The sequence below is a fragment of the Diadema antillarum genome, unplaced genomic scaffold, assembly GCF_040938485.1.
Source record: "Diadema antillarum isolate AM-2024a unplaced genomic scaffold, OU_Dant_1.0 seq00001223_RagTag, whole genome shotgun sequence".
Classification (NCBI taxonomy): Eukaryota; Metazoa; Echinodermata; class Echinoidea; order Diadematoida; family Diadematidae; genus Diadema; species Diadema antillarum.
The window spans coordinates 102,885-174,973 of NW_027272013.1; the positions used below are offsets into that span (position 1 = coordinate 102,885).

The 72,089-nt window shown below is 37.5% G+C and overlaps 1 protein-coding gene across 1 annotated transcript; it reads left to right on the forward strand.

The window, feature by feature from the left end:
- The first annotated feature begins 27,131 nt into the window (after nt 1–27,131).
- Nucleotides 27,132–33,744, forward strand: LOC139744965 (BET1-like protein). Its single transcript, XM_071655375.1, has 4 exons — nt 27,132–27,168; nt 30,576–30,691; nt 32,047–32,103; nt 32,880–33,744. Exons 1-4 carry the CDS (start codon nt 27,135–27,137, stop codon nt 33,048–33,050), a joined length of 378 nt encoding a protein of 125 aa, XP_071511476.1. The 5' UTR covers nt 27,132–27,134; the 3' UTR covers nt 33,051–33,744.
- Nucleotides 33,745–72,089: the final 38,345 nt, after the last annotated feature.

The following is a 72,089-nucleotide window of genomic DNA, read 5'->3' on the forward strand; positions in this document are numbered from 1 at the left end:
AACCTGATCAGTGTGAGTGATTCATAGATCAAAGATTATATAACTGGTATAAAAAGCAATAAGTTGTCTGTAAATTCAGACTTACATTTGATTTTATCGTAAATCGTTATACTCAAGGATTATACTGAATTGGACAACTTACGAATTTCATCAAATAATAACATGATTTGAAAACAAGAGATTATAAAGCAGAGGGGTAAAGATATGATTCATTAGTTTACTTCAATTCGTCTACCTTCTGTACCAATGAAATTTGTAAGATCGCAACTGCTGATCTACATTTTGTAAAAAAAAAAAAAAAATAAAAATAACGGGAATCGAACCGGTAATCTACTGCCTTCGGGGCAGTGACCCTATACCACCAGCATGATTTCTAGACTTCATTGCGCACAAATTCGTAGTGTAATAACCTTATTTTATGTACTTTGTGACTGCATTGACCTTTGATCTCATGATCCCAAACATAACTTTTTTTTTTCTTACTTCAACATGAACACACACTGCAAGTTTGGTAAAAAACAAAACAAACAAACAAAAAACGATATCCGTTCTTCGGTTATTAAGATATTAGGTTTATTCAATGTCCTTTATGATCCGTGTTTTACTTTGGCCATCTGACCTTCTGACCCCAAATTTCGCAGTTTGTTTCTAACTGCACTATGAACACAGACTGCAAATTTGATAAAAATGTGATCCTTCGTTCTTGATTTATTGAAAGATTAAGCTTATTTTATATCCTTTTAACATGACTCCTGCGTGGCTTTTGACCTCATGACCCCCAAATTTGTATCTTTCTTACCTCATTATGAATACATCGTACAAATTTCGCGAAAATTTCTTCAGCCGGTCTCGAGTTTTCTCGTACACAAACAGACAGACAGACACGTCGAGATTCGGAACAGAAAATAGCCTCTGCCAGCGGTAGGTTTTACCTACTGTCGAAGGTAAAATCATAGCTCTTCATCCATTCGTTCTTCTGGAATGTTTTAAATTCTCTACAGACTAATATTGTGCTCTTGTTGGAGAGAAGTTTTATTCATGACACGTTTTGTCTTACGTAGGATGTCTGGATACACTCATGATAATGGGAATGTATTTAATTTTGAATTCTGAAAGTATGATAATGACAAATGTGAATAGTCATTTTCAGGTCTGGTGATGCAAAGAATCAGACCGCTGACATTTGTATAGGTGTTTATTCTTGAATGACATAGTTTATTACGTGGAGATTGCCTTCGCTGGAAGTGACACTTGTTCCAAAGTACCGATGGCAGTGGAAAATCTTTGCCTAAACATCTTCTCCGAGAAGACTGGCAGTTATGTCCGGTCAACACCCAAATATGTCCCACGTGACGATCCTCTGTATGATGTCATCGTTCCGGACTCAGCAAGAGGAAATAGTAATTTGTACTGTGCACATCCCGGTAAGTTTCTACTTTTTACTTTTTGCATTCAAGTTGATAATTCATCGCTATGTCATTTCTAGACACAGACGCATAACAAATAGGGGTATTATACGAACCGTTTGTGACTCGCTCCATGATGCAGACAGGGTATAATGTTTCATAGCACTGAGAGGTGGAACGATATTAGGAATAGTCAGTGTCACGCTTGATTTCTTTTTTAAGCCTTTCTACAACTTGTTTCGAATGTGATAGTTCAGTAATCCTTACATGATTCGAAGTATTAGTGTTCTTTTTTTTTCCCTCAAGCTTTACAGTCCCTTCCTGTCTTCAAAGTTATCATCTAGAGCCGTAACAGCTCTCTCAACTTTCAAGCTTTCCTCCTTTATAATTCTTGTCAAAAAAATAATAAACATACAAACAAACTTTCCAGAGATTTGTAAACAAGCAAACCACGAGACCGGTGAGATCTTCTTGATATATTGAAATGACGTAGTGTTCATGTTCATGTTTACGTGACCGTGACCGTGACCAACCTCTCCATCCCTGGAATACTTGTATTCTCATAATGAAGTGATGAAAATGAAAATGAACAAGAAAATTGTGCATGGGAGTGACAAGACTTAACCCTTAGACCATAACCACTGATAAGCTTTCCTACAGAATGTAATAATTATTATCTAGTAAAGAAAAAAGTAGTTATGAACAATAACATGAGATATCTGTTCATGGCTATATCAATAATGAGCATATTTGGAAAACCTATTATGAAGACGGAATGTAGTCTTAACCAAGGTCAAAATCAGTTTATTTTGATATTACGCATTGCACAAATAGACTGTGTGCCCAACCCCTGTCTTAATGGAGGAACCTGCTCGGAAACCCTGGATGGCTTTACCTGCAAGTGCCCGAGGTCCTTTGTCGGGAAGCTATGCGAAGAGGGTATGTATCTTTTGCATACACACCCTTTGTTTATAATGATTGCAAAGGCAAAATATCAAAATTTCTCTTCAAAAAGATATGATATGACGTGATAAAACCGAAGTGTCTATATTATCAATGACTCCAATGCGTCTACCAGACTAAGACGCATTCCGTCACAAGCAGGTTAGTTTTGAAATCCGTCCGACCAGGAGCAGATGTATATCCTCGTGTGTTTGTCTGCTTCACAAACGGATTTTAATCCAACAACACATCGCATCCTGCATGGTCCCTGATGAAGAATACAATGACTAGCCTGTTTCGTGTCTTGTTTCAAAAACATGCGCTTCCCTCGCTAGGATAAAGTGTTTTAATGTCATTTTAGTCGTTTTTGTTATATATATATATATATATATATATATATATATATACAATATAATTCTGGAAATATTTGTCGCGTGCTGCAAAAGGGTTCTGCAATTGCAGAAGAAAGAACACGTCATGCATGGATTCGATCTCTGTCTGCGCGTCTCGGAAAATATATATTCAAACAACGAGTATAATAGCTACAGCGTACGGAAACTTCCAGAAACTCTAGACACATGTTATGATACGAGTGCATAATATCGTACAGATATTGACTTATCAGAGGTGGAATATAACATTTGAGATCCTCGCGGGAAGTTATATTTTTGTCGAGGAAAAATATAGTATTTCGAGACAAAAATATAACTTCCCAAGGGAAATGAAATGTTATATTCCTACCGAAGGAAAAAAGTCAATATCTGTTATATTATAATGACCTACAGTACAAGAAATAAACTGCTGTATAAAGCAACACGACTTCTCCTTTTTCAAACCCACAGTCAAATTCATGAACGCGCGTGACAACGCTCGGCACTGTTAGTGGTATGCAATCGAGCCAAACCGAGCCATAGCTATGATGGCTTTCGCGTAGGCCCTACTATCGGTAATTCGTTCTTCCGTGGCATATAATAGCCGTGCGTGCAGGAGCATTCCTAGAACAGTCGCTATTCAATCATACGTAGGCCTGTAGCGAGGGCCTATTTACGTAGCGGTAAAGTTAGAGCTAGATTTTGTAATGACAGTTGTAAAATTATGTTTTTAAAAAAATTGTAACGCTAGAAGACTACCGTAACTGCCGCTTTTGGTCTAAAGCAAGCTTATTGAGGTAAGTGTTTGTGGTGATGTATGAGAATGTGGACTTTCTAACAATGTAGGACCTAATCTCTTCTGTCTGCAGTCACTGTTACATGAACTGTAGACTACGGACCTGGGATGGTATGTAAGCGCGATCCTTATTTCGATCCTAGGAGCGCGCGTAGGACAGAAAATAGGATACCCTTTTAGGACAGGCAATATCGGTATTCTGTAAGACTGTCCTAAGCCTATCCTAGGACAGTCATTTATGAATAATGAATATTAATGAGGAAAGACAGGACACGCCCGGCGCAGTATCTATAAGCCAATCATCTGGCTAATTTTACGCAATGCGCGCCTAATATCTACATTGCTCAAACATGTGCTTCACGCAGCTCTACTCTGCGAGGAGTTAAAAATGTATTGTCAGTCTAATTTTACAGTTAAGAATATGATTTCGATTATCAAAGCTTTAGCACGCACTTAGCCCACCATAATAAATGTAGACCTTACGAGTTCCATTAATTTGCATTTAAAGTTTTTGCAGAAATTAGCTCAAATTTTGAACTTTTGGAGGATGTTGGGGGTAAACTGGGATATCATCACTGCATGCCAAACTTCGCCTTTAATTCAAAGTTATAATGATAATAATAATAATAATAATAATAATAATAATAATAATAATAATAATATAGGTTTTCCCGGTCAATTTCATACTTTTGTCACTCAAATTCATTAATGTGCATTCAAATTCACGCAGCGCACGCACGCGAAAATATTGGGGCATTCAAATTCAGAATCCGAGCGATCAATTTCATTTATGAGCGTTCTACTTCGTTTTCGTAAAATCAAATTCACGATTGGGCATTCAATTTCAAAATGCGAGCACCGACTTTCCTACTCGTGCATTCAAATTCATACAATAGTCACGTGATAGTCCCAATGAGCTTGTTTGGAGCGTTCAAATTCATTTTTAGACGATCAAGTTCCTACTTCGTGCAATCAATCTAACAAGGAAAAAGGAGGAGACTTTTAAGAAAGGAAAAAGAGCCAACACAACCAATGAATGCTTGCATGTAGTGTAATCAGGATTCTTTACATGTTCTATATTGTTCTCTGTTCATGTATTCTTTGTTTTTCATCTCAATAAATTTCAAATTGCAATGTCCAATCAGCAGTGCATCCAAACAACACAACGACTAGTAATCATATTTCTTGATGATACTGCATGCTGACAACGCCCCAACACCAACCATATAATGACAATTCATCAATGCTTAAGACAGCAATACACAACAGACAATACGTATAAAATGCTCATGTATCAGTTTCAATATAGTCAAAATTGTTTTGTTTTTTTCCTCGAAAGTGTCACTCAACCCTCCGTATTATGCTCGTCTGTAGGCCTATACAGTGCCTGATTTTTTTATTTCTTATTTTCTATCAAAGAAGGTGGCTGGATAACCCATATTCAGCTGCAAAAGCTGGTCTTCCATATGGGGTCCAGTTTAGATGTTTTGCTCTTTGCGATGAATAAATGAAGTGGGATCTTTTACGTGCATGAGTTCTTTTACGTGCATGAGTTGTGACTCTTTTACGCGTGGGACCTCCATTTTATGTCCAATCCCAGGGAAATGTGCCTGTATATTCGTATTTGCTAAGCGCGAGTTCAAAATTGTCAATTAACAGGTGGACCTCTACTGCAAAATATATAATCAACATAAATCCCAATATATTCAAAGCCAAGTGAGAAACACATGCATACACGGCCCCAAAGTAACTAAATTCAGGACTTCTTTTAAATTGAATGCAGTTATTTGGAACATGGTTGCCTATTCACGAATTCGAATGACCGACGAGATTCCGTCGCCAGCTTGACATGAATTTGAATGCTCTTTGATGAAATGCGTGCTCCTCTCTTAAATTTGAATGCTCCGATAGTGAATTTGAATGTTCCGATAGTGAATTTGAATGCTCCGTTAGTGAATTTGAATGCTCCGCTAGTGAATTTGAATGCTCCGAGAGTGAATTTGAATGCTCGGATAGTGAATTCGAATGACCAGATTTTGAATTTGATTGCTGATTCAGTGCTGCGAGCGTGGGATGCGTGAAATCGAATGCTCGGAATAGGAACTTGAATGACAAAAGTATGAAATTGACCGGGAAAACCTATAATAATAATAGTGGCTACTTGTATAGCGCACAGGTCCACTTTTCAGTGCTCATGGCGCTTCAAAAATGAAAAGATATCATATATTTCCATGCATATACATATTCAAACATTTCAACAAATAAGAAAATTATTATATTATATTATAAGATATATAAGATTTTCTTAAATAGATATAAATAATAATAATAATAATAATAATAATAATAATAATAATAATAATAATAATAATTATAGATGCACACACAGACACACACATGCGCTCACATTATTCTATGATCGATATGCTTGTTATAATAATGTCTTGCTTATAGTTACTGTTTTTCCCACTTAAACCAAACCAATGTTCCACTTCTCCCAGGAAAAAAAAAATCAACAATGATAACACAAATATGAGACTTATAGGTATGTATAGCGTAGCAACCCGTTATATGGCTAGCATCAAAAGTCTTTCGGTCCGATACATGTGTGCCCCCTTCTAAATATCAGAAAGTTATTCGAGAAACTTCATCAAATCACAATTTTTGTCCCACTTAATTCACCCCGCTAGCTCTCCCCTATCTTTATGGTAGTATAGACTTACATGCAGGGCAATGATAACAGAATAAATAAAGGAGATTACTGATAGATTAGACAAAGATATAAACATGGAGCTACTATAGCTCCATGATATCCTTGTATACGGGTGCTGTTCGTTATTCCGAAGGTTCGCTACTCCGAAGGTTCGTTATTTCGAAGGTTCGTTAATCCAAAACACACAAATTCTCCATACCTAGAGGTTCGTTAATCCGAAAATGAAAAAGGGTTCGTTAATCCGAACATTTTTGGCGTTATTTCGAAGGTTCGTTATTCCGAAGTTTTGTTAATTCGAAAATGAAATTCGGAATAATGAACCTTCGGAATAACGAATCTTCGGACTGGAAGAGCCTTCGGAATAACGAACCTTCGGAATAACGAGCTGTAACCGTATAAACACGTAAGTTCACTACATTTTGGAAAAAAAATGCTAACCCATGCACATGGACTGTTAGGTCACCGGGTTGCGTCACACACTACGTACGTCATAACAATAATGTGAGCGTATGGATCGTTGCGTTACTAGTACTTTATATGGCCGGCGGAACCGTGGGGGCCGTGGGGGCTCAGGCCCCCACACTTTTTGTGCACCATACAAAAGAAATACATAAGGTGTCATCACTTTGGGCCCCCACAATTTTTTTTAACCCGGAAGTACGTAAGTGGCGCTAAATAGAAATAGATAGAGATCTTGAAGTGTGCGGAGCGCGGTAAGGTTATGTTTTTCCAATGTAGACCTTTTTTCTTTTTTTTATTCGCTTGTCAGCTGAAGAAACCCAGAAATGGAAAGGGTGAGAGGAGCTGAGGACCTTTTTTTTTTTCTTTCTTGTTAGCTCATGAAACCCGGAAGTAGGCCCCCACGCTTTTAAAAACGTTCCGCCGGCCCTGCTTTATTCTTCACGTGACCTAGAAGCACACTGCGTACGTTTCTTTTTCTTTGGTTACAAGGTATAGATCTTCATAGCAACGACTTCGAGGGTCACGTAATGTGGGCGGCGAAGGCAGGCTACTTGCTCTGCGTCCGCATGACGTTCGGGCAGACGTTGAGCATAATAATAATGATAACAACAATAATGACAATAATGATAATAATAATGATAATAATGATGATAATAATAATAATTATAATAATAATAATAATTATAATAATAACAATGATAATATTAATAATGATAATAATTATCATCATTATTACAATATTAATTATAATTATAATAATAGCTTTTGTTGTAATTGTGTATACATAATGTACTTTTTATTTATTTTGTGCCGAGGAAAATGAAGTGTGAATTGACTTGAAAAATGGCGAACAACAAACAAATAAACACATACCAGCTAGATAAAGAATACAATTGTTTCGAACATTGTAGACTGCAGTTTTAGAATCCTCAGTATGAGAGGAACAGATAACTCTGTTATACGATTCATGTATTTATTTTCTTGTTCATGAACATACAAAATAAGAGACAGTGGGTCGTCAGTAGGCCTATATACGCAATAGCCCGGCATAATCGCCAGAGAAAGATTGCCTAGAGGCTATCCTTATTTTTGCTCCTAAACTTGATCCTACTTGTGCTTACAGAATACCACTTATCTTAAGATCTCATTAACATCTAATTACATCTAATTAACATATCAAGTTACGCCCCTTACGTTCTTTTTATAATACATAGACCTACTCATTATTATATGAAATCGATATCTTTTTCTTTTCTTTTGCCTGTCTCGTAGAACTCCTTTGTTCCGGTCCTGATTTGTCTTCTCCAGACTCCTGCTACCTCTACCGTCAGGACAGCCAGCCCTGGGAGGTGGCCAGGGATAGATGCGACGAGCTAGGTGGTTATCTGGTCGCTATAGAAACGCCGAGTGAGTTCTCCAGAATCGTAGAGGTACTTCTCATCAACATTTCCGGATTATCTTACTTCCACGCTTGGACGGGGCTGAACGACCGATCGTCCGAAGGGGTCTACACGTGGGAGAGAGTCGGGGGCACCTTGCCCGCCTCTAGCAGTTTGTGGTATATTGATCGTCCAGATCCCAACAATGCAGAGATCTGGGATTGCATAGCAGCTCGTTTTGAATATAGTTATTCATTTATATTTGATATTCCATGCTCCTATGAACGGGAATATATTTGCGAATTTTATAGGTCATTGCAAATGTCATAAATTGACAATATCATGGTGTCCATGATTGAGATTTTAGTTTTCTTTTTCTTTTCCAGCGGCCAATGAATCTACGACAATATGTATGTACTTCTCTCACCCTGCTTGTCCCTCTGTACGGCATCTTTAATTTGTTCTTCTTCCTTCCAGAAGAAGTTCATCCTCCGTTGCCCTAAAAGACACTATGGGCACCCTGCTATCTGATGCACATGATAAGTATCCCACTCCAGTGCAGCGATTTAATGATTCCTTTTGAACAATGGTATTTGGATTAGGGGATAACGGGTCTATAGTCGTTACAAATTTTACGTTTTGCTGTCTATAAACAAAGCAAGATAATCCCTTGTACTCTCCACTAATCAGAAACAGTAAAAACTTTGTCAGTCAAACTAACATGAATAACATATTATTGAAGTAATATACGTAAAATTTTGAAACAATTTCCCCCACAAGACATCAAGAGACTAGGAATTAAATGGCTTTATTCTTCAATTACAGACAGGTTTTTATGCCTCCGCCAACGAAGTGGTCGGAGGCATTATGTTTTCGGGTCGTCCGTCCGTCCGTCCGTCCGTCCGTCCGTACGTCCGTACGTACGTACGTCTGTCCCGTTTTGTTTTTGTCGATATCTCAAGAACCGTGTAGTGGTTTTATATCAAACTTGGTATGAGGGTTTATCTTTTAGTGATCGTGAATTCTGTAATCTCATTGGTCAATCAACCACTGAATATTTCCCGTATTCCGTGATAAGGTCATATTGTGCGCATGCGCTAAATCCACCACTGAATATATTCCGTATTCCGTGATATGACGTCATATTACACAGCTAGCTGCGCGTGTACCAAAGACGCTTATAGGAAAGTGCGCGCTAATCCTGTACAAAACAAATGGACAGCGCGTGGTCCTCAAGCGTATTACGCACATAACCTGAGACCACTAGACGCTTGATAAACGACAACAGCAACTTACGTATCTGGCTACTGCAGTATCTTATGGCTTGTACATTGTATGCGCGCATACAGTAATCAGCTCGCGAGACGTTAGGTAGGCCTAAGTCAACATGGTAATGGCTGACAGCCGGCGATTTCAACATCATTCACGAGGGGAAATCAGCGAGAAGAAGGTTAGCACTTACACTAAAAGATAAAATCGTTACCCCCCTGCTTGTTCTTACGAAATACGGGAAATATCTACGGTCTGGTGCCATATTCCATTCGGCCTTCGGCCTCATGGAATATGGCACCAGACCGTAGATATTTGCCCGTATTTCGTGAACAAGCAGGGGATAACTAATAATATCCTGGGGGATAATACTTTGTGTGGATTTTAGGGTCACAGGGTCAAAGGTCAAAGGTCACAGGTTATTTTGTGAAAAAAAGATTGAAATTTCATGTTTTTCTCCATATCTCCCAAATGGTTCAAGTATAGTATAGTATATATGCTTGTACCGATGAGCAGTGATTATCTAGGGAAGTTGGGGGTCATGGGTCAAAGGTCAGGGGGTCAAAGGTCAAGGTCAACTCGGGGAAGTTACAGAATAACGGTTTTGCGTCATATAAATTAGCATATTGGTGCGTATAAGAGCCGCCTCCGGTAGCCTTTAAACAAGGCGACTCGCTCTGCGTGCCCCCGTATAGCGCGTTTACCCCACAAACCTGTTGGCCGGCGAGTGGAGCGGCGCTCGCTCCACTCGCCGGCCAACAGGTTTGTGGGGTAAACGCGCTATCTTCGCCGGCCAACAGGTTTGTGGGGTAAACGCGCTATACGGGGGCACGCAGAGCGAGTCGCCTTGTTTAAAGGCTACGCCTCCGGCGGCTCTCCCTTAGAGATGAATTTCAGCCCGAAGGGCTGAAATTTGTCTTTCCCGACGTTTGGGGCCCCCAAAAAGCCCGGGAACGGAACGGCCGTCGAAAAGTAGGTTGACCACACAATTTTTATGAAAATTGAGTGGTTTCAGAGGAAAACTGCTCTAAATCAAGATAACTCGAGTAAATCGTCGATAAAGAGAATCGAGCCGATTTTGACGGAACTACAGTACAGTGGAAACTCGATATAACGAGATGGTCGGGACCGAGTCATTTTCCTCGTTATAGCCGATATCTCGTTATATCAGTAGGCATAAAAGAAGGCATAAAATAATGACATTAATTTGCACATGTGACATGTGGGACTACACATCATATTTCAATCAATACTGAAAACTTGATATTGGTGTGAGGGAATTACTCACCTTTATGGGTAAGAAGATCATTGCCAAGGAAATCCAATATCAAGAATGTGTTTCTTATTAATTGTAGATGTTTGAATTTGTAAATTTATATAGCTTGCGATTGTACCAAGATCGTCTGTGGATTGGTATGTGGTTATCGTATGGGTGTGTGTTGTGTGGAAAGCTTGAATATGGTCTGCACAATGCTGTGTGTGTATGTGACACATTCTGTATGTACATTATGATCGCGTGTGTGTGAAGACGGGGAATTCCCTAAGTAGAAGGCCAATCACAGCATCAGATTGCCTTACACCTGCTAAACGTCATGATGATGTCATGCATACATATGGCCGTCCCGCCACATTTTCTGTATGTATCAGTGTGCGTGCACACACACACTTCACACGTACAACATGCAGTGCTAGCTGGAGTGCATTGAAGAAAATGATTATGTGTGTACAAGACAGTTTTTGGCGCATCAAGCTTTACAATCTCGGAAGATGATAGCACAGGCGAATTAAAGCTTTACCGAAGGCATTTTGCTTTACCTCGCTATAGCAGGTTTGATTTACTATGTTTTTCTTTGTTTGGAAGTCACAAAATTTATCTCGTTAAAGCAGTTATTTCGTTATAGCCGATCTCGCTATAAGAGTAGCATTTTACATAGACTTGTGTGGAAGGAACTTTGGGACCGAGAAAATTTCCTCGTTATAACCGATATCTCGTTATAGCAGTGTTCGTTATACCGAGTTTCCCCTGTATTTTAAAGGTGATGACGTCATCACAGCTAGCAGCTCTTCTTCCTTTCACTCTTTTCGACACAATCGCACAAGTCATTCACGATCACACTACACACGAGTACACTAGTTTGGCAAGGCAGCGCGTATACGCGTATTGTCAAGAGACATGTGCGCACTCAACTGCTATACCTATTGTACACTGTACTAGTAAACATGCGCGCGTTCTGCAGACTCAATACGCGCTACCACTGCACACGTACGCATCATTTATAAGCTGTGTAGGGTACTGGTTGTACAGTCAGACCGCAACGCTGCTGTTAATGAGCTCAAATCAAAAATTTATCGTACGCGCAGGTTTTTGCGCATGTCCTTCTCAGCACCCGAGATTTTGCGAGATAATTCAGAGACAAAGTGCATGGTCTACGAGATTCACTTATTGGCGACATGAAGATCTACTATCCGTGACTAATGGACATGGTTTGTGAATATTTGAAATAAATGACACCTTTTAATGCTTACATTATATAAAATGAGCTTATGATATCATCACTCATATCTCTGCATTATATCGATATTTTCCAAACGACCCTGAGACAAATTAGAACAAGGCTTTCTATTTATTGCCAACCCGACCCGTTCATAGGTTGAATCACCAAATGAATGATGGTCAACGTTTTAGATATACTTGTTATAATAGCACAATAAGAACTGAATTGGTCCCTCGCTTGGAAAACAACAAAAATTGAAAGTCTCGTCAAGTAAAAATCATAGTGTGGCAATTTGAGATACATAAATGATCATGCGCTCCCAGGGTATCATTAAATAAATCACTCAGCGATGTATACAGCGGATTAATAAGGAATAATTATTATAATACCAAATAGAGAGCCCCAAAGAACTCATTTGCGCAAACTTAGTGCTAAATCTTTTATTATTCGTTTGTATGCTATTTATTAATACACGCTACTCTATCTAGTTGTGCAAACAAAGTTCAAGCCAAAGTTGAGCTGTCGATCAGAATGGAGTGTTATTCTTGTTGTTTACGTGGTGATCTTTTGCTGCTACAGTTGCCTGAACCTGAGCGCGTATACATACATTGTGCGCGCGCGCACACACACACCATAGGGTCCTACACTGTCATCTACACACAGCGTATTACTGTTATGTAGAGTACACGTTTACTGTCATTGCGAGAGGTTCGTTCAACTCTCCACTCAGAGGGAATTAACCACCGAACTAAAACATAGTGGAATGCGTGTCCCTATTCCCAACATACACGAGACCGTGCAGCCAAATTTACCGTGTTGCGTCGCCATTTTGTTAGGTCAATTTTTCCTTATATGGAGTGCACGCTTAGGCGCGGTCAGACTGGGCCACTGGTACGCGCGCAAGCAAGAGTACGCCGTCCAGTGGCTAGTGATTATGACGTAACAATGCACGTTTGTACATGACAATGGTCTTGCGCTTCGGATACATAGCCCGCAAACAGATCGAGAAGTTTGGCGGAAAGTTACGTGGAAAGTTTGCGGTCACACTGGCAAAACTTCGAGTTAAACTTCTCGATCTTTTGCCAGCCTGACAAAGTCGATAAAAAGGGTCCAGAGCTCGACGAAATCATGTGTGCACGGGCGCTGTGTGTAGGCTGTATGGCGGCTATGCGGAGGACTCACATTAGTTCTCTTAACATGTTTGAGGCGTTTTTTTCTTGCTGTTGAATTTCTAGATTACTTTATTAAACCTAGAATTACATATGCACCGTAAATAAATCAAGTTTCTTCATTAATAAGCACTTTAATTTAGGCATAATGCTCGCCACTAAAAGAAGTTAGGCCCAGAGTTTCAGTTGCTCATCAAAAGCAGGCAAGATCCTGCGTCTGTCTTATTGCTTCATATCATCAGTGCTTCCACTTTTCAAGGTCAGTCCTCCTGAAATCAACACTAAAAACTCCTGGAATTTACAAGAATATCCTGGAATTTTACAAACAGGCTACAAATACATGATTAATTGTGAGCTGGGGGAGAGGGTCAATGCATGATACTCAATGATATGTGAGAGAGCGAGCTGATTTGTGTGTGTGTGTGTGTGTGTGTGTGTGTGTGAACATTTGCCATCAAAATAAACTCAACCTTAAGTTAAGGATAATTGTTGATATAAATTTGTCATTTAAAATTCAAATAAATACAAACATTACGGTTTCGGGACCACGGTTTCATGGAATTTGAAACGCACCAAAATTTGGCAAAACGAACATTCATTTGGGGATTTGATCTTAATCATGGCATCATCAACATTATCACCATCGATCATCATCATAAATTTACACACTGTCAGTGTCACTGTCGTAGGCCCTAGCTCTATCTAGCTATGGAACCTGATTGGTGCCAGGTAAAAATGGCAGAGGTAAAAATTGCAGAGGTAAAAATGACAGAGGTAAAAATGTCATAGTAAAATGGCAGAGGTAGAAATGGCAGAGGTAAAAATGGCAGAGGCAAAAATGGCAGAGGTAAAAATGGCAGAAGTAAAAATGGCAGAGGTAAAATGTCAGAAGTAATGAGAGCGATTTCGTCAGAGGTAAACGTATGAAGAGGTTTTGAATAATGACCTATAGCCAGAGCAAACTGTATTTATCAAATTATCAAATCCAAATTGCAGATTTGAAGAATATTTATTGAATTATGTTTTAAAAAGATGACAGCACTCTCATTATTCTGATTTTGATTCAAGTGCAGTGGCGTAATCTGTCTGTTCAGAGGAATAAAAAACCAGCAAAAAAAGAGCCTAGTATAGGCCTATGGGAAATTATCATTATCATTATCATTATTATCATTATTACTAAAGGGGGTTTCAACAATGCTGCATAGCCCTTAAACAGTATAATCCTATACGTTGTTTCGCCCAATGAAGTTATCACACACACAAACACACACACACACACAAACACACACACACGCACGAACCCACTTTTGGTATAAACATACTTCTATACGCAGATATACAACATTTACTCTCACATACACACTCTTACACAAACGAATTCCGCTCACTTCCAGGCTAGTATATTGTCATTATTATTCATTTTTTGAACTGTTTAGTGTAAAGAAGTGAAGGAGACATTGTAGAAGCGAACCGCTAATTTTTCACCTGTTCTATGTTATTTTCTCACATTCAGGTTTCGTAGGAGCCTATATCTTTCTCACAAGGCCTGATCACGACATAATGTAGAAGTAAAAATACAAAACGCAAAAAACAAACTACAGCTAGATGTATCGGCAGACTTCAGTAGGCTCTTGAAAAATATTTCATTACATTGTTCAAAGATTTAGGAGTGATCCCTGAGGTCACTCCAAAATGAGTGAAAATGAACATTTTCACTCAAAATTCACTCCAATTTCACTCTAAATTCACTCTTTTTTGTATTCACTCCTTTAAGAGTGAATATTTTCACTCGATTTTTTTTAGAGAGAGTATGTAGCACAGGAGTGTAGGAACATTAGTAGAGCATTTTGTGATACCCCTATATATATACATATATATATAACATTTTCGTGTAATTAATGATTTGTTTAACCCCTAATTTGGGGGGAAATGGGACATCAAGCGCTGAGAAATGAGACAACCTGGAGAGAAATTAGATAACCATCATGACCAAAGTAGGATTTACATGTGCTGCGGGGAGAAATGTAACACTATGCCCTATTAAATTTCTCCCAGTGATAACAAAAACAGTAAAAGATCCCTGCCAATTTTTCATACCTGCATGTCTGTTATCAAGCAATTTTATTTTCAGAAGTTTGCACTCTTATTAAAATACCTATTAACATAGTATAGGACCTACGAGATCTAAGTTTGATATTTTACTGACAAGATACCTGTAGAGCTGTATGGTAGTCAATATGTCCTTCTTCAGGTGTACCGAGGCTCATACTGATATAATTGGATTGTTGACTTGCCGACCATTTTTCAACTTATATACATGAGTTTCAAGGCACGAAAAGCGCGTATTGCTAGAAAGGTGTCAGAAACATGAAGGAAAATAAAATCTCTGTCACTTTTACCTCGTCATCTTGCATTTCTACAACTAAATTTTTATCAATTACATTTTCATCTCTGACATTTTGACCACTGACATTTCGACCACTGACAACTTTACCTCTGACATTTGTACCACTGTCTTAATTATTTACCTCTGCCATTATTACCTCTGACATTTTCACCTCTGCCATTTTTACCACTGCCATTTTTATCTATGCCATTATTACACCGAATTGAACATACCTCCTTGATCATACCATATACCTCCCGTGTTACCAGTGTGTGCGCGATTGATGAGGAAGTGGGGGTGGGGTGCGCGATATGACGCGTGCATGAACAATCGAAAATGAGAGAGTGGTTGGATCCACATAGCGTGCACTCCATATAAGGATAAATTGACCTATCAAAATGGCGGTGGTAGCAAGTTTTGGTGGCTGCGTATTTCCTGGGTGAACACGCATTCCACTATGTTTTAGAAACGCGTATTCGCGGCAAACTGAAATCTCGTCAAAAATTAACTGTACAACGCAATGATTAATTCGCCAACCTGACCCGTTCATAGGATCAGCCCACATAAAGTCATTATGTTTTCATAGAATGATATTTTCTCTTTCATTTTATACCTTTTCCATTTTGGTCCACCTTAATTTCATTGGTCTAGTGTACCCCTTAAGAAAATGAAAAATATGCAAAAGTTTGTGTTTCATAATTTCCTTGTTCAGTATATTCTATATGTCATAACCTTTTAAGTGGTCAAATTTCATCAAAGTACAACTCTTGAGCTTTTTATCGATGTATAAGTCATGAAGATTGATAATGTCGTTTAGATTTACAGACACTCTGAAAATGTGGTCTCCCAGCTCATTACGTATTCATGTCCGTAAGGTCCATGCATCCGCGTACGATAAATGCGAAGGCTTTTCAGGACGTTGCGGTCTGACTGTGTACGACTGCATAGAGTCAACATGGTGGGCTGTCAAACACACCCACACAGTGCGTAAGCAGCTACTGTAAGCTACCACCAGCAATTAGATAAGTGATTGTTTTCTTGTCTCACCTAAATTGCTATCGATTTCTAGGATATGGACTATCCTCGACTCCTAAAAACGTGAGTACATCGTAAATTCGGGTAATTTTTAACGGCTAGTCTAGACTAGCATCGTCAGGATCTAGAACTACATTATTCGGGGGACACCCCCGAAACCCCCGAGAATAACGTAAGATACCACACTTCTCACCGTACAGAGCAAAGAAAACACACGTAAACAAAAATGCAATCGTCGACAGCCGAATCACGGACCGTATCGCAGAGCGGATTGATATTTCAGATGGTTGCTATCGGCAAGCGTAATTACGCTCTTTTCAGAGCGATTTGCGCTCTCCGTGATTGGTTGCCGGTATTCTGTAATTTACCCTTTAAAAAAAAAAAAAAACTTGATGTATGCATGTATTACCCAATATATATTCTGTGGGAAGTTTCTTGCCAAAAGGTCAAATGTCAAAAGGTCAAAGGTCAAGTGAAAGCGCTATTAAAATTGCACTTTTTACTCCATATCTCGAAAGTAACTCAAGGTATCATCATGAAACTTACATGTTTATGCATGTTCTACCTAACAGTGATTCCCGCTGGCTTTGGAACTGTGAGGTCAAAGGTCAAAGGCCAGGTTTAGATAATGCTATTTTGGCCCAAAACCACTATTTCGGCGCAATTGGTCAAAAATCGTGTCGCTTATGTTCCTACTCACCTAGGAGAGATAAAAAGCTCTTTCAAAATGCCCCTGTGATTTTATGTGATGCCAAGGGACATATAAACAAAAACTGAAATCATTTCGAAGGCGAAATTATACCACTAAGCCATTGGTGGAGGGTTAAGTTCGGCCAACAGGCTTAAAAGTGCATGTCGCCAACGATGATTTTTGATGTTTTCTCAACTTTGTGGGAAAATATGAGCATAAAGAGGAAGCTTACTCACGGTTTCAGAAAAGTGGCTTAAGGTTCTATGAAAACCTAACGCAACTTTTTAAACTAACCATTCTTTATCAACAAAATAACTGATGGAAATGTGTCGCCAGATCCGCTGAAACATACGTTACCATCTTTGTACTGCCAACTTGGTTATGCTATTACAGTGAGTACTACACAATTGTATTGTTTTTCTGACCAAAAGGGGTGTAAGTTTATGTTAAAAGATATTTCATCACTCAGCTTCAAAAGACATGCGACTGCTAATCTCGCAAATATAGATTTTAAAAAGGTAGATTTAAGAGAAGTAACATACGTTACCATCTTTGTAAAAAGTATGAAGGTGCATGGCTCTGAATGATTGTTCTAGAGTTGAGACTAATGGAGTAGAATGCGTCATACCCATGGGTGGCAAAAGATTCATTATTATGTTGCTAACTTATACGATTTAATCCACAAGTGTAACATACGTGATGTAACTTACGTTACCACCAAATGACAGAAAGCTTAATTACACCATTAATTACCACCTAAATGTACATTTCTCGAATCTGTGCCGTCGATTTGAGGTCATGGGATAGCTCAGCAACTTCTTTCAATGGCATCTTGAGCATTGGCAGCGCGCAAAATACCTTTACATGATGTGTTGAAAAACTGAGTAAATATTTGATTGTTGGAAATGTGTTGTTGTTTTTCATAGAATCATGCTTTATTTCTGTTTATTGTGTATTTATTAAGTCAGTAGATTCCACCGTAAAAATCCAGTTATTGCTTTGCTGTACAGGTTTATTCTTTTGAAATAAATCACTCAAATTATTACGTAACGTATGTTTCAAATTTTGGTAACGTAAGTTTCAAGATGTTGTCATGTTGATAACAGACAATCCACAGAAAAGCCCATTTAATTTGAGACAATTTAATTGTTGCAGTTATGATGTTGATGAGTTTCTCCGTCAAAACATATCAAATTCATTTACAGCTGTATGTTCTTGTTTGTTAGGAGGATGCAGTAAAAGGGGACATAATCATAGTATCTTTGAAAAAAATCGTTTGGTGGGGTTGATGTTCAACTTGGCTTTAATGATGTCATATTCCAGGTATAAACAATGAATTTAACATTGTTTTAAGAAAATTCAATGAATAGCTAATAAACTTAGGGATTACGCAGATCTCTACTTCAAAACTATTGGATCAGGTCCCTGCATTAATATAGTAACGTAAGTTTCTAGTTTTGGTAACGTAAGTTTCATCATTTCATGTCATTGAAAAAGGATATTTTAAGGAATGTGCGTGGATAAAAATAACATTTAATTGTTCTAGAACTAAAGTTGAAGGAATTCCATAGGGAAATAAGTCTTTTCAATTATATCTATCTTCGGTTATCATAAATCAATATGGTGACTTACTACTACCTGACTATTTCTAACGGAGAAAATTAACTCAAATTTGTGTCGTTATATCGTTGATGATCTCAAAGTGAAGAAAAACACACTTTGAATGAAGAAAAGGTAACAAAAATACATGTGCATTAAAGAAATGTAATTTTAACTATTACTGAGTATACCATCATAGATTAGGCCTACATGATAATAATGCTAATAATAATTATAGTGATGTATGTTTCAGTAAGATATATGTTTAAGACATCAACATTTTTTGTTCTTCCTTCTCGTTGAAGTTAATGCAGTTGCAATGGGGAAGAGCAGTGCTGAGATTAAAACCCCATATATAAGGAACGTATAAGCTGCAATCAGATTGGCGAAAAATCATATCTCTAAGCAAAGATTCAAGAAAAAAAAAACATATACCCGTCGCGTAGTTGACAAAAAAAGAAGAAGCAGAGTCACGCATCTTTTTTTTTTATTTACCCTACCAGGGTAACTATAGGGGAGGGGGTTCGAGGTCCCCCGCCCCTTTGCCAGCAGTCAAAATATAAACAAAAGGAAATAAAAAAGAAAAAAATGAATCGCAGAATCCTTCTCCCCAGTTTGAAATAAACAAATAAAAAAACATGAAATTGGGCTCGTACTGGCAGCATAGAATTAAGCTGAAGCCTTTCTTTATATTTCTTCAATTTTCTTTTCTTTCTTTCTTTTTTTCTTGCTTGTCAGTCGATGAAACCCGGTAAAAGAAATGAAACAAAAGAAATAAAGGCACGGGAGCTTTTATTTTTCTCCCTGTCAGGTGATTATAACTGGAAGTAGTCGACTTTTTCTAACTCTGACCCCATCCCCCACCCCATGAAAATCCTACTCACGGGCCTGCCTGTAATCATTATCAGTACCTTTGTTGTGCATGTATAGCAACTTGTCCTTTTACTTTTCTTTTGAAAGATTCAAAAACATTTTCCATGCAGGAGACAATTTCCAGATACGGCAAGAATTATTAATGCAAGACTTGTTATTCTTGTTATCGTTGTGGATTATACTGTCTTATGCATACATAACAAGGACAATCGAGTACATCATTTCACTAATGACAATTTCATTCATCCTACCCAGTAATGTGCTAATGCAACTATGTACAGTAATTTGACGTTATTTCATCGACCTCATTTGCCATAGTCAACTTAGTAAAGTGGTCATTTATTTGATTAACAAAGAACATTTCTTGGTTCCTTCTGTCCCTATCTCTTATTTACCGAGTTAAGAAATTTCAAATACAAGCAATACGGCGTTATTGTTCATTACCAAGCACTTTAATAGAGTAACCATCTCGTTTCTGCCGTTTCTTGTTTCATACAAGTGTTACAAATTTTGTGAATACTATTGTATTGCAACTGCTATTTTCAAACTGTTCCTGCATAGAATAACTGTTGCGACAGCAAAGTTATGGAGTCTGTAAAGTTATGGATTCGAAACATATCTTTCAAGAGCATGAAGTGACAGCTGAAGATAACAAGTTACAAGACATCAATATGAAGATAACACGTTACAAGACGTCAAGCATACGAAAACTTCCATTATGATAAAATTGAAGTGAAACCTACGTTACCCACCACTCATTTTATATTACACGTACATCATGACAATATTTTCGTCCGTGCAGGCACGTGAAAGCATGTTCCCAACTCTTATCATTTCAAAGCCATAAATTCATAAGTATGAAGCCAATTGTCTTCAAAATATCAGCAGTAACGGATTAATGTTACTTCTACTCCAGAGTTTATACGCGGACATGTTATAAAGTCTTGCAGTTTTACAACTATTTCAATTGTAATTTTTGAGAATTGTATCACCATGATATTGCGACATCTTGTTATAATGTACGTTCACTTAGAGTTGACGAGAAATTAATGTAAGAATATATACCAAAACCAAAAAGAAAAAGTACCAAAATCAATTGCACATGTAGTAGTATTATCTTTGTAACTTACGTTACATTAACGTGAAACATACGTTACGTGGAATCTGACGAATATATTTTTGCGCACATAGTTTCACATGTTTCATCAATGATACTCAAGAATTGGTTGGCAATTTGGGACTGATAAATGTTGAAAATATTTTCTGAAGAAAGTCTGACATCAAATTATCGAGAAAACAAATGAACATTACATGAAATAAGATTTAACACAATAGGACATGCTGTGTTCAGTATAGCATACAGGTCATTTGCCATCCTTCCCATCTGCAGGCAGCATTTACAAACATGGCAGCCGATGGTATACTTCACATCTGACGCATAATTATCTCAATCATAGACTGTAGTCACCAATTTTAAAGCATTTGAAATAGAATGACATTGGTAACGTATGTTACATGATGAAATCTACGCCCTATGAAAGAAATTATCACACCACAAAAATAAAGCAAGATTGTGTGTTCATATTTTTCAACTACAAACTTGAATATTTGTGTCATGGATTGGTATAAAAATGAAACCTATTCTAAAAAACTTTAATTTTCGCGTTTTGCGATTGTCCAATTGTGCCGAAATAGTGGTTTTGGGCCTTTTACCATTTGATACTGAAATGATACTTTTTCTCAATACCTTGAAAATTACTCAATGCATAAGCTTATAAAAGGGCCAAAAGTCAAGTAAAAATCATCAGTTCCCCAAATACCTGCATTCTGACATTGTAATCATTCATCAAATTCAACCTAGTTCTAGGAAAGTGAACATTCAGCACATATGTGGCAAACCTGTCATTTTAATATTTTGCCAATTGTGTGAATCTGTCATCACACATTGTCAAGACATTGTACTATAGACCTATTAGGAGAACCATGCATTATGGCGGAGGCATACCAGTCGCCGTAGCGATATTTCTAGTTTTTTAGTTTTTTGTTTGTTTGTTTTTTAAGCCAATAAGAATCAGCATCATGGTAACGTCATAAGGAAATGATCATGTAACAACTTAACTGTGTAACAAGTAGAACCGGTTCCCGTTTCATAACACTTGTTATTTGAATCAACTGCCATATTTCTATGACAAATTTGCATTCAGCCAAACAGATGCAAAGATTTCAGTAGCTTATCGTAACTATCGTAACTTGTTATTGATAACAAGTTTTATGAAATGGGCCCCTGGTCTCCCCTATCAAAATATTTGTGTTTTTATACCTCATTTCTCTGTGCAGGAAATTTCTTGCATCATAATATTAGTGAAATTTCAGATTATTCTTTCTTTTTTTTTAACCTCTATTGCTATGAAACGAATACAGTAATGAATAAACCCGGAAGGGGCACCCCCCCCCCCATACGGAATTCCTGGATCCACCCCTGTGTTAGGCTTCTGCGTGTGTGTGTGTGTGCGCGCGCGCGCGCGTGTGTGTGCGTGTGTGTGTGTACTTTAGCATGCTAATTTTAGCATAGATTATTGATGATATACAAGTTTGTGATTGTTATCGACATTAATAGTTCGGTATATTTTGATTCCGTTATTCCTATTTTTAAGTATATTGAACAGAGGCTGAGTAAATCTTTGTAATGTTGAATAATGTGACATTATATTGCTTATAATGACGGTGTATTTCAAGGGATGGTATTGGTAAAGATGAGGATTTGGTTTTTTACTTCTTGCCAGATACTAAGAAACCACTAATGGAATGATACTGAGCATACCATTCTAAGAGAAATTCAAAGTTTATGTGATGAAAATCGTTTCTGGAATGACTGAGACATCCACAGTAAAACAGAGCGATTCTGTTAATTTGTTACGATTGCAATATCATATTGGGTATTTTCAATTCCTCTTGAAATTACATGCTCTCTCATATTTCATAAGCGGCATCTTATTATCTCACCAAAAATGCTAGAAACCTAAAGTTAGGTCTCAACCAGAACTATAATTACGATCCCTTTGAGGCGCTTATTATAGGAAACTCTGTAGCAAGCGCGGTAAAAAATTAAATCATCATCATAATCATCATTAGGCGTTTTCACATCAGCCCGATGTTTCGAAATAGCGCGCTATTTTCTGACTTGGGAAATTAATCCGATCACGAAATAGCGCGCTAATTTGTGTTCACATTATCAAATAGCGCACTATTTCGTGATCGGATTAATTTCCCAAGTCAGAAAATAGTATCGCTCTGTTCGAGAAAATTTCTCGAGTCTAACTCGGGAAATTTCTGAAATAGTGGGATAATTGGCGAACTAGCACGCTATTTGATAATGTGAAAACGCCTCAAGAAATTAGCGCGATGCATCCCATCATGCCACTCGTGTGTGACCCGATCGATCGTGGCAAACTGCACACAAAGCATGAGAAATTTTTGAAAGTGCACACATTACTGGTGCTGTTTGCACATATCATGCTCAGCTGTCGAATTAGCTCGAAAAAATTTCGGGCTAATTCTCTTTGGGCTGATGTGAATAAGAAATGAAATAGCGCGCTAAATCGCAATCGCGAAAAATATCTCGAGCTTGAATTTTTATCGGGCTGATGTGAAAACGCCATTTATCATCACTTTTCAACTCTCTAAAAAAAATCGAGTGAAAATATTCATTCTTAAAGGAGTGAATACAAAATAGAGTGAATTTAGAGTGAATTTGGAGTGAATTTGGAGTGAAATTGTTCATTTTCACTCGTTTTGGAGTGACCTCAGGGATCACTCCAAAATCTTCGAGTGATCCCTGAGGTCACTCCAAAATGAGTGAAAATGAACATTTTCACTCAAAATTCACTCCAAATTCACTCTTTTTTGTTTTCACTCCTTTAAGAGTTAATATTTTCACTCGATTTTTTTTTTAGAGAAAAGGAATCAAGAGCATAGTGCCGACTGAATCTATAAAAATTCCCCAAATTTCATCTTAAACCCTCATTATCGTTTTAATAAGCCAGTTCGGAGTTCCACTTTGCGCATGAGTAGAAACGAGGTCATTCGGACCAACAGGCATGTTGGTTTTTAAATAGATAAGCATCTGTCATGTAATGATTGTTCATGTAATCCTTATAAATGCCGCTTGCCAGCACATCCACCTGACAGCAAAAGTGGTATTTGGTAATATCAATAGAAAGAGACTGTCAATACATCCAATGCAAAATAATGAAATGGATGCTTCCTCAAGTGTGAATTGACAGATCATTCTGCTCATCTGGTCTACGCAAGTTTATTCTTTGTTTGAACGGGATTGATGAATCCCATAAATTGTTACGTAAAGCTTATGCATTATGTCGCTCTGAAAACGAGTGAAGTGCCCCTAACCAACTGAGAAAAACAGAAAGGTCATTCGTACCAATGTGCCCATGAGCTATACACTCCGAACTGGCTTATTGTTAGGTGTTCCTGCAATTTAACTTATTTTACCATATTTGACAGAATAGATCTAGCAGTGTCGTGTATACGTATAAAAATTTCAAGTTTTTCTATCATAATAATGAAAGTTCTTTTAAACGATGAATTTTCCTGCCATACAAATTGTATCAACTTTTAAAATTTTGGAAATTTCATTGTCAAAATATCAAGGACATTTTTCGTCATCTCGGAAATTATGGGGGATGCTTATCTCTTCCATCTGCCAGACACAAGCTGATTAAGCGAGACAATACTGTACTACATAATTCTACTTTACTATAATGATATATCGGTTAACATTATATTCTTTGATGTGAATCGTATCATTGAACGTGGTTTGCATTTTACTGAATTTTGATTGACTGCTGTTTCAATATAACGATTGCAAAACACATCTATTTTCCCACTTTTGACTAATTACCAATCAGTCTACACCATAGATTATCAAATTACAACATGAAATTTGCTTTTTTGTATATTTGACGGTAATCGCATTTTATTGAATATTGTGTAATTGTCTGTTGTTTAAGAATAATGATTGCAAACTATGCCTAATTTGTCCGATTTCTGACTTTTCTGTATTATATACATGAAAATAATAATAGACGTTTATATTTGCTTTAGTGGTTGACATTAAAAAAGTGTGAATTGTGTTACAACTGTAGATAACGTCGATTGCATTTTATGAAATATTGAGTAATTAATCGTCTGCTGTTGTGCATAAGCTTTTCATAGCTATATCATATGTTTAGTTGCAATTGGAGCAGAAATGAAAATAATTTTGACTTTTAATGAACGTATAACTTTTATTATCATTACGGTAATTTTCAAATTGTACCAGAGTGTGACCATGTTGCCCGGAAGAAAAAAAAAAAAAAAAAGAAATGGAGAGACTTTACTCATGTATGTCCTCGTATAGTATGAATTATAGAACTCTGTTATTTGACGTGAGTTGTATTTAATTAAATATTGTGAATTATTTTTATCTTGTATTTACAGCTAGTGAAAAATACGCCTGTATACATTTCTGACTACTCGGAAAATATCCTACGTCACAAATAATCTTATTTTATAAACATACCACTACAAGTTTGCTATAGCAGTTTCTTCTGAATTGTATTATTTGACGTTGATCAAATCTAATGAATATTGTGTAATTGTCTGATATCAAACATTACCTTTTCATTATCTAAATCATAGGTTTATAGTTATAAGGGTGCAGAAAACAAAATAACTTTGAAGATTACAGAATGTAACTTTATCGTAATCATAATTGTAAATTAATTACTGCAGGCTGCCTACATAGGTTAGCACAGTGTTACGTGCATAATAATTATCATACTTTATTAATGTTGCCTTTGTCGAACAAAGAGAGAGAGAGAGAGAGAGAGAGAGAGAGAGATAGATTTCAGTTGCTCATATAAAATTTGTCTATAGATTGTTTTGATTGGATGGATATATCTCCTCTGGAAAATAATATTTGGTAAATCGTGTTTTTCTCCCCTCAAACCATCGTTTTTGTTTTCTTCCGATTTTTGTTTTGTCTTTTACCAAGTGTGAGCATAGTATGTGCGTTGTGTTCATGTGTGTGTGTGTGTGTGTGTGTGTGTGTGTGTGTGTGTGTGCGTGCGTGTGTGTGTATTAAGGCCTGTGTGAATGTGTGCGTGTCTATGTCTTTATTTTTGGTTGTCGTATGGAAATTATGTATTAGGCCTACACTTAATCCATAAATATCAAGTTTGATGTGAAAACAGCTATCGAACGCATTAACCTCACGTCACAACTTATGAAACAAAGTAACAGCGTGGAAGAGGAGTGGGGTTCATTTGGCATGCACTGGGATAGGGATACCAGGGTCCCGTTGCATAAAACTTTTTTTAGCAACCTTAAAAAATTCAGGTTGGGATTTGCCCAACCTGAATTTTTTAAGGTTGCTAACATAAGAAGGTAAAATCCGTTGCATAAAAACTCTGGTTGGGAGCTTCCAACCGGAATTTTGCGATTTCAACCGGAAAAAAATCCGGTTGGAGTTTTATGCAACGGGCCCCAGTATAGGTGCGTACATGGTATGATAATGGTAAATGCATCATGATCCTATAGGCCTATATGTTGACAGTGATGAATCTACTTAATAAGTAGGTCCAGAGAGTGTAGGTATCCCGTAATACAGTGACTTCACGCTGAAATTCATAAATTGTCATGAGACTTGACTGAGGGTCCATTGCTGGTTCAAAGTTTAGGATAATACAGTTTTTTTTTTTTTTTTCTTTCAGACGGGCCCGCTAAGATGGGGGGGGGGGGGGGGGGGGGGACTCGGCTAAGGGTCCATTGCTGGTCGAAAGTTTAGGCATATGTAGTAGAGGCCGCGATTTTTTTTTTTTTTTTTTTCGGTTTCTTTCAGACGGGGCCGCTATCAAGATGGGTGGGGGGGGGGGGGGGGTGGGGGCAGGTTGTGGGACTGGGAAGGGCCCGGGTCAAGGTCATGATCAAACCATCCCCTTCCTCCTTGACGGAAAGATGTAAGACTAGAACCCTTTGGCAAAATTCGGTGGCAATTCATCGGTGTTGTATCTTTTTTTTTTTTAGTTTTTGATTTACAGTACTTCCATTTTCTGTGTATGTGTGTGTGTGTGTGTGTTTTTTGGGGGGTGTGTTTGTCTGTTTTCTATTTTTTTATTCTGTTTTTGTTTTTGTTTTGTTTTGTTTTCTTTCTGTTTGCTTGTTTGTTTGTTTGTTTGTTAGATTGTTTTGTTTGTTTGTTTGTTGTTGTTATTGTGTGGTGTTTTTTTTTTTTTTTTTTTTTTTGGGGGGGGGGGGGGGGGGGGATTGGACCAGCCAAGATTGATTGTTACACAGTAGTGTACCGATCCGTGTGCAACTGCGCAGCCGCGCAACAATACACCAAATTGGAGAAATGACGTGTCAATGGCTTGTAATACGTACGGCAAGTGAATCTGAAAGGCTGTAGCACACATACACAGTACAGTGCACCAAACTAAGGAAAGGTGTAGTGACTGAGACGTCGGTGCCTCTGCCTTACCACCAGGAACCATGTCGGATTGGGATTGGGGAGCCCGTACTAATGGTTTGTTCCGTCAAATTCTTTTGTTTCGGGTTTTTCTTTATTTTGTTTGAATACTGTAAAGATACTTCCGAAATGGGAAAGAATGCAGAAGGTTTCATCTCTTAGTCCCGCGTGTGATAATATGTGTAGGGCCTATAGTTCTAAATCTTCACTCTGCTGTGCAAGCTGTGTAAAGTAGTTTGAGCGCTCCTCTGACGTGGGTCGGCACGGTTCGCTTTCACATCAGACGCATGAAGATGGGAAGTTAATGAATGCACCTTACAGAGCATTCCACAGTGCAGTCTGGATGTATCAGGGAGGAATGCAAGTGTCCTCTCACAAACAACATCAGCAGGTCATGTAAACTTTATGGAATAACCGGAACCCTAGTGGTTCACAATACAGTTCGAGTTAGGACTCAGGAGTCACCCAGGACTCTAGGCCCCTAACCGTGTTTGTTGTTTGGAATGTAATGGCTGTGCACTGTAAATTATCAACTTTTAAGCTCGACAAAACAAATGCAGTTTGAATACCCAGGCAGTAGAAGGCCTATTATAATCCCAACATGCATGTACTCTTGTCATGAATTTTACAGTAAAATGTTTCAATGTCATGACTATGACTTCATGCAGGCTAGCATCTTAATATTCTTGTCTCTATTGTTGGTGTGCACACTTCCTAATAAGCTACCACTGGGTTGGTCGCCTACTTGTACTCATGCATACCAGTACACTTGTAGTATTGTTTTGCCCTTACAAATCAGTTCGGGAAACCCACTCACAAGGGGGGCCCCTCCTTATAAGTAACCCGTCCCCCTTATAAGTAACCCCGTCCCCCTTATAAGTAACCCCCGGGGCACCCCTTATAAGGAGTCTCCACGCTTTTTTGCAATGCAACGCGAAAATGAAAGGCCTGCAGCAATTCGCTTGATTATGTCCATAATGCTTCACAAGTTTCCTAGTTACTCACGAAATTTGAGCAAAATCGGTTTGAGGCATCATATCTAAAATCATGGATTTAAATGCGATGTCAAACGACCCATGCGAATGCTGAAATGCGAGCGATTACTGGCGTGAGTGTCGCCAGGCGCGGCGGCGCGGCAATGCTTGAGTGCAGACGTGGCGACTGAGTACTCAGTAATCGCTCACATTTCAGCATTCGCATGGGTCGTTTGACATCGCATTTAAATCCATGATTTTAGATATGATGCCTCAAACCGATTTTGCTCAAATTTCGTGAGTAACTAGGAAACTTGTGAAGCTTTATGGACATAATCAAGCGAATTGCCGCAGTCCTTTCAGTTTCGCGTTGCATTGCAAAAAAGCGTGGAGACTCCTTATAAGGGGTGCCCCGGGGTTACTTATAAGGGGGACGGGGTTACTTATAAGGGGGACGGGTTACTTATAAGGAGGGGCCCCCCTTGTGAGTGGGTTTCCCGAACTGAAATGTAAGTATCCAGCCAAATCATTTACAGGGTATCCGGATGGGTGCCAGTCCTGACATGGCCAGAAAACACCAGAGGCAAGAATGTATTTCAAAATTGCAGAGTTATTCAAATTCATGAAATTCTTCCGTTGAGATGTTTTCATTGCAACTGATTGACAAAGTTTTTACGTCGATGTAGGGCAATTTGTCAATCAGTTGCAAAGCAAAGTTGTTGCCTATATGTGACTGTGCACCTCAAAACGAACATAAAGTCGCACACACTGATTTTGCATGAGGACTGAAAATATAAAGTGAAATGGGTCAACCTTGTCCACACTCTTCACTTTCAACTCTAATAACTTTTGAAAGGATAGTGCTACTGCTTTTAAAGTTGGCATTGACTATGGACAGAATGTGTTAATGAGGCATTCTTAATTGTCCCCGCCGAACGAGTTCGAGCAGGGGACTATGAAACGGGCTCCGTACGTGTGTGTGTCCGTGTGTCCGTCCGTCTGTCCGTCCGTGTGTCCGTGTGTCCGTGTGTGCGTCCGTTTGTGATCAAAATCTTCAATTTGCTACTTCTCTGTCATTTATGAGCCAATTTTGATTCTGTTTGCTTTATATGATAGCACTACATGGGAGCTTTGAAACTTCTACACAGAATTTCAGTCGTGACCTTTGACCTTGACCTTTGACCTATATTGTACATTTTGCTACAAAATGCTACTCCTTCGCCATTTCTAACCCGATTTCGATTCCGTTTGCTTTATGTGATGGCACTAGGTGAGGGCTTCAAAACTTCTACACAGAATTTTGACCTTTGACTTCTTTGACCTTTGACCTTGATTTTTTGACCTATATTGTACATTTTGCTACAAAATGCTACTCCTTCGCCATTTCTAACCCGATTTCGATTCCGTTTGCTTTATGTGATGGCACTAGGTGAGGGCTTCAAAACTTCTACACATAATTTTGACCTTTGACTTCTTTGACCTTTGACCTTGATTTTTGACCTATATTGTACATTTTGCTACAAAATGCTACTCCTTCGCCATTTTTAACCCGATTTCGATTCCGTTTGCTTTATATGATGGCACTAGTTGAGGGCTTCAAAACTTCTACACAGAATTTTGACCTTTGACTTCTTTGACCTTTGACCTTGATTTTTGACCTTTATTGTGCATTTTGCTACAAAATGCTACTCCTTCGCCATTTCTAACCCGATTTCGATTCCGTTTGCTTTATGTGATAGCACTAGGTGAGGGCTTCAAAACTTCTACACAGAATTTTGACCTTTGTCTTCTTTGACCTTTGACCTTGATTTTTGACCTATATTGTACATTGGCTACAAAATGCTACTCCTTCGCCATTTCTAACCCAATTTCGATTCCATTTGCTTTATGTGATGGCACTAGGTGAGGGCTTCAAAACTTCTACACAGAATTTTGACCTTTGACTTCTTTGACCTTTGACCTTGATTTTTTACCTATATTGCACATTTTGTTACAAAATGCTACTTCCGGCGGGGACATATGTTACGCACCGCGTAATTTCTACTTTTCCTTGTTTCAGTTTAATCTGATAATCCCTTCATTTTTGTTACCCTGGTGGTTTACTTCCTGTTTTTTGTCCCATTCATCGCACAGCCAGCACGGTTTGGTAAAGATTAAGCGCTTGAATAGACGCTGTACTTCAGAGCCTCTTTCCTCAGTTCACTCTTTTCCTGAGTTTGTGCTTTCTTTCCAATATTTAGATAGGTTAGGAGAGTCCATTTGATTTGTACATTGTATACACCATTTTAAAGCTTAAAGTCTGCTCTTTCACAATATGGTCTTAACTAAAAATTAATGTCTGGCGACTTGTTGTTTGTTTTGAGGTGCAGGGTCACATATATAACACATGCCGACATGGCATTTTTAGTTCAGTAGCAGCAGCATTTTTCAGCACAGTCCTGGTATCCTTCAATGGCATAACATGCATAATTTCTATGTCCACTATTCCAGGTGCCCGTGGAGGGGGCGGCGGTGGGGGTGGCGGCATGACAACAGAAGACATGCTGGAAGCGGAGAATGACCGGATGACTCAAGGACTGGCGGCCAAAGTCTCGACGCTGAAATCGGTAAGTTGGCTTTCTGCAGAATCCACAGAAATAGACCAGTGAAAACAGAATGGCAGTCACACAGTCATATGATGCAATGCAAAAAATATATATAAACGATATTTTTCCCTGCAGCCGTGCAAAATTCATTTTTCTGTTTAACTCTTTATGTGCCATGGTGGAAACCCCCTGTGTGCCACGTTATACTGAGACACGAAGGTAGTCATGCTTTGAGAGAGAATTCTGTTTTTCCAATTTGTATAACTTCTACAAATTTCTGTTAAAATGGGCATAATAGTAGGCAAAGTGAAAGAGGAATGCCAAGCTTTGTTTAGATATAAATTGTATGACGAATCTATTTTCAATGTTTCTTTTGAATGACCAGTTGCTACATTAGTCTAAAGACATGACTTTTGCACGTAAAACCTAGACAGAAACTTAGAATGTACGAGAAAATCTAGTTGGGAACACCGCTTGGTAGTCAATTACCACATAGAATGCAAGCCGTATAAGAGTGGAGCAAAAGCACGAGAAATGCTTTCATTGTGCTGCGGGATTAGCAGTGATTAGCGATTTATCGATCGGTTTTGGCGGCTTTGTTTGTTGAGCAGAATATGCGAAGTTGGCACGCCGTCGACTGAGTCGGACGTGCGAACGTGGCACATAAAGAGTTAAAAGTCCTCTGCTAATGTGACCCACTACAACAAAAGGATCCGAAAGTCGAGGGAGGTCAATTTTCTTAAAATGATATGACATTATTCCCTTACTCTTCCACTTTATTTTTAGATATCATAGCACAACTCATAAAAGTACTCTGTTGCGGAGGTACTATGTATTGATGATTTTATGAGACCATGTCGAGTGGTCTACATGTAGGAAATCAGCGTTTTGAGAAAATTGCCTTCAAAGTTTTCTTTTTGACTCAATTGTGATCATGGGGAGGTAAGACAGTTTTCACCTCAGGACAATAGAAGGTATGCCCCTAGCAACCGACTGACTTATAATTTGATTTTCTCAGCTCAGCCTCAGCAACTTTCAGATTCTTTTGTCGTGGCGGGTCACAAATGTACAATGTATCATCATTTCTTTTTCCATTACAATTAAACAAACAGGTGACTATTGTTTGGTGGTAATTACGTTGTTGTACAGTCTGTAATTCAGATCACCAGCTGGGTTCACAAATTTTGTAAGTAAGACAGCTACATGTACATAACTCTGTGACATAAGTGACCCACTGCTTTGGCTAAGGCTTGCACTGTCTGAGTGCTTGCAGATATAATTGTATGTACATGTATGTTTCTGCAATTCTGTTCATTATGTACAATCCCATGTAGATCTTGGTATTTGAACAATGGTATCTGTGTATATCTCAACAGATTGCAATGGATATTGAAGATGACACCAAGGAACAAAACCAGTACTTGGATGGCATGGTAAGTTGATGGTTTCTTATTGCAAGTATAACAAATGCTCCTTGGATCAAAAGACCATGGTGTTTACAAGAAATGGTGGCCATACTTCATCAGAACACAGATACAGGGAGAGATGCATGAAGATTTGTGAAGATACGATTTATGTAGATTATGTGAAGATGGCAGGGTGAAGAAGTTCTCAGTGTACACCAAGATCTGGTTCCTCACAGGATGTTCAAGTGGATGCACGTGTGGTTTCCATGGCAACAAGTGACTGGGTTCATATTTGTACTGTAGACTGGTTGTTTGTCCTAGATGCTGTACAATGGGGGGGGGAGGGGAGGGGGGAGGGGTGATATAGCCTCATAGGTCAATCTGTTAGAGACTAGTCCTGAGTAAACTTGGGCAGGTGTCTATATGGGAAATGTGAGTTACAGCAGATCAGCTCAGTCGCAACAAATTAAAGAGATGGTATAGTTGTGGTGGAGATGGGGGGGGGGAGGAGTTCAGCTTGTAACTTTTGTTTTGTAAGAAAATTAGAAACTACTTTATATTGAAACTTTAAGAGAATACAATTTTAAGAAGAATTCAAATCTGATAAAGATCACTCTTGAAGTGGCTGAGATATGAACAAACAAAGTAAAAGAAAAGAATCTTAATAAGTCGGGCCCAGCCTTTTACATTGTATTAGAATTGCTTTGTTTTGCTACACCACGTATCACAAGAATGTTCCATCTTACTTATTGTTGTGAGAACTAGAAAAATAATGCATGTCTTTTATTTTTCCTCCTCATCAGGGGTCTGACTTCGACAGTTCACAGGGACTGCTGAGCGGCACGGTGAAGCGATTGGACGGGATGTTGAGCTCGGGGCGTGGCAATCGTAAGCTCATGTGCTACATGGTGGTGGGTATCGTCCTCCTCTTCGTCTTTGCCTACGTTCTCTTATCGAGAGTGACTAATCACTGAATTTGCACCGAACTCCTTAAGGAGAGAACTTGAACTTGAGCTTGAAGGGAGCAGCAGCAACGACACTGGCGATAAAAGCAGGAACCTCTGATTACTGCCAGGAAGATGTAATGATGAGTCAGAGGATTGCTTTTAACCCATTGCCTATCACAGCACTTGGCACATTCTGTACCAAGTCTGTGGGATTTTTGGAATCCATGTAGGCAACAAGTTAATCATTTGATATCAAAACCCAGGATTACTGTGGCCCTCTTGTACATGAGATCTTGGAGGAAGAAGGACGTTTCTCAACCCCGTAAATCTAAAGAAAGACTCAACTGATAGGGGGAGGTGGAGTCATTCATCCGCTAATGTTGTGCATTGCTCCCATCTGACACTTTTTCAACATGAGAGCCTGGGGTAAACTGGTCACCAAACAGACTGAAGGCTGAAGACACCTCCGCGGCAGGGGGCAACATTCTGAAATCATGTGATGGTGTCCCTAATGCAATCTTTGTCTCACTTGAGAAGCCTGAGGATCTACGCCATGTGGCCAGTGACTCAGTATTTTGATACCACAATAATTATGGTTTCGCCAATCAGCCTTTACAATCAGCTTTACACCGCACTGAATGATGTGCTATCATGAAAAGGGGAATAATTATGCCTCGGTGATTCGGCTGAGTCGAGAGCAAAATGATTGTGTGAAATTCTCTTAACTGCTAAACTTTAATGATATGGTTATTATTTTTTCAGATATATATATTATTAATTCAAGTTCAGATCTTTATAAGGATTGTATGATATTGAGAATGAATATGTATGAGCATTTTTAGGAGGAGGGTTTCGTGTTTAAAGCACTCGTGTTCAACTTTGGTTCTGAATTTCAGCCTCCACTGAGCCTAAAGAGCTGCTACAGTATCTGTCTTTAACCCATCAAGTCCCATAAAACATATTTCTGCAACCTGGTGCTGTATCTTTTTATGATAATTTCATAATTCAGCTTTTCATTGTTGATGTTTCATACAGCAGAATAAAATGACAGCAGCAACAAAAGGCTCTCGTTTCAGCCCTGTTTTTGTTATATACAGGCCTATATTTGTTTATTTTGGCTTCAGGATTATCATAAACCTCCAAATTGCCAAATTTTTGACTGATCCTTAAATTGGCAACATATTGTAGAAGATAATTGGTATGTGGTATAAAGTAGATAAATCTCTTTCAAATGTTTGTATTCGTCCGTTCAGATTGTGTTCAGTTTTAATGAATCCAACCAGTTCCGTCGTGTCTCCCTCCGATGCAGAGTCCACTGTGATATTACCCCAAGACTTGCCTTTATTTGAGTTAACTAGTAGATAATCACCATCTTTCATCCATTGATAAGTACCATACAATTTGTACATCTATAAAGAAGTGAGCTGGCAATATAAATTTGATGTTTTTTTTTTTTTGTTTTTTTTTCCCAGAAGGTGATAACGATTGATGACCTTTTCTGCAAAGCCTTCAACCCCCCCCCCCCCCAAAAAAAAGAAGATATTGCCATTTGATGAACTTTGTCAGTCTGTGTCACACTCAAAAGTTCTCCTTTTCCACATTTTAGTGACTCTGTGTCAGATCATGTGGCAGCTGTTCATGGTGAATATCCTGTACAAAAGTATCTTGCACACCTGTAAATACATTGTCTTATATGAAAGTAAAGTAATTTATTTCTGTGTATAGCTTGTCATTACTTATACTGTTCCTCACATTATGTCACATACATTGCCATGTGTGGAATATTATGTATCTGCTAAACAAATACACACAAAAAAAGAAACATCCCAAAACCATTTTTTTTTTCTTTTTGCAGAGAGACAGAGATACAATGAAATACTCTGTATGTACATAGAAGCATAATCTCATCTTCAAAATAAGCAAGTGAATTTGAACAATCTTTGTTGCTCGAAAGGAACAATTATTGCAGAGAAGTTTCCACTTTTGCACTCACATATTATTGGAACAACTCGTAATTCGATGATGTAAATGCTTTGTTAAAAATATAATTATATAGTTATAAATTATAATTTCTTTCTATAGGCATAATTATACCTTGGAGCATTGTAGCAAAATGCAGCATGTATACATACCCATAATTATTAGGCAGTGATAGGCACATGTTTTATTATGTACAGGAAGTGAAGATGGTCCCAAAGAGACAGGATTATGAAGTGCCAATTGCTGTTGACAACCCATTGAGAACGAATCTCGAGTATCCTCAGCCAAGTGTCTGTGGAGAATGTGGTTTGTGGCAAAATCAAACCGTCCTCAATGGGTTAAAAGGACAAATCCACCTTCATAATATAAATACATGTGGATTGAGTGAATGCAGCAATATTAGTAGAACACAGTGAAAGTTTGGGAAAAATCAGACAATCTGTTCAGAAGTTACAGTGTATGTATTTTTTAAGTATCTGCACAGTCACTGCTGGATGAGAAGACTACTACATTGTATGAGATCACATACATAGAACGAAATAAGGAAAATATAAAGAAAATTTCACATAGTCTTATTTTTTGGAAAAAGTACACATGTTCGACTTGTCACTGACTTATGCTAAGGGTAATATTACTTCCCCTGCCTTTCTAAAGAGACAAGACAATTTTCACATATTTTATTACGTATATACGAGAAAAGTGAAAATACATTGAATTTTCTTTAGATTTTCAGTATATCATTCTACACATGTGACATCTCAAGCTGTATGTAGTCTTCTCATCCAGCAGTGACTGAGCAGAAACTTCAAAATTTTGTGAACAGATTGTCCGATTTTCCTCAAATTCTCACTGATGTGTTCTGCTAGTATTGCTGCATACACTTAATCCACATGTATGTGAAGGTGGACTTGTCCTTAAAATGTGTCAGAGCATATAATTTATGCCTGTGATGGACAAAGAAATAAAATTCACCTTTCTAGATTATGGAGAAAGACTCTGACTCTTTTATTCCAAGACTACTTGGTGTGATAAAAGTCAAGAGATGGCCTACATGTAGTTCTGTGCATTAATTTTGTTCTCAATTATTTCCAACAAGGTTTAAAGATCATTATGATGTTTGTTTTCTTTTTTGATGTACAGTGTACAGCTGTACATATCAGAATTACACAAATCCATTAAAAAACAACTACTGAAAATAAGGATATGTATACTCAAGATGTGTATTGCTCCTTGCAGAGAAATACAAATATGTTACAAGTGAAGTCTAGTCAATTTGTTTTTATTCCCTTAAGAATAGATACCGACACTATGCTCAAGTGTACTGATTTTACTGCTCAAATGCATGCTGAGAAATTAATGCCATGTACAGCCCCAAAGGGACAGTGTAGGAGGAATTTGTTTGCAGGTTGTCCGTCCGTCCGTCCGTCTGTCCATCCCTCCGCGCTTTCTTTATCTCATTAATCACAAAAGACGAAGAAAAAAAAAAACCAACAAACATCCAATGGATTTTCCTAGTAACTGGCCCAGGTATGCAACATTACATGGCAATATCTCCTGTGGTAAGAGGTCAATGGTATCTACACTTTTGTCAGAAAGGAGAATTTCCAGCTATGAATTTCTTCTAGAAATGTCCAGTACAGGGGAAACGATATAAAGAGATCTGATATAAAGAAATATGTGATTTCAGATATAACAAACTAATTTCTCTGGTCCCACCTTCCTTTAAAGTTATGCATTGTTTGTTGACTACTGAAGATATAACAAAAATTAAACCTTATATTGTGAACAGATTAATTGTATTGGTCCCAAGGATCTAGTTATTCTGAGTTTCCAGTGTACACAATATGTATTAATGCACTATGATAGGGATATTTCCAATGAGTGATAGTGATGAATACATGTGCTTCCATACTCATTGTTGACAAGATATGAAACTTCAGACACGCATGTCACTACATGTACTCTAATATCGTATGGCTTAATGATGATGACAGCTGTATTTTCTTTATTCTTTTTAATGCCAAAATGTCAATAATTTTATGGGGTGGAATGACAGTCATATTGTGTATATAAATGTGTGTGTGTGTGTGTGTGTGTGTGTGTGTGTGTGTGTGTGTGTGTGCATGTTTGTGGTTCACCGTGCAAGAGACTCTTGGAGACTTCCTCCTTTTAGGCTGTTATTTCATCATTATTCAAATGCAGGATAATGAATACATAAACTAGTTATGGTCTCGATTTGTAGACTAATCTTTCATGTGTTTTTATTGTGTTCAGGTAAATTGAATGACACTTGTCATTGTTCAGGCAGGACGAACACCGAATTTGTTGTTTTATGACAATCGATCTACCCTTGCCGTGCTTTGCTTTTTTCTCCCCTCTGTAACGGTTTGCCTTGTTTCCTTATCAATGTTTTATGTCTTTTTTATTTGTTTTATCTACGTGTATAGATTATAAAAGTACTATTTGATATACACACATGATATATATATATATATGTATATGTATATACATAATATCTTTTCAAATGTATATATAGGGTACATGCAGGTAATATGAGACTATTAAGCTCATTTGCATAAATGGCATGAAGATGCATACAGAGAAACCCATCAAACTTTGTTTTGGGGAATTAGCAACTATTCATCCTTCCTTTTATATAGCATTTGCACCAATCAAATATTTTTGTTGACAGTTAATATGCAAATTATGACATCATCGCAGAAGTCTCATATTACCAGCATGTGCAGGTAATATGAGACTGTGCATGGTAGACATTGTGTCAATGTTAAAATGACAATCTTATGTCTTAAATTCATGACTTTTTTCTATGGTGTTGTTTGACTATTTAATTTTAATAGATATCATATGAATATTGTATAAAACTGAGACAAATAAGACAATTTTAAGCCAAAAATTGATTTTAAGCATGAATCGCCATTTTTCGTGTGTTTGTCTCAAATCTCAGAAATTCTCAAATTTGACGCCGACATGAGATTTCATTACCGACATGAGATTATTACGTAAAGGTCTTTTACTTTTATTTTTACAAAATAGGTATCAAATGTTGCACAAAAGTTCAAAGAAAAAAAAAGATAATCCTGATGGGCATTTTATTATATTTTATTATTTTTTTTTTTGCAACTGAGCTAGGCCTGGCCTAGCTCAGTTGCAAAAAGAAAATTGAATAAAAATAATAAAAACCGCGGAAATATCACACAAAACGTTGAGACCTCAGTCTTTTATGGTTTAAACTATGAAAATTGTGAATTCAAATGTTTGAAGTAATCGTGTACAGTATCTAACACATATAAAATAACACTTAAACTAAAGATTATAGCACACCAAATTAATTGTGGCATTAACTTGGAAGCACCCTATCTAAAGTACACAAATATTAATTTACATACATGTTCATATAGCTGTGTGTTGTACTTTGTGATACATTTTTTATATACTTTGAATATAAAGAACTGTCAGAGAAGAAAATGAGGTATTTTGATGTTGGCTTCTATCTAATTAGGCAAGTCAGTTGAAATCAGAGATGTCAATAAAACCTGTCCGCCATATTGACGTCTCATATTACCTGCAGCTTGTTGGGTCTTGTTGGTCCCCTTTGAAGCCATATAACACATATTTAGTACAGTACATAGACCAAAACACACTTTCTTTGGTTAAACCAATCAATGAGCTAACGTAAAATGCAAAGAATTGATTTCACACACAATAACTTTACTTACACCAGTGTAATTGTTGAAATGTCAAATCTTATATCAAGGCTAAAAAATACTGTAATTTTTACATATCTTTTCAGTATTTGGTGATATTCTCACCAAACTTTCAGTCAGCGAGCAGGAAAATCATCAAGAACTAAGCACAGTGATGATATAAAACTATAGATGGCGCTATATGCATTTTGGAAGTGGTTCAGGTGGAGTAATAAGGGTTTTTAAGTCACGCGTGCCATATTACCTGCAGTCTCATATTACCTGCATGTACCCTAAGCAGTGCCTAATGCATGATTGTTTCTACCAATCTTTTTTTTTTTTTTGCATTTTTGATTTTTGACAAAAAAAATGCAGAAACAAAAAAAAAGTCAAAGCAAACCTGATCTCGAATTCCTTGTAAACGCGTTTCAAACATTTGAAATGAGTTGTCAGATAATTCCGGTTGACAGCGTGAAAGACAGGATACGTATCCAACACAAATAGCCATGCAGCCGCTCTCTTCATGACTTTGTAAGAGAATGTCGTCTGAAAAACAAAACAAAACAGAACAAAAACACGATAACTATGGGAGAGTAAACATTTGGCAATGTTTGGCGATAGTGATTACGCCATTAATGGTCTCGTGCAGGGCGTCACTTTAATTGCACTGGTCCTTGTAATTCGTTTACAGTCATTAGCACTGCAATGCTGAAGTGAAGCACTCATTAGCATGGCTATTATACGAGAAGGGTGTTTGCACATCATGAACACACAAGTACGGTTCTGTAGTTTCCAGAGATGTGTCCCCGCAAACATCAACCATCGCATGCATACACACAGAAAAAATGGGACAAACTCAAGCATACACTGTAATAATCCTACACTCACATATTATGCGTGAGTGTGTAGTGTGTGCATGTGTGTGTGTGTGTGTGTGTGTGTGTGTGAGGGATAAACCACTGTAAGCAGGCATTATTGCGTTCGTGTTAAACAAGTTGGGTAGGCACATTATTGTATACAAGCTTGACTCCAAAAAGAAGTGCATTTTACTGACACAGGCCCATCAGACACATACTCACGTACGCTTGCAGACTCTAAATTACTTCATTATTTGATATCATCACCTTTTCTCTCCATCTTTTATCAGATAATTCCGTAAGTTTCCCTTTTTTCCATCTCTTCTTCTCCCTCTTTCTCTCCCCATCTATCTCTTTTTATAGGCCTATCCCTACCTGATCATTTTCTTGTTTTCAAGCCACTAATCACAGTCGAATGAGCTGTGATGAAAATGTTGATAACATTTTCCAAAGGACACCACAAGGTTATATAGTTTTACCTGGGGCATATTTAAGAAAAAAAAAGTGCAGAAACAAGAATGTGGAAGGACAATTAATGAAGGCATATTTTTTCGTGTTGTTTTACTCTCCTATCAATGTCATTATCGTAAGGGCCAATTGCATTCGTCATTATGGACATCGCAATTACATGTATATATGACATGTAATATATAACATATACCATATTAATATGTGATGTAATATATACAATACATAGTAAGTATACTATATGACATATAAGATATACTATGTTATAAGGTTTTATCATGATTTTATCTCAACACTGTCTCACTTCAACGGATTTACTAATGGGACCAATGAAGTAACATTCCGCGCAATCACGGAGCATTAAATATTGCAGACACGCACAGCGCAATACAAGTGTTGAAAATGTATGTATGGTAAGTACAAGTGGATGGAATAAGCCAGTTTGGAGTTAGCTCATGGACATATTGGTACGGATACATTTATTTTTTCTCTGTCGGTTAGGGGCGCTTCAGTCGTTTTTTGTTTTTGTTTCTGTTTTTAGAGCGACATAAAATGCTTAAGCTTTACCTAGTAATTTGTATGTTCATCAATCCTTTTCGAACAGAAAATGAACTTAAGTAGACCTGAAAATCAGCTAAACGTGTGCTTCTCTATCAATTATGAAATGCTTGCTATTTCAGGAAGTTGGCAAAGCCTATTCAAATCGACCCAGTTTATATTGCGCTTTTCACGAGTCAACCTATCTTTCAAAATCACAAAGAAATTTTCATCTGACCATCTGATTGCATTCAAATTTCTCCCTATTGAAAACGATGGCATTAATTTACCATTGGTCCTCTCATCATTAATATTGTAGCATAATATCGTCAAAAATATTTTGCACAAAACGTTGATAAGCTACGATAAAAATATAGTCTCAAGTGAGCCAAAAGGCAAACAAATCCATGCAGCCAATCGTTCAGTAAAGATAGTTAACAGAGGACGGGCCAGGGAGGGAGGGTCTCTTCCACACCTTTTTAGGACCAGTCAAGTTCGATTGCGTTATCTACTAGCGCCACAGCGGTATTATGCCATTTGGCAGCAACTACTAGAGTTCCCTGATCAGAACCCAACTGCACGAAGCCTCGTTTAAGCTCAATTCTTAAATAAGAAAATAATGATAATGATAATAATAACAATAATAACAACAATAATATACATATATTGCTCTGAAAAGAAAGACAGACGGTTACATCACCACTCCCGCGCTTAATGTAGCGGGGCTCGAATTTTGGCAGTAGTTTGTATAGAATAGATAGGGAATGCTCGTTGACCAGGTGTATGACAACACTAGACAGAAGTTAGGACAAGTCTGTTTTCAAACTGTGTAGATATGTAGAACCCATTTTAATGGTCTCAGTCGTGTCAGTAGGGCTCCTAACGCTCATCAGCCCCCTTAAGATTGGAGAAAAGAGAAATTAATGGAATGAGAAGTGCAACCCCAGACAGAGCCAAATGACTGGGGTTTTTTTAATAAATCATTTACTCTGCATGAGCCTGTACTAGCAGCAGAGTACCAATGCGACAAAAAAAAAAAAAAAAAAGGTTGACGACCGACACTGAGCAGCTAAAGACGCGAGAGTGCATCAAAAATTTGATTCTTCATTTTCCATCCACCCACGAAGAGATTCAGACAGATCCTTTCACATTATTCATATTAAATTTCATTTGAAGCACTTAGAACCAGCCAGAAATATAATTTATTGGCAGCACTATGGCGACAACACAACCACACATGTTGCCACTGACGTGTCGGTATGCTGATTATTTTATGTAACGATTGCAAAATTTCCCCATTTAAGTTAATTGGCTTGTGGATTCCATTAGGTCCTTCATCAGATGAAAATTAACAACAGCATAACACCTAACACACGGCACAAAAAAAAACACCAGGTAAAAAACAAACAAACAAACAAACAAACAAAAACCATGGACATGGATATAGTACGCAATACAAATTGATTCTTTGCCTATGTTGTTTTTGTTGTTGGACTTTTTTTCTCTCGTGTATTGATTGATTGACATTAAGTGTGCAGTCTAATGGTGCGATCACACATCGCCGGTTTAGATGGCGGTTCATGGCGGTTCTCAAACCGCCGTGAACCGTGTCCCAATGATGGCGGAAAGCACTTAAACGCGATGCGACTACGTTCTCAACACGTTTTGAACACGGAGCAAACGCGCATTGACGCGGTAGGAACACGGATCTCCCCGGAAGGTGGAGGAGTCCATACCAAGGCCATGTAGTTGGATGCAATCAGAGCCCTTTCACTTGTCCTCAATGGGTTTCAACAAGGAGCGTTTTGCTTTGTTACTTACACACAATTTTAAAGAAATTATGAAACGTTGTAGCCACCTGTGTTTTACAGATTGATATAAGTGATGCAACAAGCAATTATCTTCAAGTTTCAACGTGCTTTTTCTCTCTTTTAATTTTTAAAATATCTGTATTAACTGTCATTAAATGACATACATATCAAAGCAGAATCCAACGAAGTTTCCAAAGATTCCTCTTCATTTGCAGGTTATTTTATCGAGTGATGTACAAGTATTTGCTTGTTTCAACATCTTTCTTTTTCTTTTTTAAGTTTTCAAATAATTATTTCGCGTATTGAATTTAAGATCTTGTTGCTTGTTTATACATGTTTTCACAAAATTGCTCCTTCTTACCTTTCAGAGCTCCTTGTGAAATATGAGCCTATGAGAGTTCCTAAATCGTAAGGGGAATCTGTATGTGATACCCTCGATCCATTACAACAAACTACTATGACAAACGATAGTTTATGCCGCCCCAGAATTGTGAAACAGCATCCCAAGTGATAAAACATACAAGTTCCATCAATAAGTCCAAAATGTTTTTAAAAACTTATCTGTATCTGTTAAAATAGTAACAGTGATTGTAAATAATGATTAATGCAGCATGTTGCTGTTTCTGAAATTACCTTTTCCTGTTTATCTTCCTGTTCCCCCTCTTAATCGCATAGAGACCTTGCCAAAGGTATTGTGCGCTTTATAAGAACGGCAATGATGATGATATAATAATAATAGCTTTAACAATAGTCAATAAAAAGACATATGTACATTATACATTATCAAAGAAGCATATACAGTATGTGTACATAGTTTCCTCTTTACTTACAGGTTCACGTAACACAATAATGGTGATTTTTTTTTTTGAAGTTTCAACATTGCTTTTCCCTCTACTCTCTTAAGTTTCAACATGATATTATCTGTATCAACATAACATATTTACATAAGTCTTCTGTGTATAACTGTAAGCTGTTAAGCTTTAATAAAAATTATGAACTCACCTTTTAATGTAAATGATGGTTTTAATGTAAATGAGGTAATTCAACAAACCTAACAACTTTTTGAACATTAAACTTTATTTCTTACTGTATATGGGTTAAAGAAGTAAAGAAACTATAGCATTCAATATATTTACCCGATCTTGGATGATGGGTTCATCTTTGTTTTGTTTTTTCTCCATTTTTTATTGTTCCGCCACGAAGTGTCGCCGGAGCCATTATTCTCTTTTAAGTTCATTGTTTCTTTTCGCTTGAAAATTATGGCGGTGTTAACACGGTATCATCACGGATCTTGCGGTGCAAACACGGAGAATGCCGTTCTTTACACGATGAACGGCGATGTGAACACGGTCCATTTCAAACCGCCAAGACCGCCACGAAAAATTAAACATGTTTAATTTTTCTGGGTGTTCCCCGCGGTTCCCCGCGGTTCACGGGGTTCATGGCGGATGAGTGACGGATGACCACGGTTTGTGTACGGTGTAAACACGGTCTTTGGCGGAGCAAGGCGATTTGCTGAACCGCCATGAACCGCCATCTGAACCGGGGATGTGTGATTGCACCTTAAGAAATGACAATTGACACGGCAATCAAATCTTCTTGAAACATGCATCTTTAATCATGGTGTGAATAGGTCGGACTAGGAACGCTTTGTTGAGGTGAGTCTCATCGTACCGAAATCAATGATGATGATGATGATAATAATAATAATAATAATGATAATAATAATATACTGATAACAATTATAATGACAATAATAGTATTCATAATTATAATGGTAAAATATAATAATAATAATTTTGAAAAATGATAATAATAACACTGCTAGTTTACAACTGCCTGTACTACTACTAAGGCCTGCTACTATACAATATTACTACAACTAATATCTTCTTTATCTATTTTATCTGAGATAGTCTTTCTGGTTTTCCACATTGAAAACTTCCAATATGATGACACTGTCTAAATGTTATTTTAGGGCATAGAATATAACATCTTACCTATATTTTGCAGAAAATCCCATTCAATTTGGTTAAGTGGTGACAGAGAACTCTGGATTGTTGTAAAGTATGTCATGGGTCTGTTTTTTTTTTTTTTTTCAAGTTAAGCCCTTGAATGCTCTTGGAACTGCACACTAATTTGTGAATACAATAGACAGAACTTGGAGGAAATAAATTCCTGACATGCTCCACAAAGCTCATTTCTCGTTGACCACTAAAGCAAAGCGGATGGGGTTTTCTGAAAGATGTGGGGAACAAATTGTAGTTTCATGCATAGATATTGTTTTTGAATTGACTCACTATTCTTAAAGTTATCGTTGCGAAGAGTCCCGTTTTATTATTCCTTTCTAATTTTTTTATTTTTATTTTTATTTTATTTTTTTTTTTTTTTTGGGGGGGGGGGGGGGCATACGGTATGATGTCTGCTAACGTTTTTCTATAAGGCCCTTACCAGCTATTTTCAAAGGCCCTTCCTACATCGGTAAGAATTTTACTTGGCGCAAGGTGAAATGAAGTAAAGAGAAGTAAAATTCTTGTGTCTTTCCATGGTTTACACTTGGATCTTCTTTTTCATTTTTTATTGAATTGCATAGAAGTAGGGGTGGGTGGCATAGCAAATGTTACCAGATACTTAAGAAAATAATCATCCACGCAATTTGAATGCACTGGTCATTGGTCTATGGAGGAAGGACACAGTGTAACTATTTGGGGGTGGTCTCAGTAGCACCCGTGCTAAAAAAAAAAAGAGAGAAGGTGAAAAAATTAATAGAATGATGAATGCAACTCGACAAAAGGTCCATTTATTGCTACAATATATTGTACTATATCGATTAATTTGTGTAAACCAATAAACACAAATATATACGACACCACAAATATGTCAAAAAAATCAATATAAAGTATACATACATCAATTAGAATAATTGTGTATCCCTTAACAATATACTTCTCAGTATAGCGCAAAGACGTATCAACGCCATTACAGAGAGAGAGAGAGAGAGAGAGAGAGAGAGAGAGAGAGAGAGAGATTAATAGAATGATGAATGCAACTCGACAAAAGGTCAAGTTGTTGTTGATTTATCGATTAATTCGTGTAAACCAGTATACACAATTAGGACAGCACAAATGAGACAAATAAATCAACATAACTGTTAAAATAATTATGAATCCTTTAACAGTTATAAACTGTTCCTGTCACAATACTCACTTTTCGTTTCACTTAAGCACTTAACAAAAACCGGAAAAAGAAAACACAATCATTTCCATCACTATGGCAGCGGCACAGCCAAACGAGGAAAGCGTTGGCATTAATCTTTAAGTTGACCCCGGCGTTCCAGTATTTATCATTTCTCTCATGTCATATTATTGGAAACCGCCAAGTATATGGATGCTGATCCGTATACTCGGATCTTTTTTTTTTTTTTTTTGAATGTTTGGTTCAGTGGAATTAAATCATTGAAACCGCACATCATTAAGATAGATAGACATCCAGACTAATGTATTTGAATGCGATAAAGAAGGCTCCCTATGTGTCCAGCAACTTTGCAAAGGCCATACAACTCGGTTTCATACTGTACTATTTACATCCGTGACCAGTAAAGGGTGGTGACTGTTTGAATAGCGTTGAACAAGAGCTCCTGACAAGCTTTATACGAAACCCTGGTTGTTTTGTGTCTGCATGCCTTGTATTTTCTTTATCTTTTCTGAGACCTTCATCCTGTTTCATAATGTAGAGATAAGATAATGTGGATAAGAGAACCAAAGCCGCGAAAGCGTGAGCGAGACTGCCATTTTGGATTTACGAGTGTCATAATTTTATATCTCATATTTTTTTAATAATTATCATAATAAGTTCATTCATGGCCTTGCTGGAAGCCTTTTATACGTACACCACCCATCCTGGGTAATTCGGTCAGTCACTAGTGGCACTGCTATATTTATATGAAATGAATGATAAGGTCTTTTTTTTATCCAGGGTAGCCTCTTCAGTGTTTCCACTACTTTACAAGAGGGCCCTGCTATTATTATTACCCTAGTATTAACAGGTGCCCATTTACACACCTGGATCGAGAGGGACAAGATGGGTAAAACCATCTCGTCCAAGGACGAAAGCACTGGGCGGGATTCGAACACGGTTCCTCCGGTCGGGAGTCGGGAGTCTTATTCGCTATGCCACAGCACGCCCATAGTTAGTACTAAGTATAATGCTCATAGTTAGTACTAAGTATAATATCAAGGAGCAGCAAACACAGCTCTATCATTTGCACTTCCTTGTCAACTGAGCTTTGTCAAATTTGTACAGTGTACACGACTTTGGTAGCAAAATTCGGTAATTCAACACTTTGTGTTATTTGAGCCCGATTTACTTGAAAATTGACCCTGTCACATTATCCTACTCACCCGCTCCAAAGTCTAAGGGTTAAAGAGTTAGTTAAGAAGTTTGTACGAATCTCGGAAGTGCTGTACGGTTGAGGCTTTATCGCTTACCTCTTTATAGTGGATAAGACAGTTCAGGGCTCCACTCTGCGCATGAGCAGAAAAAAAAATATTTGTGCCCAAAGGACACGCATCTGTGACGTAATGATTAATTCAAGTAATCTCTATCAATTGCTCTCGCCTTGACATCCATCTGACGGCAAAATGGTATTTGGCAGAAACAGATTGTTAATACATTCAATGCAAAAGATGAAACAAATGCTTTCCCAAGTGATAATATTGATGAATCATTCTGGTCACTTGCACTATTAAAAGCAAGCTCATTATTTGTTTGAATAGGACTGATGAACTCATACATTTTTATCAATTATATACGTATTCTTGGGGGCAAGCTCATGCATTAACTTGTACAATTTGATTAAGTGAAAAAACAACAACAGAAACGTCATTTGTATGCGTATACAAATTAGCTACCTCTGAACCACCTCCCTGCTCTGAACAGCACTCTGAACCTTCTTTTGCAATTACAGCAAGAGGGCGTTCGGCGAGGCCTATGTGCCTGCAAGAGTATAGCTGTCAAACGGCTCATGCGAAACAACAATTATTTTGTCCCGGGCTTGATTACCACACCTCACGCATGCACACACACACACACACACACACACACACACACACACACACCAACACACACACTCACACACACAGACACCAAACACACACACAGACATACACACAAACATACACACAGACATACACACAAACATACACACAAACATACACACAGACATACACACTCACAAACATGCAAACATAGCTTCAGTATACACAGTGAAAATGAGTTTAATTGTATCCATACACATTTTAACAGTGGTTGTAGGATTCCCAGTGAAATGATTTGCAAAGAGCAATAACGGGACGCGTTTTTTTAGACGGCACAGATTTGGGCATGGCTCGTATTAAACCTATGGGAAACACGTGGGGTTAGGGTTAGGGTTTAGGGTTAGGGTTAGGGTTGGGTTTGACGGTTAGGGTTAGAGCTAGGGTTAGGGTTAGGGTTAGGGTCCCCAATCTGTGCTGTCTTAAACACACACACACACACACACACGCTAACGGGACTAGTCTTCCATGTTGTTTAACACGCCCAGCGGGCATTACAAGTTTTTACCTCTGACCGCGAACTAATGATGACTGGTAGGCTTCAGGTCCGCTCAGAGACGCACCGCGTGACCTGACTTGCCGTTATCAGTCTCAACGTCACAATTGCATCTTTTAGCAGTGTGCACTAAAGTCAGTAAACAATGTATAAGCTGGTATTAAGTGTGTTTAGAATATTTCTTCGGACATCTTGGCTCATGTAGCTCAATTATATTTACCGATGAAGGTAGGGCTAAATGGAAAAAATATTAATATCATAGAGCCATTTTATAGAACAAATAATGCACAGTTTTAAGTTCGTGACGTTATAATGAGGATGCATCTCATTTTTGGGTATTTACAATGTTGTGCAACACGCAAAACATGTCTGCGCCTCGTGCATGTTACACCATGGTAGATATCCTCGAGTGCGCTGCATCTCCACTAAACTAACGCCCATTCACATGTGCATTATTTTGTATATTAACACAGTTCCATTCAAAGCTACATCACATGCACTCGAACTCTCGCAGGACATACGGCAATTTTCAATTTGTCACTGTCAAATTGTAAATAGTCACTTCTTTTGCACTATCCGATAAACCGCGGCTATAGAGGCAAATAAATATGTAGCAACAATGACACATTGTGAAGAAATAGGGCGCAAAATTGACGACATGTAGTATCTAGATCACCTTTAAAATGTATAAATAGGGCCTCATAACACCGCAGATCCACCTTTGCTACATACACACTTTAAATGAACACGCATGCCGTGCTGCTATCCGCACATTCCTCATTAAATCGTAATTACTACAGGGACAGATTGATCTGCATGGATGATTTTGATCACTGCAGATCTGTGATTTATAACGGGTTTATTACCAGCACATCAAAAACACTCAGCCAGACAATTATAGTCGTTAATATCGCGAACTTGTTGGCAGACGCATGTGAAAACATATACAGCTGCCGTACAACTGAGCAACCCATTATGGGGATCTGAAGAAAGAATATAGAAAGCATTTTCTGTAAAATATAAGAATTACAATTCATTCTAACTCAAGATTTTAGACGAAGGGTTATCAAATTGAAAGAATCTTAATATAACTTATTATGGCCTTATATCGCTTGAATTTACGGTCATTCATTTCGGTCTGATTCAATTTGCGTTGACACATCCATTGTCATCAATCAAAAAATTGGTGCTTTTAGTTCGTTTACCTTGAAAATTCAATATGTACACCGTGTCTTCTGTAATGCGAATGTTAGGGTTTACCACAAAAATCGCTGCTTCTCATATAACTAAACAGAAATTAATTTTTATTTACATTTCTTTCCAATTTTCCTTGTCTGACTCCCGATTTCTCTCTTTCTTTCTTTCTCTCTCTCTCTCTCTCTCTCTCTCTTTCTCTCTCGCTCGCCCTTTGTCACTTTGTGTTTTGGTTGGTGATAGAGTTATCAAAGTCTTCCTTATTTGATAGTATCAAGATTTGATTTGCTTTGATTTGATGAATCTCCCGTAAAGTGTGACTCACTTTTATACGTTCGTTCATTCCATCTTTTCTTTAAGCTCCAGAACTAACAATCTGAAGTTTATTCTATTTAATGTACTAGGGAAACTTTCAAATAGTCACATGGTCCAGTTTTACACTCACTCTCACATTCACAAGAAAGGAGACAAAGCACACATGACTTGAGAGGTTGAAAGCCAAAATTCAAGTGAGGTTTATTCACCCTGCACGGGGCAAGTTTTGTGGTCAGCGGACATTCCTAAGTACTCACTCATTTCAAAGATACCTTTCACTGTTGGGATGGTAGGGTACCAAATATGGTGATGGAGAACAAAGAGTGGTATTGCATATGGATAACTCAATGAATAATATTACAACAAATAACATAAAATCTGAGACATGCATATTAATGAGATGATTATAATAAATGAATATCCAAAGCCTTATGGCTTAGTCATGGATACCACATTTTACATTTAAATGGAGTCTATACAGTCAGGACTCCACAGTAAGTTGCTGCTTTATAAAACAAATTAATCAAAGGTTAGATATCTAAAGATGTTCTAACATGAATTTTGGATGATCCACTGGGGCTTCTCATCAATGTAACGATACGTTAAGAACACTGATGTAAAAATTCGCATTGGTCTTTTTGTTTTGTCATTTGGATCTACGTTACATGATCACTAGGGAAATCTTTCGCCTAAATGCTTGTGTACACGTTATACCATTGTGTTACGATCCACGGCTTTGAGCCCCAGAGGCCTACATAATGGGTTAAAGTGCCTTGTAATTATTGCTTATAGGCATGCCTACTTTGAAGATTAATCCTCGCCTCTCTTAACTAATTGATTTCAGTCAAATTCACCCAGGTTTTTGTCTCTGTTGCTTTCTGTTGTTTCTTTCTTTCATTTATCTCCGTACTCATGCTTCTTCATGAACGCCGCATGGCGTCTCGTTGATGGTAATAGTAGACACCTTATTCCTTCATAGAATAGAGGCAATAGCATAATTATTTTTGTTTTGTTTTGTTGGTAATAGTTCTCATCGTTCCATGACATGAGTGAAGCAAGGCTAAATCTATTACCTAATATTGTTGTCATGGTGATGCCGGTGATAACAAAGACAATCAAAAGGCATAATGATTTCCCTCTGCCAAACTTAGTGCATAGATGCGTTGCAAGATAATACCTAAGCGCCGTGACACAAGATGTTGTTTGTACAAGCAACCATTAACTTCCGTTGGGTGTTTTGTCTCATTTTCCTCATCAAATTAATATGCCATCAAGGCTGTACTGGTGTATTTTAAGCCCCGCAAGGACGTCATGTTGCTATGTGTGACGAGTGTGGAAAATCCCAAAGTATTATTTTGAGGGAAAGAGTTGAATTTAACAAACTGACTATCTTTAACACATTTTTTATACGAGTTGTTTGGACTGGATCCAGTTACAGTGTTTTCGAAAAAAAAAAAGGAACCAACGTCACCTGAAACAAAAGTATTATACTCTCGGGAGTCAGAATTGTGAATATCATTCCCATCACATGATTGCACACACACACACACACACACACACACACACACACACACACACACACACACAAAGAAAAAAAAAGTCCAGAATCTAATCACCATAAGAATTGAAAATCATATCATGTTTATCATGTATTTGGGATGAAAACATACCCGATCATATCCAAATCCATAATCTATATGAGAAAATCAAATTGTGCATGAGAATGCAGGATATGGGTAAAAAGACAAGTGTTGGATGGTCGCTATTCGAACCCCCCCCCCCCCCCCCAAAAAAAAAAAGAAGAGGAAAAACATATTATTTATAAGCAACGTATAAATGTTCTTGTTCATCACAGATGGAGTTCGCATAGGTAGGGATGGAGATCGTGACACGCGTCATCGTTGAAATTATATCCATTTGTCACGATACAATCTTCGTTCAAAGCATTGTTTGGCTCGCCGGGATTCCACAAGCTGCTGGACAGGGGTAGAGCGCCACCAAACCCGGTCCAAGTAAAAGTTCCCTCGCTGACGCGGTCATTCAAGCCTATCCATACCCATTGGTCAACGAAAATTGACGTCAGATATTCCCTAACTGACGTCATCTCTTTGGGAGTCTGAATGGCTGCTAGGTATCCGCCAAGTTGAACACAGGAGTCCCTCGCGGCGGTCCATGTCAGAGCGTTAGATTGGTGAAGATAACACGACTCAGTCTCAAAGTTACGCGCAGACCATCCCTCTGGACACTGGGCTGTTGCAACAATACGATAAACGAAAAGTAGAAAAAAGAATGAAAATGGAGCTCCAAGTTCAGCTAACTTAACACTGCTTCCATGACTACTCTGAGATTGCTATAGTTCTCAAAATGCACCATCAAGCAGTTTACACGATGCAACCTTTCAAAAGGCCGTTCTCGGATTCACAGAGTTGATTTTGATTATAATCAAATTGTGAATTTGGAACATTATTTGTTCAAGTTGCATCAAGCTCTTGACAATAAACAAAGAAACAACATAGTAAACAAGAGGCACATTCTTACATCACCGGACCGATAACATTGGATAAGAATTATTGGTGTATCACCTCCATTTATATGACACTGCAAATTTCATAAGCATACTCAAAAAATAATAGACAATTGTAAGAATCCACACAGTTTATGTCGGGTGCACATCACGAGTCCGGCACCCACGAGTCATACACGCCTCGAGCTCGACACCAGGCAAATAAGGCCCATGAGTCTAACATTGCGCCTCCCCCCTAAAAAAAGAGAGAAAAATACACAGAAAGAATAAGGCCTACAGGGCAAACACGAAGGCTTACGAGTCCTGGACTAATGTACACAGTGAAGGTCTTGTAGGCTTTTTTTCGCTTAGTGTCGGTCTCACGGGCCTTGTTTGCCTGCTGTCGGACCCATGCGCCTCCTTCTTTCTTTTGAAATCTGGGCCTGAATCACTGAAGCCTCTCTTTATACCTACCAACAAAGCATGTCTTTCCGGTAAAATTCCTGCTGCAGTGGCACTCAAAGTCGACCAATGTTTCAGAACAGTTTCCAACATTTCCACACGGATTTGGTACGCACGCTGTATGGAAAAAAAAAAAAGCATGCTGATGAAATGGTTCCCTCATTTTTTTGTGTGTGTCTTTGTGTTAAATAGCTGATCATCATCATTATATTAACATAACATTAGGGTGCGTTCGAGCGCTCTCCTAAAGCGAACTGTACCGTACCATACCCGCGCCAGAGGAGCGTTCGAACGCTCCAGAAGTGTACCGTACCGTACCGTACTGTACCGAGACAAGAGTGGACCACTTCCCGATGTGCTTCAAAAGCGTACCAAAGCGTACCAAAAGTTCATTGAGCATGCGCGTATCATGCGCCTACGTCACAATGCAAAAACATCATTCTCTTTGTTCGGGACGGCGACAGCTGTAAGTAGTTCAAGCGAGAGTTGAATGACATTCTTGCTGTAAACAAACGTGACCTTTTCTAAAAATAACTCGTGAGGTACGATTTCTCCACAGAGCGCTCGAACGCACCAAAATTGGCATGGTACGGTACGGTATGCTTTAGTTCAGTTCGCTTTGGTTCGCTTAAATAGAGCGCTCGAACGCACCCATAGTTTCTATGTTTTGAATTGCATTCTGATATGTTTTTCGGCGATATGCTATATTTATGTAAGGGGACTAACGAGGAAAAATTTGGCACAGGACCCCTCAAGATTGCATCCCTAAAGACGAGGAGATGAGTCAAAGTTGTTGTACTAAGGACATATCAAGCACTGCTAGAACGACTCATAGACGCTGGGCAAATCTGTGTATTACAGTATTACAGACAGCAGTAAGATAAAATGGCAAGACTGCATCCACCTAACTGACGCCACACACAGCTGCAGAAAAGCCTTTAGAAAAAGCTATTACAGTCCTCAGCAAAGACTGCAAAAAAGCCATAATCAAGATCACAGGTCACAGGTGATCACGTTGATCACCAACTCCTTGTGAACAACCAAGGAAACCCAGACCACTTTCTCAAAAGAACTAAGATTCCAAAGGCCACTGCCGCTTGTTCACTATGGTCTCACGACTTCACAATACTTTTTCAATTGGAGAGAGCTACAGAGGTAAACTTGACAAATGTCCTTTCAGAACAGGTCAATCCCTGGAGCATTTCAGTGGCTGAACTCTGCCAACATCCCTACATTACGGAGGAAAGCCAAAGTCCCTGCCTTGCTGAAGCCGGGAAAAGACCCCAAATCTCGAAGAGTTACAACTAATCTCTCTACTGTGCCATTCACATACAAGCTGTTTGAAAGGCTGTTCTCAACCGTACCGTCTCCTACATATGAACGCCTTATCCCTGAACAAGCACGCTTTACAGTCCAAGGAAATCAAGTCCTGTCCAAGTAGTGAATGCCATTCAATTCATCTTAGATTTTAAGAAAGATATGATCACTGGTGCTGGTTTCTTCGACCTCTCTGCAGCCTATGATACAGTAAATCATAGATTTCTTGTCCGGAATCCGTATGAGCTGATGACTCAAAGATGCCAAGATACGTGCCTTATGCCACCAATCTTATCAAACAAGTATTTCACTGTTGACCTCAATGGAAAAGTCAGCAGATGGCGCATATACAAATGCTTACCCAATCCATCCAATGACCAGAAGCTCTCTGTACGCCAACTTAATTGCTCTGAAGATTGCCTGAAGGAGCAGGTGCAGAAGCAGAGCTATTTAAGGGTCGTCATTACTACATCCAAAGGCAAGGTTACGGAAGCGGCGTATACGTGTCACCAACATGACGAAAGCATTCCTCGTCGGGTCTGAGATCTTGATTTTCCGTGGTTTTTTTTTTCTCTCTCTCTCTTTCTTCGTGTGTGTTTGTGGTCGTGTGTGGCTGAGAACTTGGAAAAGGCATGGAATTACCTCGTCTTCTCTCTGGCGCTTAACTGTTTCCGTAGTAAGGGGGAAACGGACACAAATTTCCCAAAGTGCTATAGCGGCAATCATCATCACATGACGAGTGGGTGCGCTTACAACCGTATATATAAGGGCAGCATACCCCAGGCAATACCTTTACATATGTGTTGTTGTAAGACAATACGTGATAATATGTCATGTGGCAAACGAGATGTGAGAATTGTATATTGATTATCCACTTTACCTACAAATCTATAGTACCTGGGTGGGCGCAGTAATAATTGGTCATCCCTCTGGCCTCTCTTGGAACCATGACGTCATAATTAGGATGATCCAGTGGGACGTACTTCGGAGTCAGCCTTATGTAGCCGCCAGTCCTTTCGGAGAATACATACGGACATGCGTCTTTCATTTCGCGATGCACATTTGGACACATGTCTCCATTCGATGCGCAAGTTCCTGTTGAATGTGAAAAATGCAGTAAGAAATAGAACTATGGCATTATGAACAATGTGGACAATTTTAGTTTACTTTGACTCTAGAGACACTGCTTTTGGTTAACTACAGAAATAGTAATCATGCAGTTTTCAATCAAGTTCTGTTAAGAGGAAGTGTTAGCTATTCGTGCATGGCGTGAACATGACAAATTCAAGCTAATCAAAGCTTTTGAAGGGCGTAAACAATTCTATTTCCATGCCTAACGAAGACACAAACTGCAATGGAGTAACCTAAATATGCCATGTATTTGCCAAATTCTTGGGAATGACTGATGAAAATTACTTAACTATTGGAGTAGGCTTTTTGCCGTACGAAAGATAGCTCACAAGAAATAGCATTCGGATGTACGGTGGCCTGCTAAAAGTGAAAAGAACAACAAGTCGTAATCATTATATTTTGCCCAGATTTTGCCCAGAAAGACTAGTGATTGACATGGCTGACAGAATTTTCCAGTCATAAGACAATGAGATGAAGCTACAGCAAAATATCAGATGTTGGTTCCATCTTCAATGTAAACGCATGGGTGGATTCAGGAATTCCGTAAAAAGAGGCGCCAAAAATATTTCTGGTGTCACTTCCGGGTTTCATCGGCGGACGAGCAAAACACAGAAAGGCAATTTTCTGGTGCCATCGGCTGAATAAGACGGTTTCTTTAAAAAATTAAAAGGTGTGGCCCACTCGCCCCTTTAAATTTTTCTTCTCATTTCCTTTGTTTTAACCAAAAAATAAAAAATAAAAAATAAAGGGACGCTCGACCCCCCAATCCGCCAATGAGAAGTTATACGTTTCTAATCTCATTCTTAAAAAGTGTTTTGCTATGCCGCGCCACTTTTTACCCTTTGATATTTGTGTGTGTGTGTGTGTGTGTGATATTTTTACCAGTGACAATTTTCTTCCGACACTTGTTCATGTTATTTTACTCATGAGTGCATATTTGTCACTGATAAACTTCCTCACACATTTTATTCAATATATATATATATATATATATATATATGCATAATGATATAATTATATATAATGTATATAATATATAATATACAAATATACATATAATATATTATCTATCTATTTTACTCAGGACGTTTCTACCCTTAGCATTTTTACTCCTTGCAAGTGCACCTTTGACACTTTTTTCCTCTGAAGTACTTACCCTCGACAATCTTCACCATTTAACCGTTGAGATTTTTACTGAACCGATAGCAAGAGAATGCGGTTTAACGATGAAAAGGCAAACTAGGAGAGTAGCGCTCGTTTCTCTGATTTTGCAGCTTGTGATTACTCCAATTTATAGTTCAATTCAATTCAATTCAATTCATTTATTTTTCATTCTTCTTTTTTTTTCAACAAAACATAACGCATAATATATTTGGAATTACATCATAAACATAAACATTCGACTTTGTAAAAGATAAATGATACAAATAAACAAAAGAATGCATACTGGCAAAAAAGTACAAAGTTATGCTTCAGTTGAGGGGAAAAAAAGAACTGAGAGGTCCACTGAAAAGCGAGCTTGTATGTTGTGAACCACTCAAAAAATGAACAAACTTATGAATTACTTATTTACAAATACTTATCACAGTTATAATTTACGACAGAAAGGAACAAGACAGGAGAAATACAAAAGACATGACACGACTTGACAAAAAAGACGGAAAGAATGGGGAGAGAGAAAGGAAAAGAAAAAAAAAGAGAAAGAGAATAAGAGAATGCCTACACGCTGAACTAGGGAAATGGAACAGGGGGTGATTGAGAATGTGCTTCAGAGGGCTGGTACTGCACGCAGCTGTGCAGGGATTTAATGGCTATTGCATAATAATCCATGTAATCCATTACGTAATAATGAAGTCAGTAAACGAAAGATTGGTGGATGGATGATGAACCCTGAGGTTGATGAGATCTAACTAATGACGAAATATATCAAAGAGGATTTAACAGAAATAATTTCAACTTGCGCTTGAAAGAATGCAAAGAAGGGGAATTTTTTATTTCACAGCTTAATGAATTCCAAAATCTAGGACCGGTGTATATAAATGTACTCTGAGCTAATAAAGTTCTCAGGAGGGGCAAATGAAACTCATTAGATTGTCTAGTCGGATAATTATGAAAAAACTGATTCCGTGGAAACATTGAATTGAAAATACTGGGAAGTGCATTTGCATTGTAATTAAACATGAACTGACCAAGCTGAAAAAAATACAAATCTTTAATTGTCAAAATCTTATATTTAGTAAACAATGGCTCTGAATGGGAACGTGGCGGGACGCCGCATATGATACGAAGTACCCTTTTTTGCAGTACTAGTAATTTATCTAATAAAGTTTGATGGGCACTACCCCATGCTAGGAGTCCGTAATTAAGATACGGTAAAATCAGAGAAAAATACAAGGTCAACAAAGAGGACATTGGAATATGAGACTTGAGTCTATTTATGATACCAATATTACGTGAAATGATTGTACTAATGTTAATAATGTGCGGTCTCCATGAAAGTTTATCATCCACTGTGATACCAAGGAATTTTATATGAGATACACGTTCTAACAGAGTGTCATCAAAAATGATATTTGTGCGCAAAGCTTCTACAGAATTGCTAAAAAGCATATACTTAGTTTTCTTGAGATTAAGTGATAATTTATTAGCTCTTATCCACTGAGTAACTTTTTTCAGTTCAGAATTAACAATGCTTACGAGAGTATCTGGATTTCGGTGAGAAAAGAAAACATTGGAATCATCAGCAAAAAGTATAAATGAGAGTATATCAGATGATCTACAAAAGTCATTAATATAAATGATAAAAAGTAATGGTCCTAATAAGCTACCCTGTGGGACGCCACATTCAATAAATTCTAGATTTGAGTCATTCTCGTTCAGAGATACATATTGTTTTCGATTTTGTAGGTAACTCCTGAACCACTCCAAGGCCTTCCCCCGTATTCCATAATGAGACAATTTATATAATAAAATGTCATGATTTATCGTATCAAAGGCCTTGGAGAAGTCCAGGAAGATACCAATAAGATGAGAATGATTATCAATAGTATGCGCGGCGTGGTCAATAAACTTCAAAAGGGCATGAATGGTACTGTGTTTCTGACGAAACCCAAATTGAGAATTTGTAAAAACATTATGAATATTAAGAAAATTAATTGTTCTTACAAACACCAATTTTTCCAAAATTTTAGATAAGGATGAAAGCAAAGAAATGGGTCTATAATTACTTACATCAAATTCATCTCCTTTTTTAAATAAAGGAAAAACCTTCGCTATTTTCATAATTTCAGGAAAAACACCATTTAGTATAGATTTATTGAAAATATATGAAAGTGGGTCAGCAATTGATGATATAATTCCCTTTAAAATAAAATTACTTATATCATCATAACCGGCACTTCGTTTATTATTCATTGCAGTAACAATATCTATTATTTCATATTTGGTAGTTGGAACAAAAAAAATTGAACTAGAATTAGGTTGACCTAACAATGTAGAAAAATGCATATTTGACTGTGGTACTTTTTCTGCCAGATTTTCCCCAATCATTGAAAAATAAGAGTTAAAAATATTAACTATATCATTAGGATCTTCAACAATTTTATTATCATGTTTTAACTTTGTAATATTTAATTTCTTTTTTGATATATTCATAGCCTGCTTCAATATCTTCCATGTATTCTTTATATCATGTTTATATTTCTCTAACTGAATCATATAATATTTCCTCTTTTCCAACCGTATAATCTTCGTTAAGATATTTTTATACGAAGTGTATTTATTTTTTGACTTCTCTGTTTTTTTCATTTTGAATTTATAATATAACCTATTTTTCCTATTTATTGAACGAAGAACGGATTTTGAAATCCATGGAAGTTTAGGAGACGTTTTATAATTAACTAACTTATCTTTTATTTTAGGAATATATTCATCTAAATATTTATTCATAATCCCTGAAAAATTTTCAAATGATGCATTTACGTCATCATTATCATAAACACTAGACCAGTCAGCCCTATCTAAGCAAGCACCAAGGCTAGCCAAATTTTCCGGTGAAGCTCTACGTCTAAATGAAGAAAATTGAAACTTATTAACCAAATGTTTAAAATCAAAACATGTTATAATAGGGAAATGATCAGTTATATCAGATAAAATTATAGCAGAATTTAAAATCTGCACAGAATTAGAAAAAATATTATCAAGGAGGGTTGCGGAGTGATTTGTAACACGAGTTGGCTTCGAAATTAGTGGCAAGAAAGAGGCTGACAAAAACATTTCAAGAAATTCTTGAGATGTGATATCATCATTCCTAATCAAATCAATATTAAAATCACCCATTATGAAAATGCTTTTATTGATAAACAAAGGACTTTTTAATAAATTTGTCATACAATTCAAAAAATCCTTGGAACTAGAACTTGGGGGTCTATAAACAATACCAATTATAATATTCTTACTTTGCGGAATACAAATTTCCACAAACAAAGTCTCTACAATTTCATTCATTACATTTAATTCATCACAAACACTAAATTCAAATTTTTCAGATAAATAAAAAGCGACTCCACCACCCGTCCTGTTTACTCTGTTATTAACGATAAACTCATAACCATTTAATGCATACGGCAAATTAACGTCAAATGATAACCATGTTTCAGTTAAACCTATTACTGAAATTTGTTGTTTATTTTGATTATCTAATAATATCTGCAACTCATCAAAATGTTTATTAATACTCCTTATATTTAAATGTAACATAGAAAATATGCTTTGTGAAAAACTTTTTGTATAATCTTTAAACTGATCAACAGTTACATATTTAGAAGGAATTTGAGGGGAGTCATATTCAAAATCAAAATCATTATATATATCTTTTGAAGATGAGTTTACATTATTAACAATAAGATCGTCAAATAAAGCAGACGATTGTGACTTATTCCGACTTAATTCCGAAGGGGAACATCTAAACAGATCAAAGAGTTCATCATCATCTAGGGAATCAAAAGGTACATTAAGTCGATTTGCCATAAAAAGAGGCATAACGTATATGAAGGCATGTCAACTGACGAGTTAGCAAAGGAATGAACATTTTTGGCACAAAAGATGCACGGACAATTCCGGGTTCACGGATAGTACAGCGAGTAGGCAAATTCACGAAAACATAGACTTTAGGCAACATAATCAAAGAACATAGAATACATAAACAACACAGGAAGAAAGCGTACACACAAATAGCCAAAGCCTGTAAAAGAACTTTGACAGAACCAGTGCAAAGCATATAAACGGACATGGAGATAAAGATAGTCGTTACATGGAGATAAAGATAGTCGTTACATCAGCAGTAAGAATAACAATCTTGTTCACCCCTTTTGGTCATAATTTTACATTCTATTAAGTGATATGGTTGTTGGATGATTAAAAGCTCTTAACTGCTAAATTTGCAACTAATCATTACTTTCGCGACTTGTTCTAGTAATGATCAAAGTCAATTGTCTGTGCTGTAATTACCATATTTTCCCCATTTTGTGAGAATAATTGGAAATAACCGACTCTTATCTTCCTCAAAGAAATGATACGCTTATACGTTGTTAGACTGATGGATAAGATGATGATTTCTGGCGCGAAAACTATCGATGGTCTAATGAAGAATTCATGAAATTAGATGTGCTTGATAATAAGGTAAAACCATTAGCCTTAGCTAGCCTCGAAGCCCTTCGTCTGTCATTGGAATCACTTTCCGGAATATTTTTGGATGAATGCTAATTCATAATTACCTGGCGATGTTCCAATATGAACGAGGAACAGAACAAACAGGTTAATGAAGGCCTGCGGTAGATGAATACAAGAGAATGTAATTAAGGTATGGTACTTGCTCTGTAGCGCATTTATGTACTTGTTACACAAGCCCACAATCACACGCGCACACACACAAAGACATTATAATAATATAAATAGCAATAATAATGTCACAGTAGAGGAATGCATTGATGTCAGTTGCCTTGATCTTAATTCAAAATCCGAATTTTCGAGGGTCTCTCCTTCGTCAGGGTTGAAAGTGCTAAAAGGGAAGGGGGAGGTCCCCGAAAATTCAGATTTTGAATCAAAATCAAGGCAATTGGCATTTTCTAAATGCATTCCTCTATTGTGACATTTGTATTGCTATTTCTAGTTCTGCTATATATGTATATATTCAAAAGTAAAATTGAAACCAAGATCTTGCTGTATTAACCAACAGTTTACTTGTGTACCGAAATATATTGTTGATGAATACACCATGAACGTTTCAGTTTTATTTTTGATGTTTTTATTGCTGTACACCAACACGTGGACGACTTATTCAAAATAGGTATGCAGACTGTGGGTTTCATATCACAAATGCATATTTTTAAGTAGTGTCTACTATGGATTGATGAGTATATTTGCTGGGACTGATTGCAATAAGCGCACAGTCCTTTGTCATGATAGTGTCCATAATTATGCACAGTCTCATCCGATCTTGAATTCGAGGTGCAGTACTGTCTATCTCAAAGGATTAGTTTAATCGATGATGGATAAGGGTGCCACAGACATTGCAGGAGATCAGCGCTATCAGCTCGATAGCGAATGATTGTTTGGCTGTAATTTACCATTATGCCGCTCAAACACGAAATTGAAAGCATACATTTGAGTCGAGCGTGTGTGTGTGTGTGTGTGTGTGTGTTTTACTTTAAATTTTCTGTTCACCTGATCACTCACACGGAGAACTTGGTGTAGAATTAAATATAATTCTAAGGTTTGAGTCTTTCGTTTCACTCGATTTATAGGAGTGGCGGCTTTGTCCTGCAATCCACCTGAGCTAAATTTATATGCTGATTGGGATACCTGTCCGCACGGAAACAATGATGCAAGCAGCTTGACAAAAGTTAGTGTATGGGGGCCTTCTAGCCGGGGATCTAACCCCTCTTTCGGGAACTTTAAAAGACCTAATGCTTGAAAATATATTTTCAAGTGTTCATGTTTGTAGCTTCTTAATCGAAAAAAAAGGAGTTTTTTGTTTTAAAAACGTCCGTTATAGTAATTTGTGTTCAATAAATCCAAAACAAAAATCCCAAATAATGTCATTTTACATTTTGAAATCTCATTGAAATCTTAAAATTACCCAAAACTGCTGTATCCTTTCTATAGCCTTAAAAAAAAACGTATTTGATTAAAGAGTTTAAATGTCTGTCGAAACTTACAGTAACATAACATCAAGATTTCAGTTAAACTGGCCCAAGAGTTCTAATTTTAGACGTTAAATTCATTTTCTTTTCATTTGACCACTCATACATTTCCAGTTGCTTTGTTGTTGCTTGTTTGTTTTTTGTTGTTTGTTGTTGCTGTTGTTGAAAAAAAAGAGTGTTTGGGATCTTTTCAAATAATGGCATTTCGTCAGACAGGAGACAAAGTGAAGGTCCCTTGTGTGAGAGAGTCACAACTCATGCACGTATAAATACCTCCCGCTTCATTCATGCATTGCAAAGAGCACGATGCATAAGCCGATGAAGTAGTCGCTATCAGCTGTACATGCGCTCGTGGTACGTAACAACCTTTCAGATATAAAATGAAATAGACAATTTAAAGCAAACCACCTCAGCATTCCAATGTCGGGGTAAAAAAATAGGGGGATGAAAAAAAAAAAGATTTCCAACGATGATGCTTTGCTCAATAATCCTACAATAATAGAAAAAGTGGAAAACTGAGCTCTTGTAACTGATTCATTAGCATTATTAATAAGCACCATCCGTATACGCTTCCATGGTTCCTCCTCAGTATATACCGTTGCTATGGCAACAACACACAACCAGAATGCACGTAAAAAGCATGATCATCGAATCTGCTGAAGCAACGATTGTACCATGAGACGGCCATGGTAAGAGAAGGACGCCAGGGTGCAAACAAGAGAGTAAATCTGTTTACAGGCACAAACCCTTGTTGGTCGTAAGGAAGTCTGCACCAAGACTACTACATGCACCACCCTCTGGCACTGTCCCATACCGCCCTGTATTGTAGCATGGACCCTACTACAACGTATGATCCATGGTTGTAGCTTCTGCCAACAAGTTGTTGTGAGAGGTTGCAGTGCCAGGTATCGCTGGTGCATAGAGTAGTCTTGGCGCAGAATCCTTTTCGACCAACAAGGGTTTGTGCCAGCAAACTATTAAAGGACAAGTTCACCTTCATAGACATGTGGATTGAGTGAATGCAGCAGTATTAGTAGAACGCATCAGTGAGATCAAAAGTAATGTGTTTTTGAAGTTTCTGCTCACTCCAGGCTGGATAAGAAGACTACTTAGTATAGCTTGTGATGTCACATGTGTACAACGATATAAAGAAGGAATAAAGAAAATCCAACATATTCCACTTTTCTCGAATAATGAAATCTCGCATAATAAAATTTGAAATTCAGGAGACCATTTTCATATTAGCAAAATAAGAAGAACTGTCGGATGCTTCCAATTTTGTCACGACGTCAAATTCATATCAGAATTGAGTGTAAGGACTAAAATATTAGGTGCTTCAAAATGTGGGGAAAATTATAATGGCAGTTGGATGATGAGGCACAACGAGCCTAGAGATAATAGACCACACCGCGCAGAAAATTTGGGGAGAAAGGAAGATTTACTGGCTGAAATGCTAAAAAAAAAACATGCTATACTACAGCATATATCGTCGTCTGGGGAAATATTGCAGCCAATTATAACATAATAGCATATTATTTCACTATATTTCACTTCCAAAAAGAGTATACAAGTACGTTAATCTTATGCATATGCATATGCAATCAATGCAAATCATGTTGTACAATTAAAACGAACAAAGTTTAAGAGAATACATGAGCAAACTGTAACTTTATTGCATCGAGGAAAAGTTATTGGAAAAGAAGAAAAGAGCTGAAAAGCCTAGCCTGTAGAACGCGGTCCTCCCATAAGCAGTAACTTATTGGTCAAACGAAAGGATACGGTAAATTGCCTGAGAAGCAGGGGAGACATGAAACGCACGCAAGAGGACACTTAGACAAAAACAAAGCAGCTGACTTGACTGAACAATTGTGTTGAATTAAAAAAAAATCAATCACAATTAATAACAATAAACAACACAATAAAATTACTGCTTGCAAAAATCCTCAGTGATTCAAACACACACACACACACACACACACACACACACACAATGAGATTTAAAGCATAAGAACTAAGATAATAAAATTTGGTGATATTTAGAAATTCACACATTGCACACACACTCTCACAAAAAAAAAAAAAATGAGATGAAAAATTTTAGAACTTAGAGCTTCTGTTATGCTATTATTTGGAGATTTTCACAAGTTTACTAGGGCCGACAAAAGAGAATAATAGATTTGGAAAAATATGTCCTCGACAATGGCAAATTAAATTCATTAATTTCTTGGCGAATATGAATGAACGTTGCATAAATGCTAAGTGCAGATATATTCATAGACTTTTTTCTATTCTTTATATAGTTTTGTACCTGTACCCACTCTTTGTTACCGTGTCTTCAAGTAAGTGGTTTCGTTTTTGTTGTTGTTGTCTTTTACGAAAATTGTATTTTGTATGCCTTACAGGGTCCCTCGAGATAGCATCTCCGAGTGAGCTGAAAGAGCTTCTCTTCTTAAAAGGAATCTGAAAGAATAAGTACTTAGAATAAATCGCCATCATTTCATCATAGTTATATTTACAATTATTATTAGTGGCAACAGCGTTTCCACGTGAGATGAAAAGGAAATCCTGCTCAAGGAAAACGGCAAGAATAAGTAAATGAATAAATAAATTCACAAATTGACAAAGATTTCACTATCATTTTGTCATTCCCATAATTACCATCAGTGGAAACAAAAGAAAATAAAATGAATACGAAATCACAATGTTTAAAAGCCTTGAAATTGGGACATTATCAATTCGAAATACAGAACGCAAGTAAAGAATAAATATGAATTCAGACATAAAACGTTATCTAAACAACCATGGAAACTTGAAATCAGTTAGGAACTGTAAATATATAAAAATTAACTTCTTTTTTCTTCGGGGGAGTGGGAACAGAACTGGTATTGAAGTACTTTGGACAGTAAGTTTAAAGGGAGGATTGGAAATGTCTATAACTCACTTCTATGTTTTAATTTGTCAAATGTTTAATCACTTTATCAAAATCTCTGAAAAAGGGTTGTTTCGTGAGGGAAGAATTGTTTTGCTCGATACGCAATTTAGGTCAAAAAGCGCACCTAAAACATAACTATGACCACTATGACCGCTTTCGTTTTACGCACAGCATAGATGCCAGGCTAACGAAATATTACATTTTGTATTGTTTGATTGTACGTTAACACAACAATGTAAAAATAAAGAAACAACCACTTGAAAATCATATGTCAAATCTTGTTAAATGATTAGTTAGCCTTCCGCCTCCAAAAATGAATCTATTTGATTGATACTCAATTGAGTATATGAATATAAGAACGACCCAAGTCCAATTTTTGGCCAAATTTAGTTTGACATGGGAAATTGTAGGTTATGCATGGACTCATCTTGTGTATAAATGATAAATCCTAATTACCCCCGGAAGTGCCTGAAACAAATGAGTTAAATCTTATATGAATGTAAACATGAAGGACTTGGGTCGTTCTTACATTCATATTATAGCGTCCTCTCTCGTCCTTCTCTCATCTCTATAGCAGAATATCATATATATGAATCAAAGAACGACCCAAGTCCATATGAATCAAAGAACGACCCAAGTCCGTCACACAAAATGGCCTCTCCACAATTAATGTAAATGTTAATTGTCATAATAATATATGTTCTAAATTGTATATACAATGTTGCCTTCCCATCACAGTTAAATAGAATATTATTGGACAAATAAAAAAAATATGAAGTTTTTTTTTTTTTTAAGTTTACTTGAAATGGTCATCCATGGACTTGGGTCGTTCTTATATTCATATACTCAATTGCTACTAAAGGTAAGTATGAAGCCTCATATACAATACGTCAGTATGTTTTCTACCAGATACAGATAAATTCGTCTCTATCTATCTACCGTTTTCTGATCTTAGGTGTTCGTTTTAGCTTAAACTCTAACAAAACGACAAGATACAATGGATATTGTTTGTATATCAATAATATTTTCCATACACACGCTACTATCATGACCATTCCAGACCTATATCAAACACGCTCTAACAAAACTTACCTTTGTTTTCCCATACCTCGGTCCCAGGTACAGTAATAGAAATTCCATCTTTCGACCACAGGACAAATTCGTATTGATGCCTGCTATACGTAGGCGCTATACTCAAGAAAAGTGGGGTGGATCTCCTCATATAGTTTCAGCACATCACTTTAATTGAGTGAAAAAAATAAGACGATCCAAACTCCTGCCACTATGTCCTACCATAGCCAACTACAGAATCTGATGCTTTCTAGCTTTCACGAAGAAACTCATTAATTACTGATGAACAATTAAACGTGGATTGCCATCGCGTGTTTCAGCCGCCGTGTTGGAATCACTATTCCCTTCATATCAAATATTGGTTCAATGGTGATTAGGGAGTGATGAGAAGGGAAGGGGAGGGGGTGAAATAAAATTTCGTCTCATGTTAACACTTCGATCCGTATACGCACATCTCCATATCTGTTTTGTGCTTGTGTGTGTGTGTGCTGGCTGGGGGGGGGGGGGGGTCGTTGTGCGTGCATGTTTATAGGAGTAATGTGGACGAATCAAATTTTAGTAATTAAGGATACGAGCTAAAAAGAAGGTCAAATAAAGCCTGTGACGATATGCTATAAGGCCTTAACGATAATTATCCTGTCCTTCCTCCTTCCATTGGGGCGCGGCAAAAGCGTCAGGGATCGGAAACATCGCAGCAGCACCGTTCGGAGGACAGGGATGGAGCGGGCATTCCTTCTGATTTTTTTTTTTTTTTCAGATATGGAAGAAATTTTGAACCCTCTCAAAATGTCTCCCCGATCTCACCTATGAAAATTGACCTACATGTATTTTCAATAATTGATATCTTTAATAATGAATTGCTTCAGAAAAACAGTGAGTTAAGGATCTTCTCCGATGTCCATAATAACAGTTGAAAGATCCCTTTGGTTCTGCATGCTAATAAGTTAACTGTGGATTCGGAAGTCGAATCGGGGTACATCGGGGCACATCGGGTACTTTGCAGCTCTCTGAATGGGGTAACAGCCTGATGACATCGTATAGATCGTTCAGATCTTAAATACAGCGTCCATAGATCGGATAACATAGGGAACATCGCAATGAGAGCGGAGTTACATCGTTCTATTAAACGAAGCTGCAGAGATTGTAATGTCTCACTCCCAATCATCGTAGCAAGCACGTGTAGTCGTAAATACAGCGTTCTCAGAGTGTTTTAACATCGTACTGTGTCCAGATTGGCTTATTTTTTCCCCGATCCTCCCCGATCTGAGAAAATTTCCAACGGTGTGGTGGAACGTGAGCTTTACTATACAGTCTTTTGATTACATCCGAACATTTATTATCTCCATGCTATTTCGAAACAACCAATGCCACGCTTCTAGAAGAAATCGCCCGTACGGTATTGCTCATCACTTTAATAATCATAGAATTGATTTGATATCTGTAAAAGTAAGAAAGGGGGATGGGAGGCCCAAAGTCGATCGGTAACCATACCCCTTCACCAGGATCCGTTTACTTTGTGATCATTATTCAAGCAAACACAGACGTTTTAAGGAAAGTTTTTGAAGGGCCCTTGCAGTGTCAACCAAACCTTGTCCTTTGTCACCACAGGAAAGAAAAAAGTTACTCCAGAGATGTGAGGTTAGATGTTCAATGCCGCTGTTCCGCAGCAAGTAGAACTTTTTGTCTCTTATCTTTTAAAACCACACTTATTTTCCCCTGGTTTGTTTATAACCAATGTGTTGTTCACTCATGGTCGCTTGCTTTCAATAACACTATGAGTTTTGAGTAGATTTAGTACATGAAAATGTAACTACACCGCTAGAAAGGTAAACCAAGATTTTCCCTCCCTTACAGCAGCATTTTTCCAGAGCTGTTCTCATCGTAATAAAAACATTGAAAGCTGTTTCCGGCTAAATATATGTATATAAAGCATATGAGTTACATATGCATACGATATCGCTATTATGCTGGAGTCACACACGACAAGATTTCGTACTTGGTCCGTAAGGAATTAAAACCGTATCGACCCGGTTCGAGCAGTAGAGACCCGCATTGACCCGCATTGTAACCCTTGTCATTTCCTGATGGATTCCAGGGGCTACGATACGCCCGTGATTTTTTTTTTTTTTTTTGGTCATGTTCAAAAATATTTTCACGGATTTCAATTCCTAAATATTGATATCCGACTAGACCCGGTTCGAACCGCATATGAGTTGTGCCGTGTGTGACTGTCGCATAAATAATCATCCGCGCCGGGACTATTCCGGCTCATTTTCAACCGGATCAAATCCGTTTTATGACTCGGCCGTGTGTGACCCTAGCGCCAGGAGAAGAATGTAGCATGACACACACACAGCTCCTCAGGCACGCACATTGACAGTCATACACGAGTCGATCACAGTCACTGATGTACCACCAAATATCAGGCCGCAGCCCAATCTGGATCAAATTCTTCATGATATAAAGGATTCAATGTTTTTAAAGCTGAAATGCAAAAGTCTTTGGCTCGCTCGCTGCGCTCGCTCACAAAAATTTACCGAAGACAAACAAAAGAAAAGTTTTGTTTGGACTTGCAATGTTGATGTTGTAACTTAGGTAATCAAATGGAAATGAAGATATACATATATATATATATATATATATATATATATATATATATATATACAATATATATATATATATATATAAAGAAAGAGTCTCAAGTACGCCATGGATCCTATGATTACAATTCTTTTTTTGTAATCGTTGGATCCATGGCGTACTTGAGACTCTTTCTTCTAATAATTACAACATTCGAAGTCCAACACGTGGAAAATTCCAAGATATATATATATATATATATATATATATATATATATATAGGAAGAAACCTTAGGGAGACGTTCGTGAAATACATACCTTACAGCGACAATATGGTAAACTCTGAAAAGAGTGATTTTGTCATAGTTTCTATTTTTGCATATTACGTTAAAACATTGGAAATGAAGATCTCTTTTTAATCCGAAATATAAATTGGAACCAAGAAAATTCATTTCAGATATTTATTCTAAAAGTGATAATTTTGTCTCCTTTAGGTTTTCTAACCCAAGAGTCCACCTTAGGGAGACACTTTGAAAAATAAGTATCTTAGGGAGACCTTTTTCCATAATGTGCCAATATCAAATTTCATATTTATGTATCACATATTAGGGAGACAGAGTTTAAGTACACACGTATTCATATACATATTGACAGCAATACGTACATTATTTTTTTTCTTCCTTCTTTTTTCTTATTATTTTAATAGCATTTCTGTTGCTATGCTGTTGCTATTGTTCACAAGGAAATATTCAATTCTTATGTTGTTTTAATGATTAAGTACTCGTAACTTAAAGTTTCATACCCTTCCCCGTAAGCTTAACCCTTTAAAGCCCATTAAGGGGAGGGGGGCATTGAGCCCGTACCAGATTTTCATTTGCCTTTCCTTTGCCCTCTATCCAATTTCAACCAGATTTAGTGACTTATCCTAACATCTTATTGCAAACATTTCGATATACATTTAGCTCTATTTGATATTCCTGGCTACCATGGCAACCATAAACTGATAACCATGTCAGTCAGATTCATTTTTTTTCTGTTCCACTTTCAATTAACAAAATTACAATGAATGGAATGGGCGTTTCTGGGCTGAAATTTGCTGGAGAAGCAACATGTGAAGTGATTATGGTCCTAAAAATGTTTTTCTTATCATGTCCATTGTTTGTATGTGACAAAAGCATCAAACGTTGATAGCGAAAATAAAAAACCCGCTTTTTACAACGATTGCCCTTCTATAATGTATCATTTTGATTCTTACACTCTAGTTATGCCTATAATATCATTACATTATCATAATCAATTATTATCTATCTATGTTGTATACAAACTCAAAATTCCAATATCATGCAAATGTGAAATGTGATAACTATACACGTACGCCTACCTATCCCAGGTCACAGGTCTCAAAATGTATTTTTTATGTCATATGAATAGCGCTCAATGTGATGATCTTGAGAAATTTCCACCATAGCCAATAATGAGATTCTACTTACTTATCATTTGTGGCAAATATGAGAATGATTGGTCTATAATAAGACATGTATACCGAGATGAAGATATTACACAGGAAAATCATGTTTTTAGCATATTTCTTATGTATTTCTTTATCGTTTCTCGTAAATAGCGCCCTCCATGGGTGACCATGAGAAAATTCAAATGTACGGTCATGCAGCATGTTAGTTGCTCTATCCATGTGCCAAATATGACGGTGATATATTAAATGATTAAAATAAAAAGTTGCCCCCCCCCCCCGGGCTTGGGAAGGGTCAAAATAGCTTGGGCTTTTTTTTTTTTTTTGGGGGGGGGGGGGGGGGGGGCTAAATCCTAATAAATCCTAAAATCTGTCAGATGTTGCCACAGACTATAGGTGACCCTGCATCACAAAACGCACAGAAAGTCGCCAGACATGAAATTTTAGTTAAGAGCATAATCTAAAATAGCAGACTTTAAGTTTTAAAATGATGTATAACTCAAATCAAATGGACTCTCCTAACATATTTTTATCTAAATATTGAAATGAAAACACACACTCAGGAAAAGTGTGAACTGAGAAAAGAGGCTCTGAAGTGCAGTGTCTATTCAGGGAGGTTCTTCCACCTCCCTGGTCTATTCAAGCACTAACTAAATCTTTACCAAGCCGCGCTGGCTGTGCAATGAATGGGACAAAAAACAGGATGTAAACCACAAAAGTAACAATGATGAAGAGATTATCAGATTAAACTGAAATTGAGCGTGCATTATCAACATATTTTGTTCATAAATGATGCTAACTTTCAAAGCAATAGCATCATCCTTTAAAAAGTTATCAGAGTTGAAAGTGAAGAGTACGCACAAGGTTCTTAAGAAATAAAAAAGGGACTCTAAAAACACACCTGATAACACTATTCGACCAAAACATGTTCAAGATAAACTGCTAAAAAACACACTTTTCTACCCGTTTTATGATCCCAAATTTTAGCATAATGTAGAAGAAGACTTGCTCTTTCAGAAAATATGAAAAACTCAAGATCGCTTAAGTTGGCCCATTTCACTTATTTTCAGTCCTCACACAAAATCAGTGTGTACGACTTTTTGTTCGTTTTGTGGTGCACGGTCACATAGTGTCATGGGTGTCAATCGTAAGAAAAAAAAAAAGCTCGCACATTTGTATTTGTAGTATTTTTTTGACTATTCTTCCATGATCAGTACGCAAGCTTATACAATTTGCAAAATCTCACGATTCAATGTTTCAGAATTTAAGTAGCATGACAATGACCCTACCACGAGTACAAGGCATGGGCGTAAATACTAGGGGATGGGGGTATGAATCCCTCCCTCCCCCCCCCCCCGAAATACAGGTAACAGAACTGAACAGTATTCTATCTTGTAGGATGTTGTGTAAATACATATTTTTCTCAAGCGCTGAAGAAAGTAATAATCGACATACACTGTAAGGAATGGCCCAGACGTTAACAACGTCAATAGATATAGACCTACATGTAAACATGCTATGACGCGAGCAACTCGGGACCATCTGCAAAATATGTACGAAAAACAAACAAACAAACAATAACAAAAACTATACCGCCATAATTGAACCCTCTCCATTAATTCCTGAATCATTCCTGAGAAACGATGATGACTCTGCTGACTCAGTCAGGATACATCTATGGGTATACCAGGGAGGTGGTTTCTTTCTTCCACCTCCCTGGGTATACTAAGGGATGATCAGGGGCGTCGAATCTATCAGGGGGGAGGCAAAGGGGCATTTGCCCCGCCCCTATGGGAGTGTTTGGGCAGACAAATCATTTGTCCCCCACGAATTTTCAAGATAAGGACAAATCTCGAACTTTCTTCATGGAAAATTGACCAAATGCCGCCAGAGCTATGCCCCAGATCGTTGAATTGCACTCATAAACCTGCAAAAGCTCCGCTAT

Excerpts from the sequence above, each read along its gene's own strand:
- LOC139744965 (XM_071655375.1), top strand. The coding sequence starts at position 27,135 with ATGTCGGATTGGGATTGGGGAGCCCGTACTAATG. Across the intron at positions 27,169-30,575 it reads TTGGGGAGCCCGTACTAATG|GTGCCCGTGGAGGGGGCGGC; the intron begins GTTTGTTCCGTC and ends CCACTATTCCAG. Across the intron at positions 32,104-32,879 it reads ACCAGTACTTGGATGGCATG|GGGTCTGACTTCGACAGTTC; the intron begins GTAAGTTGATGG and ends CCTCCTCATCAG.